General features: G+C 39.8%; 2 protein-coding genes and 1 long non-coding RNA gene across 3 annotated transcripts; 1 reads left to right on the top strand and 2 right to left on the bottom strand.

Annotated features, from left to right (window-relative positions):
• Positions 1-2,076: 2,076 nt before the first annotated feature.
• On the bottom strand, positions 2,077-8,397 carry HHEX (hematopoietically expressed homeobox). Its single transcript, XM_032312647.1, has 4 exons — positions 7,939-8,397; positions 5,660-5,838; positions 5,386-5,436; positions 2,077-3,200 (listed from the first exon to the last, which is right to left on the bottom strand). The coding sequence occupies exons 1-4, from the start codon at positions 8,303-8,305 to the stop codon at positions 2,982-2,984; spliced, it is 816 nt and encodes a 271-aa protein (XP_032168538.1). The 5' UTR covers positions 8,306-8,397; the 3' UTR covers positions 2,077-2,981.
• A 9,745-nt stretch (positions 8,398-18,142) lies between these two features.
• LOC116573038 lies at positions 18,143-27,390 on the top strand. The gene is made up of 3 exons (XR_004278591.1): positions 18,143-18,648; positions 18,878-18,964; positions 27,311-27,390. It is a non-coding gene; the product is annotated as an uncharacterized LOC116573038 (long non-coding RNA).
• Positions 24,050-68,532, bottom strand: KIF11 (kinesin family member 11). Its single transcript, XM_032312646.1, has 22 exons — positions 68,149-68,532; positions 63,689-63,821; positions 62,904-63,001; positions 62,738-62,816; positions 61,204-61,389; positions 60,966-61,090; positions 57,709-57,799; positions 56,145-56,387; positions 53,842-53,937; positions 50,147-50,235; positions 49,176-49,263; positions 47,547-47,735; positions 46,701-46,912; positions 44,792-44,960; positions 42,801-42,926; positions 42,149-42,307; positions 39,061-39,167; positions 33,916-34,195; positions 31,168-31,390; positions 28,538-28,689; positions 27,372-27,488; positions 24,050-25,469 (listed from the first exon to the last, which is right to left on the bottom strand). Exons 1-22 carry the CDS (start codon positions 68,223-68,225, stop codon positions 25,338-25,340), a joined length of 3,171 nt encoding a protein of 1,056 aa, XP_032168537.1. The 5' UTR covers positions 68,226-68,532; the 3' UTR covers positions 24,050-25,337.
• Between the last annotated feature and the right edge of the window lie 3,557 nt (positions 68,533-72,089).

Below are 72,089 nucleotides of genomic sequence, written 5' to 3'. Positions count from 1 at the left end.
AACATGAAATAGCCAAAAGACAAACAAATGAAAAAATGCCTGGACTGTAGGAAGAATTTGTAAATATCCATTGGCAATCTGCAATGGGACATTTTGAAAACAGTTAATGCCAACCCGTACCCTAAGAATACGTACTTCTCTGGTGTACATACTCTTGATTCTTAAGACTATGTTTAGATTCAGAATATGAGCAACTGGAAGAAGGGTTAGGAATAACTTTAAGCTAGAAAACATCCTGGATTCAAGAAACTGTCTACTTTAAAACAGTATTACACCCTTCAAATTTTCTAGTGTCAATCAATACATAAACCTGTATTTCTCAGCCTCATGATCATGAAACAGTTATTCTCAAGAATAAACATTAACCAGAGGTTATCTCCAAGAGCGAAACACACACGAACTGATTTCAGGATTGCTTTAATTCAATTAGTAGGCCACAAGCCTCCCATTCTCCAAAAGTCTGATAGACAGTCCTATTTTCCAACGAGACTGATTATGACCCTTGAAACCTAGAGGTAAATTGTCAGGCAGAATCTGAGAGTTTGGAGCCTCAGCTACTAGGTCTACTTTGGGCTCCAACACGGAGAAGACACAGAGAATAAAGAGCTTGAACTGAGTTGGGAATTTGGGGGCTGGAAAGGATCACATAGGTCAACTAAACCATCTCCATTCCACAGAGGAGAGAACTGAGGCCAAGAACTGAAACTCCAACCCAAATTATTAAACTTCCAGGCCTATGCACACTTCTCTGCTTAAGGACCTGGTGCTAGTTTTCTCAGAAATTCAAATTTGCAGGCATTTCCAGGGACCTTCTTGGAATCTAAGAAAGCAGGCTGTAACAACTCCCTAAAAGCAATAACCTTTTTTCACTCTGTCTTCACTGGAGTGCCCATGTCTGGGGAACCATAGCCCTGGTTAGCCACGCCAGGGGCAGAGTCATTCCACCGGGGGCCCTCAGTCAGGAGGCACCCACTGCCACAAACAACTAGAGGCTTCCATGCAGGCCCAGACTAGAGGAAGAGATTTCTGGATCTCTCCCCCAACAGGCCTAGAATGTCATTTTCCTGGAATGTCAGGGACCTGAGGGCTCCACTAGGCAAGCAGCTAGCCCAGCCAGAAACCTCAGGCCATCCTTCCTCTCAGCCCCACACCCCCTTACCTGGCACTGCCATTCTCCCCTCTCACAGTAGCCCTTCCTCGGGCCTGCCAGGGTCCCACAGCCGACTCTGGCTCCCACCGGCCTAGATGCCCCGCCCCGCTTCCCTCTTTGTCCATTTCATTCCTCCCGGCCCCGTGCTCCTCTCCTGGTTGGAGTTATTGGGAGAAGCGAAGCAGGTGGGAGGGGAGTGAGGGGCATGCGGGCCCACCTGCTTCTACTCGAGGAGCGCCTTAGAACGGCGGTTCTCAAAGCACGGTTCTCCTCCCAGCAGCTCTGACATCACCTGAGCACGTGCTGAAGTGCAAATTCCCGGTCCCACCCCAGACCTACCAAGTCAGAAACTCCGGCGACACGGTTGGCCAAGAGTTTCGAGAAGCTCTGCGGGAGCTTGTGACGCTCGCCGAAACTGGAGACCCGCGGTCTCCACACCAGCTACCGCCCCGCTCTCCCCCGGCAGGCTACCCGCCTCACCCCCTCCGCGGACCCCCCTACCCGGGCTTAGCCGCCAAGGGATGACGCAGTGTTGACTCACGCCGGTCAAGGACGGCGGCCCGGGCCAGCCTGGGAGCCGAGGCAAATCGATGGGGTTCGGCGGCCCCGCGCTCCCCGGCGCAGCCGGCCTCGGCCCGGGCTTTTCCAGCCACCTGGCGCGCCGTGGTCTCAGAACCGCCGCGTTCAGTGTCCGAAGCCGGGAACCTCCCCCCCTGCCGCGACGAACACGCGTCGCACCCCTCCCCCGCCCCCAGCTCCCCTTCCCCTGGAGAGAAAGTTCCAAATCTACTTCCCCCGGCCCACCCGCCCGCTACCCCGCTCCCCCCGCGCCCAGCCCAGCCCGGCGCGGCACCCGGACCTGGGAGGCGCTGAAAGTTAAGGTGAGAGGTGTGCGTTTGTTTCACTAGAATGAGAGTCCCCTCGAGGTCAGTCGTCCCATTGACGGGTTTATTTTATACACAAGTTACTCATTTAAAAAAAACACCATTTTGGTCATTTTTTTTTACAGTGAACAATTATATATACACACATTATAAACAGTTTGATATAAAACACAATATCTACAGTCTACTTACATTTAATTAACCTGCTACTTCCAGTTCATCTGTGATTAATTTTAGTCACCGACGAGTCAGTTTCTCTGCTTGAATTGCCCTGTACTATTCCCTTAACACCTTGGTCATACAAGGTACTAAGTGTTAGTGCAAAACAAGCATTTAAGATTCTTATCAACTATATCTCTCTGACAAAAAAAAAAAAAAAAAAAAAAAAAAAAACAAACACACACATCCCCTAGACAGGAGCTCTGAGATCATATGGGATTTAAGGCAGTATAAGAATACAATATAAAAAGTAAAGGAAGTTCCTTTTAAAATATTCCAAGGCTGCCTGAAATGTGGGCCCCTTTACCAAGGCATACCTCTGGATCTGAGGTGCCCTTTTGCTTTTCCATTAAGTGGGATGTAGATACAGATTAAAAAGTCATTCAAGAAGATCTTATTAAAATCTTTAGTTATAACTTAAAAATTTAACCAACTGTTCAAAATTGCTTTTTATAAATAGAAAAAAAATTTACTTCTTTAAAAGGGGGGAATTTAAACAGTGAAGAGTCCCTTCATCATATAACCTACAATCAGTACATAAACCATTTAAGTCAAAATTAAGGTTTCAGTGTAAGTTTGCTGCTTAGCCAGCCACTAAATATTTCAGATTTCCAGAATACCAGAAAAGTATTCCCTTTCTCATAGCTTTTCAGTATGTCTGTGGAGATTTTCTGTAGCAAACGTTAGTCCAAAGTCCAGTTTTCTGAATGTGCCAATGTCAGTGATCATCATCCAGCATTAAAATAGCCTTTATCGCCCTCAATGTCCACTTCCTGATCAGAATCCTCTGAAATCTCTGATTCAAGGTCTTCCTGGGAGGCAGGGGAGGGTGAACATTGAGAGCTATCCAAAGCACCTTTATTCTGCTCACTGGGCAAGTCTTGCCTCTGATCACAGGGATTGTCCAAACTTTCCAGTTCTTCTTTTTTATTGCTTTGAGGGTTCTCCTGAATGAAAGGAATGAAAGTGGAAATTGGTAGGCTTGTGAAATATGAAGACATAAGAGACATAAATCAAAATGTGTTTTCATTCTCTATCACCTTTAAAATCTTTAGTTTATCTATTGCTTTCACCTATATTCTTTATTCAGAAAATACATACTTGTGTTTTGTCATTTTGGAAGAAAAGTGCCTGTCATATCAAAGAAAGATCATTCTCTTGCCAGATAAGAACAACCAGTCACAAATATAACTAACTGTATTGTGTCAAATGTACAGTTAGCTCCCGCCCATCCTCATGGTCTCAAAATTCTTAAAAGTTTAGAGGAAGGAGAGATTAGATCACTACAAGTACACACTATCTTCATTCTTCAAGTATTTTTAAACCTTGCAGGTTAACAGGGTCTTCCAGACATTTTTTTTTTTTAAAGATTTTATTTATTTATTTGACAGAGAGACATCACAAGTAGGCAGAGAGGCAGGCAGAGAGAGAGAGAGGAGGAAGCAGGCTCCCTGCTGAGCAGAGAGCCCGATGCGGGACTCGATCCCAGGACCCTGAGATCATGACCTGAGCCGAAGGCAGCGGCTTAACCCACTGCGCCACATTTAAAAAATATGAATGCTAAGTAGTGAATTAAGGGAAAGTTTCAAAATTACTAAATTGAATCCTTTATCATCCATTTTCTGGAGTAAATTTATAAACTTAAAAATACGCTTAACGAGTTACAAAATCATGGCAAAGGTAAAAATGCAGAACTGGAAGAATGCTGCCAACTGCAAAGGGAGGAAATTAACTACAATTAACTTAAAATCCAGGGGATATTTCTGGAAACTATATTGCCATATTACAAGGAACAACTTTTTTTTTTTTTTTTTTTTTTTTTAAAAGACTAGATAAAGAGCACAAGCACTGGAGAGAGGGAGGAAACAGGCTGTCTGCTGAGCAGGGAGCCCAACGTGGGGCCCCATCCCAGGACCCTGGGATCATGACCTGAGCCAAAGGCAGACACTTCAACAATTGAGCCACCCAGGTGCCCCAGGAACCACTAGTTTAAAAATCCCTGGTAAACTGCAGTCAAGACTTTGACCAAGAACTGAATAAGTGAGTGAATTTTTAATTCTGTTTGTCTAAAATAGACATAAACACTACAAAGAAATATTCCCAAAGGGTTTTTTATAGCAAGACTATAGAATAATATATTCACCAGGCTTGCAACTAAGTAACAAATAGATGTACAAGGTCAGATTGAGAGGGAATCTACAGATTTTTAAATCATGTTAAAATAATGAAATTATGGGAAATTTATTTTCTGTCTCAAAGTGCTCTTTGTGACATCATCTTATTTCTAATGAAAAAGTTATGATCACCAAATTTAAAAATGCACACTGCTTTCAATTTCCCCATTCGTATTATGGTTTTCAAAAATATTTTATTCTAATCTCTATATACACTAGCAAATGAACAATTAAAGCAATTGTCAAATAACTTTGGAGAAGACACCCACATTGGAACATCAAAAGCAGATCTTTAGATTTAAGTCAATTGAGGTTTTTCAAAAACTGAATTAGCCTTTACTTTTTATCACATCTTGCGTAACAAGGTCGTTGGAAAAAAGACTGTTAGTAACTTTAAACTACTTTCCAAATAGGCTTGTATATTCTCTTGTGGGTCTAATACTCATTTTAAGAGCTGGAATTAGATGGGAAATAATTTTAAACTCTTTGATATTTAATTCTTCTTAAAAAAAAAAACAGTGCAAACAAGACTTAGAGGTGTTTATTTCCTTATATTTACCCTTGAGCTCTGCCTGGTTTTATTATGGCTGTGTAAATAAAAGAAACAATTTTCTCCCAAAGATAACTGCTTAAGTCATTTACTGTCAATTACTTTATCTTTCCTGCGTTAATTAGATAAACAACATATGGGGTTTATAAAACAATTAGCCCGGAGTTTTACCAGCCAGTGTGTGAAAACCCAAGCATAATTGATATAGCAACTGCATTAGGTGCTTTTAGCATTACTGCCACCTGAGCAACTCATCCTGAATTTCAGCAGGGCTATTTGCCTTTTTAATCAAGGTGAAGAGGTTAAATAGTCTCTCAAATGACTTTTGCATACAACCCATAACAGGCCCCGCATTGAGATAACATGATAAAAATATTTATTTCCCTAGAAACAGAGCCACGTCGATACCTGTTTCAGTCTTCTCCATTTAGCGCGTCGATTCTGAAACCAGGTTTTAACCTACAGGAGAGAGAGAGAAAAAATACTTGCCACGAACCCACGCGACATGGGGCGTCACGTTGAAGCTGCTGAGCCACTGTCGAGCCGGCCGGAGCTCCCCGCATTGGACAGCGCGACGCGACGCGGCACGCCCGAGCGCACGGATGGCGACACGTCGGTCTTCCGTCCCCGGCCCCCGACCCCCGCCCCAGGCCTCTGCCCCGAGCCCCACAGGCGCGCTCACCTGTCTCTCGCTGAGCTGCAGCATCTTGGCCAGACGCTTCCTCTCGGGCGGAGAGAGGTATTTCTGGGTCTCAAACTTCTTCTCCAACTCAATGGTCTGGTCGTTGGAGAACCTGACCTGGCCGCCTTTCCTTTTATGCAGAGGCCTCTGCAAGAAAGGGCTCCAGAGCAGGGGTTTGCCTGCGGGCAGCGAGAGCAGCGGTTAGGGACAGCCCTGGAGCGGCCAGGCTCTGGAGGTGACAAAGGGGAGTCGGGGACGCAGAAGGACACTCAGCCAGACTTGTTCGCATACACCCACCCACAAGGACCCAATACGTTCGCACCAAGACACATGCATACCCAAGAACCCGTAGGCGCACACACCGACACGGTACAGGCATGTAGACCGCCTTGTTCACTCACAGACGCACACAAACAGCCATCACACCCACAGCTGATTTCAAAGGCACAAATCCTTGGAACCCCAAGATAACAGCCACTATAAACCGAGCCTAAAATACCACGACACTCTTTAAGAAGTCACTCTCGAGTTTCTACAGAACTTTTTGCACCTCCAGGCTCTCTCCCTGGTGAGCCGCACTTTCCAAAGACCTGAGTGCGTGTCTTGGGGAGGACCCGGGCTGTTCCACTCCCCAAGGCGTCCCGGCCAGGCACCGCCCAAGGGACCCTGCTCGGGAGGCCCTCAGGCCCGGGCGCCGACGTGAGGCCGCTCGCGGAGCTTCCAATCCTGGTCCCAGCGCTCTGCGGCCTCCTCTGATTTCACACCCGGCGGCGGGGGCGGCTAGTTAAAGCTACCCCGTGGGCTATGGCAACATTTCCGTCAATGTGTTTCCTGTTGGTCTATCTCGAAAAGCCCTTTGCTTCCTCCAGCGCGGTCCCAGCAGTAACCCAAGGAAACGCAGGGCGCGCTCTGTGAAAACGTTCGCCCCAGGCCCGGCCCCGCTGAGGGTCCCGCTCCCGCCCCAGCAGGCCCAAAGAGCCACGCCGGGGCCACCGCACCGAACCCTCGAAGCTGGAACCAAATAGACAGTCACTTTAACAAGAAAAAAAAAAAAAAAGGCTAAAATATAATCCCCTTCAAATCTTAACGATGAGGAAGGAGGTTAGAGGGCTGAACTAGAGGCCGCGTCATTAACACGAAGGCATTAAAATGTTAGTTTGTCTCTAGGGTCCCCACGGAAACTGCCAACAGCAGAGAGTAAATTTAAAACCCTGGGGGCCCAAAGGAAAAGGAGCCCCGTTTCTTTATCTCCCCCCACCCAGGGGGGCTTCAGACGCCAGAGCCGCCAAGGGCCACCCAGAGTGCGGATCACCGCTGGCTTATTTCTTAGGCCGATCGTTGAGGGGGCAAGCCTCGCGAATACCATATGCCCTAGGTGTCCTGGCTGCCTTTCCTACTTCAAAGACAAGTCTGTCAGTCCGTCGGTCCGTCGGTCTGCAGGCCTGCCCCCAAACACTTTGAAAGCTGGCATTGTTTTTTTTTTCCCAGATTTTGCTTACGTCAGGCTTCAGACTAGTGCAAAACAGCTTCGGGGAGGGGGGAAAAAAAGGAAGCAACTGGTTATTTTAGCTGCCATAAAGTCACATCCCACACAGAGGAAATGAACAATATCAGAAAAACGGATCCCGGCTATCAGAAGTCGAGTGTTTCCTGAATTTGTCTGTATTGAGGATGTCGATAAAATAATCAGCAGCGTGCACTACTCCGGGGGAAGGGTCTGCTTCATGCAGCCAGGAAAACACTTAACAGCTTCTGAAACCAGATTTACTCCTATCGAGAACTCAAGATTTCCTGTATGAACGGAAAGGGTCAGGCTCTTTCACTGCACAAGCTTGTTGAACCAGGTCCAGCCTTGTAACCACCGGGGCCCAGCAGCTATCCCTACCCCGCAGAGCTGGTCCGGGGCGCCTTGGCACTCCCTTCCCGGTCCCTCAAGCTAAGAGGACCCCACCCCGAGCGACCCGCGCGCCCGGGGCTTCCTTCGGCCACCAGCCCCTGGGGCCGTGCCAGAGGTCTCGCCCGGGCCCGCGCGCCCCGACGCCTGCAAGGTGCAGGAAAACCAATCTGAGTCATGGTGCGGTCAGCCCCGGCCGCGCGCCACTGGGGCCCGCGCCTCCTGTCCCCGCGCGCGCCCGAGAGCCGCTTTTCGATCGCTTTTGCCACAACTTTCTATTGCCTCCCCCTCCGCCCCCGCCGCCTCCTGGACGCTGCCACCTGCCGGGTGGCGCCTTCCTCGCCGCCGCCGCGGCTCGGCCCCGCCATGACCCCGGCCGCCTTACCCAGGGGGTCGTGGCGGAGCAGGGCGTGCGTGTAGTCGTTCACCGTCCGCGGGAAGGGGTACAGAGGGCCCCCGAAGCCGCCGGGTCCGTAGGCGGCGGCCAGCGCGGCGGCGGAGTGGTGCGAGAAGGCGGGGTGGATCGGCGTGGGCTCGTACACCGGGGTCCGGTAGGAGGACACGAGGCTGGTGAAGGAGGAGTTGGGGGACGGCAGCGTGGGGGCGGGGGTGGGCGCGGCGGGCCCGCGGCCCAGGATGTCCTCGATGTAGAACGGCGTCGGGTGCGCCGGCTGCAGCAGCGGCGTGGGCGCGTACAGCGGCACCCCCACGGCGCCCGCCGCCGCCGCCGGCCCGGGGTGTGGGTACTGCATGGCTCCGCTGCGCTCCGGCCCCTCGGAGAGCTGGAAGCCCGCGCAGCGGCGCTACATTTATCCGCGCTCCGCGCTCCCGGCGATAGGCTCTGCTGGCCACGGGGTGGGGCCGCGCTCTCTGGCCCCTTCCTGCCGCCGGTCCCTGCGGCCAATGGCGCGGGGCCCCGGGAGCCGCCTCCCGCCCCCACCCTCGGCCCGCCCCCGCCGGCCGAGCTCCCGCCCCCCGGGACGCGCTCGCCTTAGGCTCCAGGGACCCTGCGCCTCGGTGCCCGGCTGTCGCCGCCGTCGCTCCGGGCGCCAGGCACCCTGGCCAGGAAAGCCCTCGAAGGAAGCCTAAGGCCTCGTCCGTCGTGGGGAGACAGGAAGAAAGTAGCGCCTGGAACACGGACTCAAGTAGTCCCAGCTCCTGCCGGGAGGCAACTCTGCCGAAACTCGTGGGGCACTCGTCCGGGCCCGGGCCCAGGCTGGCAGTAGCCGGCCCCAGGCTCGGGGCAGCTAGGCTTGAGCCGGACAGGCGGAGAGGCCACCGGCAGAGTCGCCCCTTCGCCGGCCTGAAAGTATTCTCCCTGTCGGCGCGCTCCCTGGAGTAACGGTGGCACTGGCTGTTGCCTGGGGCATCTCCGGAGCTCGTAGCGGGAGAGTGCCCTGAGTTCCTGGGGCGGCTCCAAAGAGAGAGCTCTAGCCCTTAGCTACGTCCCAGTTGGCGTAAGGACGACGAGACTTCGGGTGCCCCGGGCTCGTGGCCGCTCCAGCCCATTGCATTTGTGGGCTCCCCGCACTCGGCCACTTCCATGAGGTCGCTGGCAGAAGCCGCTTTGGGAAGGAATCAGGGGAAAGCCTGGGTCTTACAGTGCCAGGTAGAAGTTGTGCAGCCTTCTCCGCCCCAATGGGAGTTGCTCTGTGTCCCCTATCCCCGGGTCCTGCGGGTCGCAGCTGCGCGCAGCACCGCTTTCCCGTTTTGCACGTGTTTTCTATTGAATCCGTGGCTCTACGCCTTGTGGCCTCGGCTCTGTGCAGCTCCACTCGCCTGAGGGCCAAGGGGGCATTTTCTTGATTGACGCCCTCCTGCGGTAGTCACACCTCGCGGTGAGCAGTTTCTGCTAAGGTCCTCCATTAATCATGGAAATACACATTTCCCAGCTTTTCCTATTGAGATGTTTTATTTACATCTTGGAACAATTTCACCAACTAAAGCGGGGTCGCCGACAGAAGAAGAGTGAACTGGAAGCCGGCTGGCCCGCGTTCGAGTTTCACTGCGCACATTTCTGTTGAGCAACTACTATGTGGCAGCAGTGAACAAGACAGATGTAGTTCCGTTCTTCACGGAGGCAGGAAACAAATTTTAATGCTGTGACTTATGTGTGTGCTAGGAAGGAGAAGTACATAATGATCCGAAACCTAATAACCAGGGACGTCACCTAGCTGGGGGAGGGGGCGTGTTAAGGAACGGAAAGTACTCTCCAAGGAAGTGATGTTTGAAAAATGAGAAGTTGTCAAAGAACCTAGAGAGGGACGAATATTCAAGGAATAGCATGTGAGCGTTGTCAGTGCAGCTTTGTTCAATCATCCTTCCTGAACTTTCTGAAAATCTGAAACTTAGCCCAAAGTCTCCTAGTCGTTTGGGGTTGGAGTCATAGGCATCTTTCCGAGTCTGATGACAGACGAACACTGAGTGTAATATGCTATCATTTGAGGTAAAATGTTAGGAAAGAGTCGGGGTATTTATCTGTGCCTTTGTTCTATTAGGTAAACTCTATCTGGAAGAGGACACAAAAAACTAGTAACATCATCTGTCCGTGAAGAGAGAGGTGGAGTTGAAGGAAGAACTTGCTGTATACTTTATGAATATTTGGAGAATTGAACCATGTGGATGGGTGACCTACTCATAGCATAAGTAGGTCCTGGAAGAAGTGGCTGATTCTAGGTCTGGGGCATGGTAAGTACAAGGTGAGCTCAAGGCATCTTGTGCTAGAAACCACAGAATGAAGACAGACCCACCCTGATGAGTCTTCCATTGGCCAAATTTGAGGTACATTAAGTATCAAAAGCACATTTTGGATTATAACACATTGAATGTAACAGTTCATAGTCTCACTCTCCATAGCGATGCTCAGAGAGAGAAGGATGGTGGATGGTAAAGCTGGAAGGATGCCAGCTAACAAATTAAAAACTTTGATAAAATTTTTTAAATGTAATAATTCAACCATCAAGTGAGTGGTGTCTGAGTGGCTCAGTTGATTAAGCGTCTGCCTTCTGCTCAGGTCATGATCTCAGGGTCCTGGGATCGAGTCCCACATGGGCTCCAGTCCCACATGGGCTCCTTGCTCAGTGGGGAGTCTTCTTCTCCCTCTCACCCTCCCTCTGTGTTCTCTCTCTCAAATGAATAAATAAAATTTAAAAACAAAAAACAAAAAAAGGACCATCGAGTGAAACATTGTTGAGGATGAGGATTTTTGAAACCTCTCATAATATCACACCAACCGATTAGATTCTGGATTTTTAAACAGAAAGCCATGAAAGACAATTGGGAAGCTAAAAGGGTAAAACTGAAAATGAATTGTAAGTTAGATGACATAAGTATTGTGAGTAAAATGTCCTCATTTTGGGGACGTGTGGACTGAAGTAAGGGTGAAGGTCTTGACATCCGTAACTTTCATATAGTTCAATACATACACACAACATATATATACACAAACCATTATACACACATGTACAGATAAGGAGATAAAACAAATTAGAAAATTATTCATTGGTGAATTTAGGTGAAGAGTATACTGATATGCATTGTACTAGTCAGCTTCTTTGTAGACTTGAAATTTTCCAGTATAAAAAAATTTTTAAGTATGATTTTAGATATTAAAGAAATGAAAGCAGTCTCATTTTTTTTAAGGTAAAAATTATTTGAATTATTTGTGAAATCTGCGTACAAGTTCGGGTAGTACATTGTCCCTGGAAGCCATCATGGAGGCCTGTTTACAAACCGTCGGTCCCTCTGTGGTCCGGTCTGATGTTGTGCCCATTCCACCAGTTATTAATTCTCATCCCTGGGCCTGATGGAGAAGTCAGCCAGGTGCTGGAATACTGTGAAAGCCAAGTGTGTTCTGTGTACCAAGGACAGAGACATGATCTGGGGACAAAGAAAGGACAATTATTATCCAAAGCTCATAGGAACCTTCAGAAGTTATGTTTGGCTCTTCAAAGATTGGGACCTCAGTGAACTAACCAGGTGACTGATTATTGTTTTCTTCACAAAATGTCTTTCCCTCATCTTTGTTTTTCTTCTTTTCTTGCCCCTTCCACCTACCAAAAATTGAGGGGATCAGTTCATCTAATGCCCTTATAGTAAATCACTAGCCATTAAGTTCCATCTTCAAAAATAGTATGGGTTTGTAGCTTATTCTGTGCATGACTCAGCCACCAGGCAAAAAAATAAAATTAAATTAAAAAAATCTAAATCTACAAACCTTCCAAAAATAAATATTAAAGTGCTAGGAAAATAAACACTAATATAGGAAAAGGAAGCATCATCCCTTTCTTTGATTGCCACAGACCCTGGGAGTTAGATGGAGATCTTAAAAGGCATTGATAGAACATTCCAGCTCTGCTACATAACGCTCACCAGCAAGTTGAAGCACTTAATTCTGTTAAGCTATATAACACCATCTCTTCTAAATCCAGTCATCAGATCCATGTTCATTTTACTATAGTTAAAAAAAAAAATTACAACCACATTTGTGAATGTCACATTTATTGAACTACATAATTTTTAATATCACTTGTGTAGGTTTTATAGTTTGTTTTATTGTTTTAAAAGTCATTTGGGGCTCTAAAAGAACTAGGTTTTTCCGAAGTTGTCCTTATAATTTTTTTTCACACAGTCAGAACTAATAAAACAAAACTGTTGTAGCTATTTAATTCAAAATCTCTTGGAGTTTCAATATTTTTTCTCTGCTGGATACTAAAACCAATAAAGCTACATGAGATTTTAATTATATTCTGAATTAAACAAGACTCTGTCCAAAAATTTGACACCATTTATTTTAGTCACTGCTACTATAAAAGAAACTAACCTTTGTAGGGAGAGAAGGTGAGTCTTACCTCTAATTTATCTAACTTTGGTAATTGTTTTGAAACTTCTTTTTTTCTTTTTTTTTTTTTTGGTAGCAGATGAACAGTATGTTCATTAAATGCATTAGGACAAATAAACTTTACAAATAGACAAATCAACTTATTTCAATAATTAAATATACATAGAAGTAAAACTTCAAATTAGCTAAAGCTTGAAAGCATCAGGGCGCCTGGGTGGCTCAGTCAGTAAAGCGTGTGCCTTTGGCTCAGATCATGATCCCAGGGTTCTGGGATCAAGTCTGGTATCTTCAAGGTCCCTGCTCAGCTTGGAGGCTGCTTCTCCCTCTCCCTCTGCCTCTACTTCCATCTCCCGCCCCCTCATTCCCCACTTGTGCTCTCTGTCTCACTCTGCTCTCTCTCTGTAAGTAAAAAATCTTTTTTAAAAAGTTCTCATCACAATTGGGGTGCCTGGGTGGCTCAGTGGGTTAAGCCACTGCCTTCAGCTCAGGTCATGATCTCAGCGTCATGGGATCAAGCCCCACATCGGGCTTCTTGCTCAGTGGGGAGCCTGCTTCTCTCTCTGCCTCTGCCTGCCTCTCTGCCTGCTTGTGATCTCTGTCTCTCTCTCTCTCTCTGTCAAATAAATAAAATCTTAAAAAAAAAAAAAGTTCTCATCACAAGAAAAAAATTAAAAAAAAAAAAACATCAGTGGGGGGCACCTGGGTGGCTCAGTGGGTTAAAGCCTCTGCCTTCAGCTCGGGTCATGATCCCAGGGTCCTGGGATTGAGTCCCGCATCGGGCTCTCTGCTCAGCGAGGAGCCTGCTTCCCCCTCTCTCTCTGCCTGCCTCTCTGCCTACTTGGGATCTCTTTCTCTGTGTCAAATAAGTAAATAAAATCTTAAAAAAAAAAAAAAAGCATCAGTGGATTTTATTATAGCAATTTGGTTCTATTTTTACTTACAGTAAAAGTTTTATTACCCTTAAATATTGGGATGACTAAATCACTTATGTCACATATCAAATCATTGTATTACATTTAACTTAAAACTTGACAAAATCTAATTCATGTTTTAGGGCTTTACTAACTTGCAAAATGCTAATGAGATTAGATAGAAATGTCTCACCTGCGTCATGGCTGGGATCAGAGCTCTGGAACACATGGGTAATAATCACCATGACATCGCTTTCATGATGTCTGCATTTCACATACAATGAAATACTTACTCTAACATACTTAGCACTATAATGTAGGTGTATTGATCATGAAAGGTTTGGTGAAACTTATACTATTTATTTGTCCAATTAGAAAAGTAAGGAACCCTAATAAAAAGAGAACCCAATTTTTTTAATGGCAAAAGATCTGAATAGACATTTCTCCAAAGAAGACATACAAACAGATGGAATGCCTGGATGGTTCAGTCAGTTAAGCGTGAGACTTTTGGTTTCTGCTAGGGTCATGATCTCAAGGTCGTGGATTGAAACATCCCCCACTGTGTTAGGCTCCACACTCAGTGCAGAGTTTGGTCGAGAATCTCTCCCTCTCCTTCTCCCTTCCCCGCCATGTTCTCCTTCTCTCGCAAGTAAATAAATAAATAAATAAAATCTTCAAAAAACAAATGGCCGATAAGCACATGAAAAGATGTACTATGTCACTACATATGAGGGAAATGCAAATCAAAACCACAATAAGGTACTACTTCCTACCCACTAGCAGAGCTATAATATATATATATATATTTTTTTAATCAGGAAATAACAAATGTTGGTAAGGTTGTAGAGATTTGGAATCTCCATCCATTGCTGGTGGCAACATAAAATGAAGCAGCTGCTCCAGAAAACAAACTGACAGTTCCTGAAAAGTTTAAACATGGAGTCACCACATGACCCAGTCGTTCCACTTCTAGGTACGTACCCCAAAAATGAAAATAAATATCTATACAAAAACTTGTACACAAATGTTCATAGTAGAATTATAATTCCCAAAAAGTGGAAACAACCCAAAGGTCCATCAACCAATAAATGGATAAATAAAATGTGGGGCATCCTAGCAATGGAATATTTATCCTTTAACTAGGATTTTGTACCTCTTAACCATATTCCTTCAATTCCCCACCCTTGACCCCCTACCTCTGGTAGCCACATTTTTATTTCTTTCTCATAGAGGTGTTTTGTTTTGTTTTGCTTGGATTCCACATGTAAGTGAGATTATATAGTATTTGCCTTTTCTTGTCTGACTTATTTCTCTTGACATAATGCCTTCAGGGTCCATTCATGCTATCATGAAACTAAGATTTCCTTAATTGTTGTGGCTGCATAATATTCCCCATGTTTATCCACTCATCCACTGACGGACACTTAAGTTGTTTCCATGTCTTGGCTCTTGTAAATAATGCTGCTATGAACATCATGATGGTGCAGATATCCTGTTGAGGCAGGGTTTTATTCTCTTTGGATATAGTCCCAGAAAAGGAATTGCTGGATCATATAGTGGTTTTATTTTAAATTTTGTGAGGATCCTTCATACTGTTTTCCATAGTGGCCATACCAGTTTATGATCCCACCAACAACACACAAGCATTCCCTTTTCTCCATATCTACACCAGCTTTTTTATTGTCTCTTCTCTTCTTTAAGATGGTCATTTTAACAGGCAGGAGGTAATAGCTCATTGTGGTTTGAATTTGCATTCCCCTAATGACTAATGATGTTGAGAATCTTTTCATGTACCTGTTAGCCTTTCATAAATCTTTTTTGTAGAAATGTCTGTTCAGGTTCTTTGCTCGCTTTTAAAGTGGATACTTTGTTTTTTATTATTAAATCATATGAATTTGTTATATGTTTTGGATATTAACCCTAGTCAGATATATAATTTGCAAACTTTTTTTCCCATTCTACAGATTGTTCATTCACTTTGTTGATGATTTATTTTGCTGTGCAGAAGCTTTTTGGTTTGATGTTGTCCCACTTGTTTATTTTTTATTTTGTTTCTGCTATGTGAACACTTTGCTATGTGAAGGAAGCCAGAAACAAATATCCCTGATGAACACAGATGCAAGAATCCTCAATAAAGGGCACCTCCATGGCTCAGTCAGTTAAGCGTCTAACTCTCGATTTTGGCCCAGGTCATAATCTTGGGGTTGTGAGATCAAGCCCAGCATTAGGCTCACCACTGGGTGTGGAGTCTGCTTAATATTCGTTCCCTCTCCCTCTACCCCTCCTACACCCTCCACCTCTATCTCTTAAAAAAAATCTTCAATAAAATACTAGAAAACCAAATAAAATAATATATTTTAAAAATCATTCACCACAATCAATTGGGATTTATTCCTGTGTTGCAAGTCTGATTCAATATTTGCAAATCAATCAACATGCTACATCACATGAATAAGAGAAGGGATAAGAATTATATGATCATTTTAAGAGATACAAAAAGAAAAAAAACATTTTACAAAGTACAACATTCATTCATGATTTAAAAAAAAAAAGCCCTCAACAAAATAGGTTTAGAAGGAACATACTTCAACATAATAAAAGCCATATATAAAAAACCCACAGCTAACATCATCCTCAGTGGGGAAATCTGAGAGTCTTCCCTTAAGATCAGAAACAAGACAAGGATGTCCACTCTTATCACTTTTATTCAAATTGTACTGGAAGTCCTAGCCACTGAAGACAACAAAAAGAAATAAAAGAACTCCAGGTCAGTAAGGAAGAAGTAAAACTTTCACTATTTGCAGGTGACATGATACTATATATAGAAAATCCAAAGAACTCCACCAAGATAATGCTAGAATTGATAAACAAATTCAATGAAGTTACAGGATACAAAAATCAATGTACAAAAATCTGTTGCATTTCTATACACCAATAATGAAACAGCAGAAAGAGAAATTAAGAAAACAGTCTGGGGGGCAGGGAGATGTTGGCTGGTTCAGTTGATAGAGCATGCAACTCTTGATTTTGGACTTGTGGGTTTGAGCCCCATGTTGGGTGTGGAGATTGCTTATAAATAAATCTTAAAATGTTCCTAGGTGGCTCAGGTGCTTAGATGTCCAGCTCGTGATTTGGACTCAGGTTGTGATATCAGGATCATGGGATTGAGCCCCAGGTCAGGCTCCACACTCAGCTCAGAGTCTGCTTGTCCCTCTCCCTCTCCCTCTTTTTGTCCCCCAACTTCTGCATGTTCTCTTTCTTTAAAATAAACCTTTTTTAAAAAATAAAAAAAAATCTTTAAAAAGAAAATAATCCCATTTACAATTGCACCCAAAATAATAAGATACCTAGGAATAAACCTAACCAAAAAGGTGAAAGACCTATACTCTGAAAACTATAAAACACTGAGTAAGGAAATTGAAGATGACACAAAGAAATGGAAAGGCATTCCATGCTCATGGACTAGAAGACCAAATATTGTTAAAATATCTATTACTCAAAGCAGTCTATAGATTTAATGCAATCCCTATCAAATACCACAAGCATTTTTCACAGAACTAGAACAAACAATGCTAAAATTTGTACGGAACCACAAAAGACCCCAATAGCCTAAGCAATCTTGAAAAAGAAGAACAAAACTGGAGATATCGCAATCCCAGATTTCCAGATATACTACCAAGCTATAGTAATCAAAACAGTGTGGTTCTGACACAAAAACAGACACATAGATCAATAGAACAGAACAGAAAACCCAGAAATAAATGCACAACTATATGGTCAAATAATCTTTGACAAAGCAGGAAAGAATATCTAATGGTAAAAAAAAGTTCTCTCCCCTCTTCTTTTTTTCTTTTTATTTACTTGATACAGAGAGAGTGCACAAGTAGGGGGAGCACCAGGCAGGGGAGGGAGAAGCTGGCTCAGTGGAGCCAGACATAAGGCTTGAACCCAGGACCATGACCTGAGCCGAAAACAGACACCTAATGACTGAGCCACCCAGGTGCCCCTATTTCCATTTTTTTTAATTTTATTAACTTTTTAATTTTAATTCCAGTATAGTTAACACACAGTGTTATATGAGTTTCAGGCATATAATATAATGATTCTGCAATTCCTTTTTTTTTTTTTTAAGATTTTATTTATTTGAAAGAGAGAATGAGCAGTGGGGACGGGCAAGTGAGAGGAAGAGAGAGAGGCAGACTCCTCGCTGAGGCAGGAGCCCGATGCCAGACTAGATCCCAGGACCACAAGATCATGACCTGAACTGAAGGTAGACTCGCAGCCTATTGAGCCACTCAGGTGCCCCTAAAATAACATTTTTAACAGAATGTATCTATGAAGTGGTCTTTGCCAGTTTCTCTTCTTTCTCTTTCTCTTTAGGGGAAAATGCCCCAAGTGAGATCTACTACCATTGTTCCTGCTCAACCAAAGCCATTTACTTCATCAGATACTATGCTGAGCCCAGGTAAAGCAACAAGATCTTCAGCTTCCTTCAAAACAAAAGCTTTCGAATAAAGAGGTTAGAGTAAACCTAAGGTGATATCAGATCAAATTTTTATTTTCCTAGGTCTCTTCAAGTACACATTGGGGAAGTGTCTTAAAGGCATAAAGGGTGACCAGATAGACTGGGAAAGACTCTTGACTGGCAAGGGGCAGAAGAAATGGAAGTAAGCATATGATTATTTTGTTTAAGACGAGTAGAATAGGAACAAAATAAGCACACATTTGAAAAGGAAATCACTCTTGAACTCACTTCCACTATTTGTCTGACAAGTTACACAATGTTAATGTGAGATTACACTGAGTCTGCTCCCACCGGGGAGATAGCTCTACAAAAAAAAAAATAAAAAATAAAAAAAAATGAGATAAACCACATAACTTCTCTTGAACACATCCAAGAGCTAAGGTTTCAGGTCAGCCAAATACTCTCAGGAGAGATAGACCTTCCCAAGGAGACACAGGGAAGAGCCGTAGCTGACCTGTGGCAGAGCCTGGCAGGAGGAGACACCAAATACCATGTATACCTGTAAGAAGAATTCAGGTAGATTTTTAATATTAACTGCTAAAGGCTTACCATGAGGTAACAAGAAGTGTAGAATCCCTGAAAGTGCAGACACAATGGGAATTTATACCCACTAGCAGGCTCTTCTCAGAATTCACCAGGTGCTCCAGAGAGACCAGAGGCAGAGATGCAGGCTTGGAAAGGGAGCAGCCATCACTACAAGAAAGACATGGAGCTCTGCCCAGACCCTACTTCCTTAGAGTCAAAAGCCCTAGGGAGAAGGGCAGCACCCTTGCAGGGAACAGGCAAAGACCACAGAAGACCACGGTGATTGAGATAAAGGTAAAAAACAAACAAACAAACAAACAAAACTTCTACTCCTAGGGGAAGGGCAGGACACTCTTCCCTGCAAAGAACCTGCAAAAGATGTGGGCGATTTGGCTACCCTCAGGATCACCGAGAAGACCCAACTCCCCCCCAGACTTGGGGCATAGGGCCCGCTTAGGAGTAGGGCTGGACCTGCACAGTAGAAAACCTTCCTCAACCTCCACCTCAATCCTCCACCCACCAGGAAACCCCAAGAATCAAGGAATAGCATCCTTCCATGGTAGAAAGACCCTTCGAGGGCTCAGGACCACAGGGAAGTCTGCACAGACAGGTGGGCCTAATTATTTTTCCTATGAAAATCATATCTTTTTTTTCTTTAGTTACTTAAAAGATTTTTTTTTCTTTATTGTTGGCGTTTAGCACTTTAACTGTGGTGTACCTCGGTATGACCTGATATTCATCCTGCTTGAGATTTACAGAGGTTCAGTCATTCTCTCTCCTTTCTTTGGAGTCTCTAATTATATGTCTGTTAGACCTTTTTACCAGACCATTTTTTAAATTTCTTGTCCATTTGTCTTTTTATGCTGAAGGTAACTATTTTCTTGTAACCTGTCATCCATTTTTTAATACTCCCTTTAGCTGTTCAGCAAACTAAGCCCATTTTGTTTATAATTTGTTGTATTTTTCAGTTCTAGAATTTCCATCTGATTTTTTAATAATTTCCAGTTATCATCCAAAATATTTCATGTCTTTAAATTCTTTAAATGGCTGATTTTGAAAGATCTCGTTTTGTAGCTCCATTCGCTGAAGTTTCTGTGATTTGTTTCCATTATCTTTCTTCTTTTGGTCCAGGTCTATCTCTTTGTATACGAAGTTATTTTTCAAAGGACTATTACATAGCTGTGCTTTATGAGCACACGTGGTACACATTTTTATTTTCATTTATTTATTTTTTTTGAGAGAGACAGAGAGCATGTGAGTGGGGGTGGGGTAGGGGCCGAGGGAGAGGGAGAGAGAAAATCTTAAGCAGGTTCTGTGTTTGGCATGGAGCCCAACACAGGGCTCAATCTCATGACCCTGAGATCATGACTGAGCTGAAATCAAGTTGGATGTTTAACTGACTGAACCACCTAGGCATGCCTACACATTTTTAATTTTTGATATATTTTTAAAAGATTTTTATTTATTCATTTAGCAGAGAGAGAGAGAGAGAGAAGCAGGGGGAACAGTAGAGGGGGACCATTGTGGAGCTCAATCCCAGGACCCTGGAATCATGACCCAAGCCAAAGGCAGATGCTTAACCAGCTGAGCCACCCATGTGCCCCTTTCATATGTTTAAACTGTAGCATTTGTTTAAGAACTTTTTTTCTATCTGCTAATTAAGTCTACCAACAATTAATGCCACTATGATTCAGTTACATCGCCTTTAGTCAATAGAAATATTTTGAATTGATATTTAGGTCAAAGTCACAAAACAAAAAATGAATCATTTTAAGACTTATTGTGGTCAGGGCGCCTGGGTGGCTCAGTGGGTTAAAGCCTCTGCCTTCAGCTCAGGTCATGATCCCAGGGTCCTGGGATCAAGCCCCACACCGGGCTCTCTGCTCAGCAGGGAGCCTGCTTCCTCCTCTCTCTCTCTCTGCCTGACTCTCTGCCTACTTGTGATCTGTCAAATAAATAAATAAAATCTTTAAAAAAAAAAAAAAGACTTACTGTAGTCATTTCTCAATGAATAATTATGTTGTATACCTGAAACTGTTACATGCCAGTACCTCAATTAAAAAATAAAGAGCTTTAGGTACTTTATTTTTTTTTTTAAAGATTTTATTTATTTATTTGACAGAGAGAGATCACAAGTAGGCAGAGAGGCAGGCAGAGAGAGAGGAGGAAGCAGGCTCCCTGCTGAGCAGAGAGCCCGATGCGGGACTCGATCCCAGGATCCTGAGATCATGACCTGAGCCGAAGGCAGCGGCTTAACCCACTGAGCCACCCAGGCGCCCCGGTACTTTATTTTTTTAAAGACTTTATTTAACAGAGAGAGACACAGCGAGAAAAGGAACACAAGCAAGGAGTGGGAGAGGGAGAAGCAGGCTTCCTGTTGAGCAGGGAGCCGGATGAGTGGCTCAATCCCAGGATCCTGGGATCATGACCTGAGCTGAAGGCAGACGCTTAACAACTGAGCCACCCAGGTGCCCCTAGGGAATTAAAGTACATAATTAATTAGCATTTACTATATTCACAATATTATGTTTTGCCTTGCAATTTCTCTTTTTAAGACTTTATTTATTTGAGAGAGAGAGAGCAGGAACAAGGGGAAGAGGGAGAAGAAGAAGCAGACTCCCCACAGAGTGGGGAGCCTGATGTGGGGCTCGATCCCAGGATGCTGGGATCATGGAAGGCAGACACTTAACTGAGTCCTATATTCACAATATTATATGATTATCACATCTATCTAGTTCCAATAAATTTCCAACATCCTAAAAGAAAACTCCATATTTAGTAAGTAGTCACTCCTCTTTCCCCTCTCAACCAACCGTGGCAATCACAAATCTGTTTCTATGAACTTAGCTCTTTTGAATACTTTGTATAAAAGGAATCATACAATATACAATATATGAACTTCTGCATCTGACTTCTTTCACTTAGAACTATATTTTGGGGGCACCATCTGGCTATTGTGATAGTGTTTCTGTGGACATTTGCATCCACATTTTTTTTTTCAAGATTTTATTTATTTATTTGACAGAGATCACAAATGGGCAGACAGGCAGGCAGAGAGAGAGAGAGAGAGACTGAGTGAGAGAGAGAGAGGAGGAAGCAGGCTCTCCGCTGAGCAAAGAGCCCGATGTGGGGCTCGATCCCAGGACCTCGGGATCATGACCTGAGCCAAAGGCAGAGGCTTTAACCCACTGAGCCACCCAGGCGCCCCTGCATCCACATTTTTTGAGTGGATTTTTTTTTTTTAGAGGGTTTTTTGTTTTTGTTTTTGTTTTAGATTTTATTTGAGAGAGTGTGTGTGACATCTCACCAATACATGTTCTTTCCTGTTTTTACTCTAGCTCTCCTTGTGGATATGAACTGGTACCTCGGTGTGGTTTTGCTTTGCATTTCCTTGAAGACTACACTCTTATTGCTTTCATGATTCTGTCTTCAACTTTTGACAGTTTGAATATATAATGTGTCTTGTTGTGGGTCTCTTTGAGTTTCTCCTGTTTGGATTTATTGAGTTTTTGAATGTAAAGATTCAACTGTTGTAAAGAATTTGATAAGGTTTCAGCTTTTTTGTTTTTTTTTTAAAGATTTTTTTTGTCAGAGACAGAGAGAGCACAAGTAGTCAGAGTGGCAGGCAGACGCAGAGGGAGAAGCAGACTCCCTGCAGGACAAGAAACCCAATGAGGAACTCCATCCCAGGACACTGGGATCATGACCCGAGAGCCAAACAAAGGCAGCCGCTTAATTGACTGAGGCACCCAGGTGTCCCTCAGCTATTATTTCTTCAAGTATGCTTTCTGCCCATTTCTCTCTTCAGGTACTCCCATTTTGAGAATGTTGGTATGATTCATTGGGCTCCACAGGTCTCTTAAGCTGTGTTCATTTTCCTTCATTCTTTTTTCTTTCTGCACTTTGCATTAGACAATTCAATAACAGCTTCAAGTTCACTGGTTCTTTCTACTACCTGTTCACATCTGCTATTGGAAGCTTCTAGTGTTGTGTGTGTTGTCATTTCATTTTATTGTTTTTCAGCTCAAAATGGCTGAAAAATATCAAACTGATATGGCTCTTTTTTAGTTTACCAAATCTCTATTTGTTGAGACATTGTCCTCCTGAATTCCTTTAGCTCTATGAGGATATTTGAGACAGCTCATTTCAAGTCCAATGTTTACTTCAAAAGGGGTGGTTTGTGTTAATTTTTTTTTTTAAGTGGGCCATACTTTGTTCCTTTGCATACTTCTTAGTTTTTTGTTAGAAATTTTTAGTATTAGGCCACCTGGGTGGCTCAGCGTTCAACTCTTGGTTTCAGCTCAGGTCATGATCTCAGGATTGTGGGGATCAAGCCCAGCATTAGCTTTGCTGTGGCTCCAAAGGCTTGCTACTTTTCTAAACGGTTTTCGACTCTCAATTCTTTGACTTTGGTAGTCTCTTTTTGCTTGCACTCAGCTAGTATTACTGCTGACAGATTTCCTGGAATGCCAATAACCAAATAATAAAACAAAAAGTTAAAAAAAGAAAAGAAAAAAATCCGTCTTTGCAGACTGTTGGAGCACAACTTCAGGGCTTAGCTAGGCCATTTAAAATCAGCCTTAGCTTTCACTCTGAACGTAGGGATCAGTCAGCAGTAACAAAAGCTTAGGGTCTTCTTTAAGTTTATAAACTGGCCTGGACACGAGTGGCTTTCTCAATTCCCCGATATACATTGTCTTTGAATGGCCTAATTTCCTTAAGAAATTCTCTCCTGTCTTTTCCCTCTCAGGTTTTAGGCACTCCTTTATCTTACCTCTACTATCATCTTTTGCTGCAGGTAGTAGCCTGTTGTTCATTTGCCTTATCATAGTTTTGAGAAATGCTTGCTGCTTTTCCACCTTGAGTTGTGAATTAGATGAAAACAAAGGCAAGTGCCTTGCTTCAGGCCTTCAGATTGCCCAGACAGAGTAATTTTTTGAGATGAAAAGATCCTCTTCGCCCTCAGGATGAGTGAACAGGGTTGCCCTGCTCTGAGAATGCGGGTTGCTGTCTTTAAGATCACCACGGAGCTGGGAAGGGGGATGGAGCAAGGGCAAGTAAAACACCAAAAAAATTTCTTAGTTTTTAGCTTGCCTTCTCTTGACCGAGCACTAGGTTGCTATAAACCTAGCTGCCAAAGTTGTTTCTGAATGTTTTGCCTCAGGAAGAATAAGTCCTTGAAGCTACCTACCTACTCTATTTTTGCTGATGGTTATTTTTTGAGTGCTTGATACTGTATACCAAAAATTGTGGAGCTAATTTAAGGTGTAGGATGTTAAAATTCTCCAGTGATTTGGGGTGCCTGGCTGGCTCAGTCAGTGGAGCTTGCGACTCTTCATCTCGGGGTTGTGAATTTGAGACCCACACTGGGTATGGAACTTCCTTAAAATAAAAAAATTCTCCAGTGATTTATTTTTGCTTGTCAGTTGCATTAGCATTCCTAGATAATTTCCAAACGTCAGGAAACAGATGACTTAAAGCTAGACATCAGGCCCTGTGAGGACCAATCTCTTTCTCACTAATCTTATACTAAGGTGTAGTCCCTTAGAGTACGACTGAAGGAGCCTGGGATGTTTACCAAGGTGCTTTGTCCTAGATGGTATCTGTGTTAAAGTGTATTTTAGGAATTTTGGAACAACTTGCTAAACTCTGTAAAGATACCCATTGCCAAATAAGAAATAATAGGGCAAACAAGTCAATGTAGAAACTAAATTTATTAATGGATTTACTGAAGGCAGTTTATTTTGTTAGATATTATCCATAGCTTATGTTGACATCTGATTTTGCAGAGAAATTGTATCATTATTTTTATTCAGGTGATTAATACTTCTGCAAGGTAAATTTAGTTCCTTAAAGTAGCACATTTTCTAATTCTCCAATTGGGCTTGGCTTTACTTAGCTACCACAGTCAAAGTCAGATGTCTCTAAATTTATATACTTAACTTGACGAAGGCATAAAATTTTTTCTTTGCCTCTATTCCTTCTAAGTGTGCTTGCTCTTCATGCTGAAAAATCTCAACTTCCAGAAATTTGGCTGCTAGATCAAAATTGTCAGGAACCTTCCAAGCGTTAAGATTTCACTAAAGAAAAATATACATATACATATTTTATTATATACAAAGTACAAAGTTTCATCAGATAAGCAAAAGAATATAAATTATAGTCATAATTAATATTTTCAAAAGGCCCTTAAATCACTGGGACCTTCTGCATAACATATAGGCCACACAGCCATTAATCAGAGTTCTTGGTGGTTCTCCCATAAGAGTAATTTATATTCTAGAGAAGCTGGCTATTTAGAAACTCTGTGGGGATTAATGGGTTGGGCCTCATAAAGGAATACTTTTACATCTGGGAGAAACAAACTAAAAATATTGAAGGAAGGACTACTTCTAGAGTTTATTGTTGACAGTAATTTTAGAACCACAGAAAGTGTTAAAGACTTCTAAGTAAAATTCACACTATCTCATAATAAGAATGGATACCATTTTGTAGCTCTACAAATGGTTTGGTCACAAATGAAAAAGGAAAAAGAGCTGAGAATGCAGAATGGAAAAGTCTAGGGAAGCAGATACACATAATTCAATCATAGCAAGAAAAGTACAAAGGTGGTCCTTCCCAAGACTGAGTTGGCAATATTTACCTACATAAGTCAAAGCCTAGAAGGAGAGTACAACTTATATATGTGTGTTACCTAGTGATATACAAGAAAAATATTTTTCCTTTTTTAGGAAAGGACTATTTTATATCAAAAGCTAAAAATACATATTTACTCAATGCAAGTCCCAAATAAAACCCAAATTAATACACAGTGAACTACAGGCATGACAGAAAAATGAGTACACATAGTAAATCCAACTAATTTACAGTATTGCCTTGATATTGTCCATTTGTTTTTCATCTGTACATAAGGCTCAAATCCTGGAGTTATAGGTTTTATTTTTCATTTTTCTTAAAAACAGAATCACCGATCCTCAAGGTAACTAAAGATTTATCTGGTTTCGTAAAGGTAGTCTGCTCCGTGTAACAGAATGCTCTGTAGTTTCTTCCACTTTAGACCTCTCCACTGAATTAATGCCTCTGTTTTCTTTGTCTTTTCCATGTGGTTTTTTATGCTGTGGACATAAGGGGAGAAATTAAATCAATATAAAGTAACATTTGATACATACTAGCTACACTCTATTTTCAAAGTCCTCTGGGTTATAGGCAAGAAATTAAGTGTGGAAAAGGTTTGGCACAAATCGGAGCCAAAAATTTGTTCAGTAGGTAGAAATGAATGTCTTCTTCATCTTACCATCAATGGAAGGAGTGAGGTGAATGAATTACTAATTTTCTGCATGATTTTCCAAGGCATAATTATAGACTTTACTGTAGGGCAATGGTTCTCAACAGGGAGCGATTTACCCCCTTCCTCCCAGAAGGTATCTGGTAATATCTGGAGACATTTTTGGTTGTTAAAACTAGGAGGCGCTACTGGCTTCTAGTGTGTAGGAGTCAGGGATGCTGCCAAACCTCATATAATAAAAAGACAGTCCACCACAACAAAGGATCACCCAGCTCAAAATGTCAATAGTGCTGCTATGAGAAAGCCTGCTCTAGGAAAACAAACATTTAGTATCTTGCGAAAAAGGCAATTCTATATTAAGCAGAGAATCTGATATATGGCTACCTCAAGACATTTTTTTTAACTGTGTTTTACCTTTTCTCTTAAACTGATTTCATATTTCTCATTTAGGAATTATATTTCATTGGAATTCTCATATTTGCCCATAGAGAGCTTTAGGAGACTAATGACATTCATTGCAAAAATCATCATCATCATCATCATCATCCATGCTGAGAAAAATCATAAACCAACTTCAGAATTTCAAACCCAGAAAATTTCCCCACATGAAACTGCTGCAGGGAGAAAATCATTTCAGACTTCAGCTGAAGGTTTAAAATCCAATTCCAAATCTTTTCTGGTACTGTAGGGACTTCCCTGCCCCAGCTGAACCAGTAAGCCTAGCCTTCAAAATGTCCTAAATGATAGTAACGAAAGGATTCCGGCCAGGGGATTAAGTAGTCACAAGGGTTTTCTTTTCCTAATTTTTCTTCTTTCCTTAACTTTAAAGATAGCAGAGAGTGTTGGAAAATGAAAAGAAATATATTTAGAGTTCTCTCATAGTAAAGAATAAAGCAAAAGGTAGGAAGGATTTGGGGATAAAATTACCTTGAGGGAAAGAGAGAACAGTTTAACAGAAATTAAGGTAGAAGTTTTAACAGCTTAAATCGCAGATGGAGGGTCTTTAGGCCTTGGTGGGAAAACCTGCAAGTCTACGAGGTTACAAGAACATAAACTTATCACAAGCAACATTTCAACTATAAAATGTAGACATCAGTGTCTTATGTGAGAAGATCATTTCATCATAGACTGTGTCTAGGCTCATGTCTTCAAAATAAAGGGAAAGATGCCGGGCAGTTTAAAGTGCGGTGCTCCTAAGAGTGTTGAAAAGGAGTTAGAAAAGGTCACAGGATTTAACTGCACAAGATCAAGGCAGGTGAGGAGGCTCAGGAAACATGAGAGAATCCTTAACAAGAGAAAAGCCTCAGCTAGGAGAAACTAATATAAACTGAGAGGCCTTCAGTCTCTGTCTTTTAAACCTCTTATCTTTCAAAGTCTGAGTATGAGCAGACACAGACTCCAGGACTTCCGTGTCAAAGGTGGAGGGAAGAGAGAAACTGCTCTCAGAATCCACGGTGCGCATACAGGAAGTGGTAGGGACTTACTGTAATAGCTAAAGAGTGCTATCTGAGGATGGAGATTAAATTAAGCTTTGCCTTTAATGTTCCTACAGAAAACCCCTCATCAATTATAATATTCGTGTAAATAATATAAATCAGACAAGCTCAAAAGCTATCCCAAAGGAATGACAAAATACTTTCCACCCACCGAGAGTGATGCCTTCCCATTCAGCAGCCAACGGCAGACGTCTGTCAGATGTGGAAAGGGGACGTGACAGGACAGAACCACATACCTGGAAGAATGGAATCCCACCACTTGATGAACAATCCACACCAGCATCTACAGATGGTTCCTGACTTGGAGGCTCTTCAACAGAGTGCCCTAGAACTGACTTTTCTTCATCCACGGCCTAAAATGAGAAGGCAGATGAGTGATTAAGTCCAAGGACTTAAAAATCTTCACAAAAGGAAGTGCAGCTTTCTTCTTTGAAAATAACACAATGTCCATTGTGTAAAAGTTAAACCTCAACCAAATAAGTAGGAAGTCTATAAAATAATGAGGATGCCTGGCTGGCTCAGTGGTGAGAGTATGGGACTCTTGATCTCAGAGTCTTAAGTTCGAGCCCCATGTTGGGTGTAGTGGTTACTTAAAGAAAAAAACTCTGAAAATTAAAAAAGAAAGAAAGAAAAAGAATCCCAAATATATTTTCTCATAGAGACATACCTATAAAAAAATGTTAAAAGTAGTAATCTCAGTATAATGGGGTTACAGGTTATTTTTTATCTTCTATTTCCCAACTTGTCTATAATTACTACAGTTAAGAGCAGACTGGAGATCTTCTAGGTTCTGATTCCAGCTCCATCCTGTGACTTGGGACCAAGTAATTCTCAGTTTCCTCACCTCTACAATGAGAACAGTACTAGCATCCACTTCATAGGGCCACTGAGAGTGTTAACTGAGTAAATATGTATGTAAAGGGCTTAGCACAGGGTCTGGCACATAATAAGCACAACATTAATATTGGTTATTGTTATTACTTTGATAATAAAAAATGGCCAGATTAAAAGCAGCAGGCTGGGGTACCTGGGTGGCTCAGAGGGTTAAGCCTCTGCCTTCAGCTCAGGATATGATCTCAGGGCCCTAGGATCAAGCCCCACATCAGGCTGTCTGCTCAGGGGGGAGCCTGCTCCCTGCCCTCTTTCTGCCTGCCTCTCTGCCTACTTGTGATCTCTGTCTGTCAAATAAATAAATAAATAATCTTCTTTTAAAATAAATAAATAGATAGATAAATAAATAAATAAAAGAAAAGCAGCAGGCTTAGGCTTAAGGATCAGATAACTACCATTAATGCAACAGAGTAAGATTTAAAGGCAAAGAATAAAATTCTTCATACAAAGCTAATGATATAAGGACTTTATGTGAGAGTCCTAACTAAAATTATGAAGTTTTAGATTTTACCTGACTGAGCTCTTCCTTGTTGTTTTCTGAACAGTTTAGCATCATTAACAGTTCAGGCTGCTTCCTTTTCAGCTGATCAAGGAGCTGTTCCCGTGGTTCAGTTCTCACCAGTGTGGACGGGTAGACGTAATTTTTCCTCTGTGGTGTTGTACCTTTAGTGGACATTATATAAATGGGAAAAGATTGAAGTGTGGGATAGGAGTAAGATTTTTTTTTAAGTTAGGCTGTATACTTCCCCATGAGTCTCTATCTTCCAAAGACATAACTATTGCCACACATGGGAATTAGCCTGTTACTCATCAGGTACAGATTGCTTTACAACTACTATTTCCTAACTTGACAAATGATCTTAAATGGACTCAATTATTTTCAGGATTCAACCTACCCCCAAACATGAAATTATCCATCTCTGAGGACGCACAAAAGATGTGCTGTAGGCTCTAAAAGGAATCAGAGTGTTCTGAGAAATGGCAGGATTCCTGGAATAAGTAGTTTTCCCCCAACAAGATCTTTGATAGGATGATCATTTCACTGTAAATTTGGTAGTAGCTAAATATTAATGAGTTACATCTTTTTTTTTTAAGATTTTATTTATTTGAGAGAAAGAGAGAGAGAGAGAGAATGAGGAGGGGGAGGGGCAGAGCGACAAGCAGACTCCCCACTAAGCACAAAGCCTGACACGGGGCTCATTTCCAGGACGCTGAGATCATGACCTGAACTGAAGTCAGATACTCAACCTACTGAGACACCAAGGTGCCCCGCAATTATATTTCTTTATAATGAACTCATGCTCTCATATTTTCCACAAGCACTTCTTTGTCTTTTTGCTTAGCACTTATATTCCTAATTTCATTGAAAAGTGGAAACAGGGGTGCCTGGGTGGCTCAGAGGGTTAAGCCTCTGCCTTCGGCTTTGGTCATGATCCCAGTGTCCCGGAATCAAGCCCCATACTGGGCTCCCTGCTCAGCGGGAAACCTGCTTCTCCCTCTCCCACTCCGTGCTTTTATTCCCTCTCTCTGTCAAATAAATAAATAAAATCTTAAAAAAAAAAAAAAAAAGTGGAAACAAATATTACAGGGCTCTTAAGGAGAAAATAAACTAACATTCTCTAGCTTCGCCTCTTTTCATAATTGCTTTAAAAAAAAGCTTTGAAGTATAATTTACATACCATAAAATCTATTCAGTGATTTTTAGTATTTATGGGGTATGCAACCCTAAATGCAATCCAAATAATCGTTCGATTACTCATCCTGTTAAATAGTTTGCATATCTTCTTCCATGAAGGCTTTTCTAAATCATCATAGCCTAAAATAATCTTTGCCATCTCTGATAAAATGAGAGGTACACGTAAGAGAATGCACAATATGATATGCTTTTTCCATTAAACTAGATTTATGTAATTACATTCCTCTACTATTTCTGGTATTAAAATGCTTTTTTACAAACTGTGCTAGATAGATGGTTGTTGGATTTTTTTTATTTGCTTTTAAAAGATCTTCTCTTTGGGCCACCTGGGTGACTCAGTTGGTTAAGTGTCTGCCTTCGTTCGGCTCAGGTCATGATCCTGGTTACCCTGGTCGGGCTCCTTGCTTGGCAGGGAGCTTCTTTCTCCCTCCCACCTTCTGCCCCGGGCACCCGCTCCGGCACGCTCTCTCAAATACATAAATAAATAAAATCTTTAAAAACAAAATATTCTCTGGAAAAAAAAGTTTCTCTCCCTCTGCCCTCCCCTCAACCACCCCTACGTGCTCTCTCTCTTTTAAAAAAATAAAAATAAAAGGGGCACTCGGGTGGCTTAGTCCATTAAGCGTCTGCCTTTGGCTCAGGTCATGATCCCAGGACCCTAGTCAGGCTCCTTCCTTGGCAGGGAGCCTGCTTTTCCCTCTCCCTCTGCATGGTGCTCCCCCTGCTTTTGTTCATGTTCTGTCAAATAAATAAAATCTTAAAAATAAGTAAATAAATAAAGGGGTGCCTGCCTGGGTGGCTCAGTTGGTAAAGCTTCTGATTCTTGATTCTGGCTCAGATTGTGATCTCAAGCCCTCCTTGGGCTCTGTTCAGCCTGAAGTTGGCTAGTCCCTCTCCCTCCCCCTCTGTTCCCACCCTGCTTGCACACACTCTAAAATAAAATCTTAAAAATAAAAGTAAATAAAAATCTTCTCTAAACAAAACCAGTGCCCTAAATATTTATAAAATCTTATTGATTCTAATGCCCAAGTTTTATTACAAGTTTTATGCCCAGTACATGTCACCTATATCATGACATCTAATCTTGATTAAAAATACTTTAGGGTGGGGGCGCCTGGGTGGCTCAGTGGGTTAAAGCCTCTGCTTTCGTCTCAGGTCATGATCCCAGGGTTCTGGGATCGAGCCCCGCATCGGGCTCTCTGCTCAGCAGGGAGCCTGCTTTCCTTCCTCTCTGTCTACCTGTGATCTCTGTCTGTCAAATAAATTAAAAAAATAAAAAAATAAAAAAAAATACTTTAGGGTTCCATTTTTTCCATTTGAGATGACTGCAGTGAGATGGCAAATTCCTATCAGGCAATGGCAGGATCTGTTTTTTCTGAACATCTGGCACAGTACAAGGTTGACTTCAACTTCAAAAATGTTAATTCTTTTTCCCTTTAAAGTACCTGTTGGGATATCCAGCTTCAGATCCTGTTGTAGAAAGCAATTAAGCTTAGTCAAACCAATTTTTATGGTTTCATTAAGTTCTAGACTTTGTGCCATTAACTTTTCTTCATCAGTAGTTATCTGATCAAAAAAAATGTTACGTTGGTTCTCATTAACTGCTTTATGTTCATTTAATTTTTCAGTGATCTCTGATCTGGCAGCCTCACAACCTTGGTTTATAACCTGTAAATGATGCAAATGAGCTTTCATTATTAAAATCAAAGTTGTCAGCATTTTATATAACATATTATTTCCTTACCTTGAAATTTTCCATAGTAAAAACTTTGAAGAACATATGCAAGAGAAGAGAGAACAGTATAATTCCCCCTTGTATTGACCACCCAGTTTCAACATTTATCAAACAAGATTAGCCACTTGGGGTATATCGATCAAACAAGATTAACCACTCCTCCTCCTCCTCCCATAGAATTATTTTAAAGCATATCCTGTATCATTTCATCCACTTACTTCAGCATACATCTCTAAGAGTTAAGAACTTTTTTAAGACCACTCTCACATGTAAAAAACTTAGCACTGACTTCTTTTTATCAAATGTCTAGTCAGCATGCAAATTTTACCAATTATCTCAAATGTTTTTCACAATTTATTTAAATTTATCATTAGATTTGGTTGATCTGTCTTAAGTAGATGACCATATAATTTATCACCTAAACTGAGATACTTTTCAGAGTGAAAAGGGCCCTTCTTAATAACAATTACCTCCAAACAACAGATGTAAACAAGGACTATCCCAGGCAAACCAGCTCTTAAGACCCTCTGGTCTTTTTTTTTTTTTTAAGATTTTATTTATTTATTTGACAGACAGAGATCACAAGAAGGCAGAGAGGCAGGCAGAGATAGAGGAGGAAGCAGGCTCCCTGCGGAGCAGAGAGCCCAACGTGGGGCTCAATCCCAGGACTCTGAGATCATGACCTGAGCCGAAGGCAGAGGCTTTAACCCACTGAGCCACCCAGGCGCCCCAAGACCCTCTGGTCTTAACTCTCTTTTAATATAGGATACCTTTCCTCATACTTTTTTAATTGTTTGGCAAGAATATTTTGTAGGTGGTGCTAAAAGCACATATACCTGGTTCCATCTCTCATGTTAAGATTAATCCATTGGGGCACCTTGGTGGTTCGATTGGTTAAGCGGCTGCCTTTGGCTCAGGTCATGATCCCACATTCCTAGGATCAAGCCCCACATCAGGCTCCCACATTAGCAGGGAGCCTGCTTCTCCCTCTTCCCCTGCCTGCCACTCCCCTGCTTATGCTCTCTGTCTCTCTCAGTCAAATAAATAAAATCTTAAAAAAAAAAAAAAGATTAATCAGTTGAGGCACCTGGCTGGCTCAGTTGGTAGAACATGCAGCTCTTGATCTCAGGTTTATGAGTTCAGGGATGGGAGTAGAGTTTACTTAAAAAATAAATAAATAAAATTTTTAAAAAGGGAAGAAAGAAAGAAAAAGATTAATTAGTGAGTTCCCACATCATCACCCTATTAATTATAAAGCTCACAATCAAGGGGTGCCTGCCTTCTCAGTCAGAATGGCTCAGTCAGAAGAGCATGAGACTCTTGATCTCAGGGTCATGAGCTTGAGCCCCATGCTGGGTGTAGAGATTACAAAAAACAAAAACAAAAACCCACAAAACTTGAAAAAAAAAAAAGAAATAAAAATTCTCCATCGGTTTTTATCAAATGGTTTGGACAGTAACTAATATCCACAGGGGTTATCTCACTAGGATTGCAAATGGTGGTTTTCAAATTCTTTCATTTCTTCTGCATTAGTTGGGATTCTTCTATGAAACACTTTTCTTCATCCACTATCCTGCTAAACCATGATAGAATTCTTTTGGCAAAGACACATGGTTGCTCAACTGTTTCCCTTTATTTACCAGTTTTCAAAATAATGCACTATTTCCCTAACATGATCCAAAAAAGACCTATGAAATTTTTATGAATTCATAAGCTTTATTATATTTAATCGATTTTAATCTATTATAGCAATTATTCCTTTTGATACTCAAATTATACTATCTTTAAACAAAGGAATGTCATCAGGGGCGCCTATGTTTTTTTGATACAACCCCACTAATCTTTAATAGCTCTCTTACTTTTTGGTATGACAGGACCTCTAGGCTTATCTGGTATAATTTCCTGTTTCAACCTGAAATCAGCTATTTCTCCATTAACCTTGGTTCCTTTTGGTAAAAATAATAGCTTATGTACAGCTTAAAATACTTACTTTTTAAAAAAAACTAGTATTCTTTTACCTAGTTCCTGGGAATATTAGTAAAATCCTTTTATAGCACAGAGAGAAAAACCAAGCCACAAAGGCCTCATGCAAGTGTTCAGATCAAGGAAACAGACAAACCTATCAAGTATCCTTTAAGCAATAAGAACAATATCCTAAATATTTAAAGCAGTAACAGGTTTGAATTATATTAAAAAAAACAGGGTGCTCTTAACTGAAAGCATTAATGAGTCAAAAACCAAGGATACAGGACAGATCAGACACAGGAGTTAAATAATTTCAAACTCTAGGAGACAGGTACATAATAAACTAGATCATGTAATACTAACTATTATGCTTAAAATTTTAATTCATGATTTAAAACATCATCTGTTTTGAAACCAATTCTTAGCCAAGAGTAGTTAATTTTCTGATGATCACTATTCTCTCCAAAGTAGGTTCCAATTACAAAGTTATTACCTTCAATAAGTTCTGAAGTTCTTCTTCCCTTTTATTTAAACAAGATACCCACTGTTCAGAAAAAGAAAGCGTGCTTGTGCTCAGGGCCTCACATCTCTGTTCAGTCTCTTGAGATACTACTTCAAGGCTGTTACCAAGTTTATCACAGTGTTGCACAGACTCTTCAACCAATTTTGTACCTTCTTGATTAAAGTGTCTGAGTTCCTGTGATAAGCCATCACAATCAGCACAAAATTGTGCATTATAAGAGGTTGTTTTGCTGATTATATCCTTAGATTTCCTATAGAAAAAAAGAACAATTTTGTTAAAACAGAAAACTTAGACTCAAAAGGCCTATAGCTTGCCCAAAATCACCCAGTCCAAAAATGGTGTATTTGAACCCAGGCAGTCTGGCTCTAGAGCCCGTGTTCTTAATGACTCTTTTATGTTGAGAATGGATGCTTTGGCCAGTGTTTCTCCATAGCAGACTAACATCATATCTGTCATTAAATGACCATTAGAAATGTCTTTTCTCATAAAACCTTTCCCAGCTCTCCTCCAGATATGAAGCCTTACTTTGTACCTCTTAGAGTAATGACTATGCAGTTACTAAAATAAAATCTGCCATGTGTTTTATTCCTCCTACTAGGTTATGTTACTTAAGGGCATCACCTGCGGTCTCTAGTCTAGTCCCTAAACTGTCCACAATCAGTCTGTCATTCTGTTCTTCAGCAGTTTTACCTTGCCTATGACCTTAAATAAATGGTAAAAATTATAAATGTTATAAAACAAAGTCAACTATAAAGCTTTCTACTAAGAAAGAAGATTATATTGGGGTGTGACAAACTATACACCTAGTGCACATAGTACAATGCAACATAACCCTGAAAGAAAAGCAAAGTCCTCTGAAGACTTCAGAGTTGAACTTTGGTGAATGAAAGTTACCCTCTATTACCACTAGATGGTACACCATGTGAGGAAACCAAATGAGGAAGCAAACGGGTTGAAAACCGAAGTTCAGGGGCAGGTTAAATGGAAATGATTGAAAAAGGAAAAGAAATTCAAGTGAAAAGCTTGGAGACTATCAACATAAATCTAGTCCCTCAAGGAATCACAACCTAGTAGGAAGATGGAATTTATTCATGAGTGACTACCATCCATGACAGTAAGTGCCACGGGCAGTGGGTCTCGAACTTTAGTATATATTAACCTCCCCGAAGTTCCTGGGCCCTACACAGGACTTACACAGTCCCTGGACCACACTTTGGGAACCATTGGTATAGTCAATAAATGTCAGGAAGATAGGGAAAATGGCTTGCAGAGAGCTTAAAAAGAGTGTTCCCCAGCCATTTCAATCCTATTCTACTATTCCCTTCAGAGCTATTGAAAAAGCCAGAAATCCTTAAGTCTAGACACTAGAAAAAAAAAGTGGGGAAATGCTTTCTGGACTCAGAGTCTAGAAAAAAAGAGTTCAGAATGGAGCATGGTATAATGAACAGGATCAACAACAGAACTGGAAAACCAATGATAGGAGTTAAGTAGTAAAAGAGGTGATAGCTAGAATTCTAGAATAGCACTATTCAACAGAATATAATATGAGCCATATAATTAAAAAATTTCTAGTAGCAAAAAAAAAAAAAAAAAAAAAAAAAAAAAAAAAATTCTAGTAGCCACATCAAAAAAGGAAATAAAGGGGTTCCTGGGTGGCTCAGAGGGTTAAAAGCCTCTGTCTTCCACTCAGATCATGATCCCAGAATCCTGGGATCGGGCCCCGCATTGGGCTCTCTGCTAGGCGGGAAGCCTGCTTCCCTCTCTCTCTCTCTCTCTGCCTGCTTCTCTGCTGCCTACTTGTGATCTGTCTGTCAAATAAATAAATAAAATTAAAAAAAAAAAAAAAAAAAAAAAAGGAAACAAAGTGATCAGAGTAACACTGCCCTGGGTGTATACAGCATACGCAAAAGCAAAATATATGAAAACAATGCATAAGAGACAGGAGGAAGAAATCGGGAACATATTGTTATAAGTTCCTCTTATCACACATGAAACAGCAAATTACTTAAAAGTGTATTAACATTATTTAAAAATGTGTATCATTAATCCTAGAAAAACTACTTTAAAAAGGTAATTTAAAAGTATAAACAATAAGACTTGCCTCGGTAGCTCAGTTGGTAAAGTGTCTAACTCTTGATTTCAGCTCAGGTCATGATCTCGGAGCCTGCTTAGGATTCTCTCCCTCAGCCTCCACCCCCTACCACCACTCTCATGTGCACTCTCTCTTAAAAAAAAAGTATACTGGGACGCCTGGATGGCTCAGCGGGTTAAAGCCTCTGCCTTTGGCTCGGGTCACAATTCCAGGGCCTTGGGATCGAGCCCCGCATCGGGCTCTCTGCTCAGCGGAGAGCCTGCTTCCTCCTCTCTCTGCCTGCTTCTCTGCCTACTTGTGATCTCTGTCAAATAAATAAATAAAATCTTTAAAAAGAAAAGTATAAATGATAAATCAATGAAGAGATAAAATGAAAACATAAAAACACTCAACTTAATTAGGAAAGGAATAAAGGAAACAAAGCACAGAATAGGCAACAAATAGAAAACAGCACCATGGTAGATTTTAATTCAACTATACCAATACTTCAAATGAAAATGTACCAGTTAAAAGAGGTACATTGTTAAATATAATGAAAAAGCAAGGTGATATCTGCATGAAATTCATTTTAAATATAAAGATATAAAGACGCAGGCCAAAAGTGAAAGGATGGGAATACATTACATGTAAATAGCAATCAAAGAAAAGCTAAGTACTTATATTAGTTTCAGACAAAGTAGATTTCAGGACAAGGAAGATTATCAGGGATAAAATGGGACATTACATGATGGTGTAAAGCAGTCAGTTCTCTAAGACATATCAACCCTAAATGTGTACGCATCTAACAATAGAGCATCACATATATGCAGCTAAAACTGATAAAACTGATGAGAAACAGACAAATCTAAAATTATAACTAGAGATTTCAATACCCCTCCCTTAATACTTGATAGAACAAATAGGTAGAAATTCAGTAAAGGGATGCCTGGGTTGCTCAGTGGGTTAAGCCTCTGCCTACAGCTCATGTCATGATCTCAGGGTCCTGAAATCAAGCCCGGCATCGGGCCCCCCCGACCCCGCCTGCTTCTCTGCCTGCTTGTGATCTCTCCCTCTCTGTCAAATAAATAAATAAAATCTTTTTTTTTTTTTTAATATTTTATTTATTTATTTGACAGAGAGAGATCACAAGTAGGCAGAGAGGCAGGCAGAGAGAGAGAGAGAGAGGAGGAAGCAGGCTCCCCGCTGAGCAGAGAGCCCGATGTGGGACTCGATCCCAGGACCCTGAGATCATGACCTGAGCCGAAGGCAGCGGCTTAACCCACTGAGCCACCCAGGCGCCCAAATAAATAAAATCTTAAAAAAAAAAAAAAGAAAAAAAGAAAGAAACTCAGTAAGGATACAGATATACAAATAACACTATCAATCAACTAGACTTAACTGACCTATATAGAACATTTCATCCATCAAAAGCAAAATACAAATTTTTTCATATGGGTAGCACCAAACAATACCAGAATGCAAGGGTTCTGAAAACAAAACTGTCTTTGGAACCAAAGCTCACAAAACTGGGCCAGGACCTTCATATTAAACTTAAAAGTGAATGCCTGCCAAAAAAGACTTAAGTTGGATTCTGAATCTCTTAACATAACCAAAATGTTCAAGATACAGTCAAAACCATTCCAGAAAATCACAACTTCAATGAGACAAGACAACAGGTGCCAAAACAGATAATTCCAATGCTGGAATAATCTGTCAAGGATTTTAAAGCAGCCATATAAAAATATTTCAGTGGAAAAAAAAATTTCAGTGAACAATTAAAACACTTTTGGAAAAAATAAAACCTTGGCAAAGAAACAGAAGAGATGAAAAAAAGAATGAAGTGAAAATTATAAAACTGAAAAACCCAATAACTGAAATATATAAAATACCTCTTTGAATGGGTTCTACAGTAGGTTAAAGATGACAAAGGAACACGAAGACAGTTCATAAAACACCCTCAATCTGAGGTGGCTCAGCTGGTTAAGCCACTGCCTTCAGCTCAGGTCAGGATCCCAGAGTCCTGGGATCGAGTCCTGCGTCAGGTTCCCAGCTCTGTGAGCAATCTTTTCCCTCCGACCTTCTCCCCTCTCATCCTCTCTCTCACTTTCTCTCTCAAATAAATAAATAAAATCTTTAAAAAAAATTTTTTTACTCAATCTGAACAACAAAGAGAAAATAATCTATCTATAGCCTCAGAGACCTATGGAACCACAATAAAAAATCTAACATGGGTATCATCAAAACCCTAGAAGCAGAGGAGAAAGTATATGGAGCTGAAAAACACTAAAATAATGGATGAAAATTTCCACAACTGGTGACAAGCATAAGTGTACAGATTCAAAAAGCTGAGTAAATCCAAATAGGATAACCTCAAAGAAATATGTAAGACGACACAATATAAACAAACCTCCAAAAACTAAAGGCAAAGAAAAATATCTTGAAAGGAGCTACAGAGAAATTCAAATTAATCACGAAGGCCAATCCCAACTGAGGGACACTGTACTAAAAAAATATTCTATGCTGTTGAAAAGGAAAGGTCATAAAAGACAAACACTATGAAACTACTCCAGATTAAAGGAGATTCGAGAGACATGACAACAAAATGTAATGTGTGATCCTAGATTAAATCCTAGACCAGGAGGACAATTTTTTTCTTTTCCTATAAAGAACATCAGTGAGATAACTGGCAAAATTTGAATCGGGTCTGTAATACTAGATAACAGGAGTTACCAATACTGATTTTCTGATTTATAATAATTATAGTAATATAAGAGATTATCCTTATTTTTAGGAAATATAGACTGAAGTATTTAAGGGAAAGTGAACATTATGTCTGCAATGTATACATAGCTAGTTCAGAAAAGATACCTAGACATAAAATATTAGAGGGGGCTGGGAAGAAAGAAAGGGAATGAGAATAGAAAGTAAACATAATAAAATGTTAAAAGAGAAACTGAGTTGATAGTATTTGTACTGTTTGAAACCTTCTATTCTGAAATAACTTCAGGCAGGAGGAAAGTTAAAGAAAACTAAAAACTGCTTACTGTTCTGTATTTTCTTGGATGCTACCTAGTGGTTTCTGGATGTTTTCACACTTTTCCTCCAAGGCACAGAATCTCTCTGCCCAAAGATTGATTAACTGGCAAAGTTCCTGTAAGAAAGATATAGAAGTCATAGATGAGAATTATACAAATTCTTGACAAGAGAAGTTTAATTTCACTTCTCACCCATAGAGGAAAGCTGTGTAACTGATATTAAAAGGATAATATGATTGGAATTTTTCAAAAAGTAAACAATTAGCAAACTTTGCTACTTCAACTATCAATTAGTAACAAATTACTTTCAGTGTACCTCAAAACTAAGCAAATACACCACCATGTCCCCTTATGCTCTAAGAACCACTCTGACAGGGATACAGCACCAGCTGCTTCTTAACTGATAACATTACTATGAGAGAAAAATACTGAAAATCTGATGGGCCCAGCAGTCCAAAAATAGTAATCATTACTTAAATTAAAGCATTTTACAGAATTTAGCTAGGTCATTTTAATAAAATCTAATTTTACCTTTGCTCGTCCTAGGCATCTTTAAAAACAAGTTCTTCTAAGGCACACAACATGATAGGAATTTAAACTTACAAAATAAAGCAGCTACACTAAAGGCCATGGAAGTGCTGAACACACACCCAGCATTCTTGTTCACTGTTCAGTCCATCAGTTGACCAACATCTCTGAAATACACATCAGCTGACAGTACATATCCAAGACTGCTTACAAATAATGTCTGTCAGTATATTTATAGTCTCAAAGCAGAGGAAAATGAAGGTATTATCCCATTTATCTACATGTAGGTAGGCGTTCAGAGTTTTACGTAACTGTTTTGTTAATGCTGACTTCAAGTTCTAGAATATCTGAGAAACAGCTCACATATAAATTTAACTTCCATAGGGGCGCCTGGGGGGCTCAGTGGGTTAAAGCCTCTGCTTTCGGCTCAGGTCATGATCCCAGGGTCCTGGGATCAAGCCCCACATCGGGCTCTCTGCTCAGCAGGGAGCCTGCTTCCTCCTCTCTCTCTGCCTGCCTCTCTGCCTACTTGTGATCTCTGTCTGTCAAATAAATAAATAAAATATCAAATAAATGAATAAATAAATAAATAAATTTAACTTCCATAAAGCCAGGGAAGTCAAATCATTCATGTTAAAAATACTTTCTGGATCACAGGTGTTCTTGTTTTTAAATAGCTGCTTATCAGTTTTAAACATTTCAAAACAGCTCATATATAAAAAGCCGATCTACCTTAGAACATATACCTGAAAAGATAAGGAAGGGTTGATGGAGAGGGATGAGAAACTGCTACAATTTCAAATTGCAAGAATATGTTCTAGAAACAGAGCCACTCAAAAGGGGATGCCTTTCAGGCACTATACTCACCATGATGACTCTCAGAGGATCTAAACACTCTCACATGCTTTCGAGGCCTTGGTTTCCTCATGAGAAAACTATGCTAGTAATAGCATGTGTATCTACACTGATGACAGGAATAAGCACATACTGAGGGACTCAGGAAATGTTAACTATTATTTTTACTAATGTGATGTTAATCTTTTCTCCAAAGAGTTTCCTGCTTATCAATTAGGGAAACGAATACTCTGACTTCAAACCTGCTTTAACTCTTGCCTAAAAATCTGGGATTTATTTCCTTTTTCATTTTGGATGACATGGATATGAAATCCCTTTCCCTTACTTCCAAAGAAAAAGAAAACTCTATTACTCACTGAATCATGTCAATAGTTTTATTGACCAAAGAGTTCTGTCATGTAATAATTAGCCTCATTTAATAAAATTTTACACACTCATTACTCAGGCCTTAGGAATACCAGGTGTTATTTTCCATATATGTCATCTTACAGATTATGAGTTACCTAGTTTGTAGTTTTGGTTTTGGTTTAAAGCCTAATGCATGCAGTGAAGAACAGCTTACATGGAGGAAGGTAAGTCATAAATCACATTTACAATCAATAAAAATTAAGAATCATATTAATTGGATGCCTCGGTGGCTTAGTCAGTTAAGTGTCCAACTCTTGGTTTCAGCGCGCAGGTCATGATTTCAGGGTCATAAGATTGAACCCTGCATGGAGCCCAGTGTGGAGCCTCTTAAGATTCTCTGTCTCCCTCTGCCTCTGCCCTTGCCCCCACCACGAGCGTCCATGAACTCTCTCCTGCTCTCTCTCAAAAAAAAATTATATTAATTTGCTACAATTCAAATGTCTGACATCGATGATACAGAAATAATAACAGAATACAGTTTATGAAAGAAAATAACTATCTATGTTACCCTAGAAAAAACCAATTTATCAAATTATACTATAGATACATATTCATTGTAAATACTTCTAATTGCACCCCCAGAGGTTTATTTCTCTAGCTGCACCCTGGTGTGATGAAAGATAATCTTATTGGTCTTTTTGTTTTTTATTTTTTTAAAGATTTTACTTATTGTTTATGTGAGAGTGAGAGTGTGTGTGAGCAGGAGGAGGTGTGGAGGGGGAGGGAGAGCCAGAGAATCTCAAGCAGACTCCCCTGAGTGTGGGGCTTGATGCAGCCTCAATCACACAACCCTGAGATCATGACTTGAGCTGAAATCCAGAGCTGAATGCTTAGCAGACTGAGCCACCCAGGCAACCCCCTCTTGTTTGTCTTATAGATCTTTAGCATAGGGTTCTAAATGTAGCAAATCCTAAAATATTAACTGGTCAAGAAAAGCATTCTTAAGTATTTTTTATTAATTATTTTTATAAGCAAGAGTGGCTATGACATCTTCAGGTTTCTAAATTAGTTTTACAGCATTCAGATTACATAACAGGGATTATCAAGTTAAAGATTATAAAACTTTCAGGGGCACCTGGGTAGCTCAGTGGGTTAAAGCCTCTGCCTTCAGCTCAGGTTGTGATCCCAGGGTCCTGGGATCGAGTCCCACATCAGGCTCTCTGCTCAGCAGGGAGCCTGCTTCCCCCTCTCTCTGCCTGCCTCTGTGCCTTCTTGTGACCTCTGTATAATAAATAAATAAAATCTTTTTTTTAAAAAGATTATAAAACTTCCTTTTTATGCTCCCCAAATCACCTAAATGAGATACCTGTGAATGGATTTTTTTAATTGTCTTCAGGTCTTCAGTTAAGTTTTCACATAGTTTCTGAGATTCAGCCAAGGAAGAAATTGTATTTTCTTTTAATTCGTGTAGATTGTTACACAGTGTAGTGAGAAAGCCATCCATTTCCTTTTTCTGATCTTCTATCTTTGAAGGAAAAGGTTTCTTTTAATTAAAAAAACTCTTCTTTGTTGAACACTTGTGAAACAGAACACATACAAAATGGAACACATACAAGCTAAAAAACAGTATGTAAAGTCTTGCCTTTCCAGCCGCTGAAACCCCAGTTCCACACTCACCTTCAAGAGACCATTGCTATAATTTTAAAATACTTCCAGAGATATTTTATGCATATTTAGGCAGATATGCAGACATATGCATGTATACATGAATATGCACATCTTCCCTGACCCAGGACAGCATGCTATATATGCTCCTACATAAATGCACTATTGTGAAGATCATTCTCCCATTTTTCTTAGCCATGATTCTGTTGATCACATCAGTGGCAGCAAGCATCTTATTTCCTCCCAACTCACAACTTACAGCTTTTGCATGTATACAGATGTGGCTACACAGATAGTTAGAATTCCTTTCTTAAACAATTTGATTTTGAGAAATTAAGAACAGTATTTGTTACCTTACTGGCCACTGTCAATGAAGTCTTGAAAATATGCTTTAGTTGATTGTTTATTTCCAGTATAGATGCCATCGCAGGGGATAAAACTGTTTCCAGTGAAGTTAGAAGGTCTGTCTTAAGTACATCCTGGTTAAAAAGAATATCTTCCCTTCCATAAGTGTGGCTGGTTAAATGACAGTATCTTAAATACTTTGTTAACACATGCACAGTGAAATCCTTAAGTTCCCATTCCCTAATCTTTATAGCCTATAGAGCTTATTTGTTTCTAGAATTTATATTCATCTTAAGTTACTTAATCCTACTTAACAGTAATGAAGAAAATGTTAAGATAGTGTATGATAGACTCCTAACAGTCTAATGGAATAGAAGTCCAAATAATTCACAAGAGGGGAAAATGACAATCATTTGATAAGATTTCAGCATTGCAAATAAAGGAAATTTTTTTTAAAACTGCACAAGTACATTTTAACAAAATAAATTTCAATAAGTTTAGGTTACTAGTCAAGGCTGAGACTGAATAGCCTTCAAAGGTAGGTTTTGAGCTAGAGGTATTTAACTTTGAAGACCTGGTGACTTATATCCTATTGTATCTGAAGAACTTGTCAAGGTTCTTGTGCTTGTCAAGGTAAATACGAAGTTGAGAATGTAGATTGGGCTTTTTTTTTTTAGATTGGTAATTTTCACAAAAAAGGAAATAACTCCAACCTAAAGTTCTCTTCACTCGGGCAGGGTGAGGAACTATAACAGAAACAATTAGTGAAGAGTGAAAGGAAAAGGCTACTGGCTCTCTTTAGGAAAGAAAAGCTATCATCATTTCAACTCCTGCTGTGGGAGCAACAGTCATCTTGCAATCATCTGACTCCAGCAGTGTTTCCAAGGTGGTATATAACTTGGTAGGAAGACACCAATAAATACAGTCTTGCATTTAGTGCATGAATCAATTTCCTAAAAGTTAGTACCAACTGAGCATCTTTTAACTTTGTCAAATTTGGGTGAATGAAGAAATCTATCAAATAGTGTCATATAAGGACTGAATCCAGGCAGTGTCAACTAATACTTGTAGTTATTTACTTGGAAAATGTTCAACAGATATTGTTAGAATCAAAAGGGGAGGCAGAGAGCCTACCTAAAGAAGAAAACAAGAAATATGGTCAAGGATTTCCTAGGCAAATCATACAATTACAAAATAAAGAGTATTATTCAAATCAGCTATGAAGGAGGTAATACTAGTGTAATCGGATGAGTGGCTTCTATAGAACTATGAAAAAAAGCTTCACAGTTAAGGGCTTGATCACAGAGATCTGGCCCAATAAACTGTCATATGTGTTCCTAGAATTCTAGCAGTTCTTTTTCTTGCACTTTTCTGTATTACCGTTACTTTATAATCAACCATCTAACATCCCCCCTGGCTGGGTCAACAGCAACGTCAACATAACCAACCCAGAACCCTTGAGGAAAAGGAAATTTACCAATTTCTAAACCAACTAACAACTGATGGGTCCCCTGAATTCATCTAGTGGTGCCAAAACTGCCCTTTCTCGTTATTAGGCTTGTTAACTCCTGCTCTTAATGTTACAAGATTTAAGTGAAAAGGGTTTCAAAGGTTAGTTGGCACTTGGAAGTTAATCTTTCTGGAAAAAAAAAAAAGCAGAGAGATTTGCTTTTAAAAACATAAATCTGGGGGTTGCCTGGGTGGCTTTCTCTGTTAAGCGTCTGCCTTTGGCTCAGGTCATGATCCCAGAGTCCCAAGACTGAACCTCGCATAGGGCTCCCCACTCAGCAGGGAGTCTGCTTCTCCCTCTGCCCTTTACCCAGCTCATGCTCTCCCTCCCTCACGCTCAAATAAATAAAACCTTAAAAAATATATATGAGTCTACTCTTAAAGCGGTATTTATAACTGTCTGTAAAACTTAAAATGAAAGAGCAATTAACATTGTTTTCAAAGGCTTATCAAAGTAACACTTGAAAAATACTTTAAGAGATTTACTAACAATCAATGTCTGAAGTACAGTTTTACTTTCTGCTGCTAATGATTGTTCTTTCAATATCATATTAGAAATCTGAGAAACACGTATAGACACATTTTCTGGAACAGATGTGAGAGATCCAAGTGCTGTTGTAGTAATTGTGTCTAATGCAGAGACACTGGAAGACAGCAGGCTACCTATACCAAAAAGAAAAAAGACACAAACTTTGACATAAATATATTAATACAGTTAGAAGTACTCTAAAGAGGTTGAGAAAATTATATCCTTGTGAAAATTTGTAATAACAAGCTTAAAATAAGTGGTTCATTGTATCAGCTAGGAAATATTTCAAATATAAATTATGTTCTAGAGTATTCTGCAAGTTTATTAGACCCATCACTATGTTCGCAGTAAACCAAGAATCATTGTGATCTCCAGCTAATAGTAATTACAGTATTGTAGTAGGTAAAAGAGATGATAAAAATCAATAAACGAAACACAGAGTGGTTGGCTTAGAGCGACTAGACTCTAGATGATTTTTACAAATTTTTACATTTCTGTATCTTCTATAGTGAAGATAATACTTTCATATTAAAAAACTAATAATTGGGGCGCCTGGGTGGCTCAGTGGGCTAAGCCGCTGCCTTTGGTTCAGGTCATGATCCCAGGGTCCTGGGATCGAGTCCCGCATCGGGCTCTCTGCTCAGCGGGGAGCCTGCTTCCCTCTCTCTCTGCCTGCCTCTCCATCTACTTGTGATTTCTCTCTGTCAAATAAATAAATAAATAAAATCTTAAAACAAAACAAAACAAAAGAAAAAACTAATAATTAAGGGCGCCTGGGTGGCTCAGTGGGTTAAAGCCTCTGTCTTCGGCTCAGATCATGATCCCAGAGTCCTGGGATCGAGCCCCACATTGGGCTCTCAGCTCGGCGGGAAGCCTGCTTCCCCCTCTCTCTGCCTGCCTCTCTGCCTACTTGTGATCTCATCTCTGTCCGTCAAATAAATAAAACGTTTAAAATAAACAACAACAACAACAACAAAACCTAATACTTAGGGGTGCCTGGGTGGCTCAGTGGGTTAAGCCTCTGCTTTTGGCTCAGGTCATGATCTCAGTGTCCTGGGATCGAGTCCTGTATCAGGCTCTCTGCTGGGAAGGGAGCCTGCTTCCTCCTCTCTCTGCCTGCCTCTCCACCTACTTGTAATCTCTCTCTGTCAAATAAATAAAATCTTAAAAACAAAACAACAAAAAAAACCCTAATACTTAAAAAGTTTTTTCCCCGGGTACCTGGGTGGCTCAGTGGGTTACATAAAGCCTCTGCCTTCCGCTCAGGTCATGATCCCAGGTTCCTGGGATCAAGCCCTGAATCGGGCTCTCTGCTCTGCAGGGAGCTTGCTTCCCACCCCCACCCCAGCCCACGCTCTCTCTGCCTGCCTTTCTGCCTACTTATGATCTGTCAAATAAATAAAATTAAAAAAAAAAAAAAAAAAAAGTTTTTTCTCTGGGTGCCTAGGTGGTTCAACTGGTTAAGCCTCTGCCTTCCTAGGATTGAGCCCTGCGTCAGACTCCCTGCTCAGCAGTGAGTCTGCTTCTCCCTCTCCCCCTGCACCGCCACCTGCTTGTGCTTGCTCCTGCTCTCTCAAATAAATAAATAAAATCTTAAAAAAAAAAAAAAAAAAAAAAGTTTTTTTTTCCCCCCTAAATGAAGAAAACAATGGGTATGATTAAAATTTGCTTTATAGAAAACAGGAAAAAAAAGAAAAAACCCAAGTAAGATTTGTTTCAATTCAAAGGCAGTAAAAGCATTAATCCCTGGTCTGAACAGAAAGTGTATGCATTGGAGGGGACTTGTGACATGGACACCTCAGTGTTTTAAAATATTAAATGGTGAATTTTGAAATTAATCTCAGACTAGAATAATTAGAAATGCTTGAACTTACCAAACAAAGTCTTGTGAGCTTCCAGCATGGCCTTCTGTTTTGAGCTGCTATCCTTAATTAATTCTTCCATGCTACTAAACAGACTATTCAGGTTTTTTCCAAAAATATCCTGAGCTTCTGCATTGTGCTGATCAATTGCCTTCTTACGATCCAGTTTGGAATGGAGACTAGATACATCTTTTGTAGTTTCTTCAACTGTAGTAAGCAACTATATGTGATTTTTAAAAATGTTGGTAAGATGGGTATGATGAAAACATTTTCTAATGAAAATATCTATGCTACCTAAGGATTTCTCCTCATGAGAAGTAATAAATTTTAAATGTTGTATCAGAACACATTTTTAATTCATGCTAATTTATCCAGTTGCCCAGGAATTTCCCCTCATCTACCAATTTTGGAAGGAAAAGGAATTTTGCCAAACTAATATAGCAATTATGCTTCCTCACAAATTTTTCTATTATGTGTTAACTATTTCCTCTAACATGCACCTAATAAACAATTCTTTCAACATCTCACATCACTAGAAGGTGCTAAATTCTGTAGGACTGATTAGTTCCAATCATGACTAAAGGGGAAAGTACTGCATCATTGTTCTCAATGTCCCCAAAGTACATTAAAATCATTTTCTATTTATAAAACTTTAGGCACTTATTTTTCTTAAGTTGGAAACTCTAGTGAGGAAAATTCAGGTAAAATAGTAAAATAATGTTCTTTAAATTGGCAGAAATACCATTTGGGGTGGATAAATAGAATTTCACAGTTAACACTTAAGCAAAGGAAAGTTATTTCTATCCATTCTCTAATTTCTTTAATGCAAGTGCAAATCAAAACAAAAGACATACCCTGCTGGCAGCATCATGAAGTTTCTCCTCAGTACTTTCCAAAGCTGATGTAATATACTCTTCTTCAACAAGCTGTAATTTAGTTTCTTGTAAATGTTTTTGAGTGGTTTCAAGTTCCTGTGTCTTATTTTGCAGGTCAGATTTACACTGGTCAAGTTCATTTTTATTGTCCATAAACAACTCTGTAACCTAAATATAATATTTAAATATTTTTTTAAGAATTACAAAATGCTGAACTGGTTAGTGAAACATCTGGCTAGTTCATAAAATAATAGAAGAAGAATCAAACAAATCATTTCCATGCAAAAGTTGTGACAAGCTGTAACAAGTTACCAGACAGGTTAGCACATTTTATATAGTATCTGGTCTCTTCCTGTAACTTCATTAAAAACTTTGAGATTAAATAACAGGTCTAGGGTAGTGGTATTAGTCCTTCAGTTTCCTTTCAGCACTGACAACGTGAGGGTGGCACAGAAAGGTCATGTCTCTCCACCTTATTCAACATCTGGCTTCCCCTAACATCTGCATTCCTTCATCTGATACACACAGTAATGAAAATGTCTCAGCATTCGTTATTTAGCTTTAACAATAAAGCCGCACGATTCAGTTAATTTCTTAGAATGCTGCCTTAATGTGTCAAAAGAGACAGTAAAATTATGATATAACTTAATTTAGTATGAGTCAGCAAGAAAAAAAAATCTTAAACAAAAAATATTGGCAGGAGAGGCTCCTGGCTGGCTCAGTCAGTAGGGCATGCCACTCTTGATCTCAGGGTTGTGAGTTCAAGCCCCACATTGAGCATGAAGTCTATTAAAAAAAAAAAAAAAAAGTGGCTTGTCTGAACTGAGATATACAGATGAAGCACAGACGGTATTTCAAAGACAGTACAAATCAAAAGAATGTTAAAAAAAAAAAAAAAAAAAAAAAGGATGTTGGTGCCTGGCTGGCTCACTCACTAGATCCTGAGACTCCCGATCTCAGGGTTTTCGAGGATGTTAAGTCTAAGCCCCGCCTTGGGTGTACACATCACTTAAAAATAAAAAACTTCACGGGGCGCCTGGGTGGCTCAGTAGGTTAAAGCCTCTGCCTTCGGCTCAGGTCATGATCCCGGGATCCTGGGATCAAGCACCGCATCAAGCTCTCTGCTCAGCAGGGAGCCTGCTTCCTCCTCTCTCGTTCCACCTGCCTCTCTGCCTACTTGTAATCTCTGCCTGTCAAATAAAATAAATAAAATCTAAAAAAATAATAATAATAAAAAATTTAAAACTTCAAAAAAACTTTAAAAATAATAAATTTAAAAAATATTTAAAAAAAATCATGTCCCTCAAGTTCTGAAATTTTTTTAATATTTGCTTTTCATGTAACACACAATACTGTTTTGTTTTTTCATTCAATACTATTTTGTTAGAATTTTTAAAAGATTTTATTTATTTACTTGACAGAGAGAGACACACAGCCAGAGAGGGAACACAAGCAGGAAGTCTAGGAGAGGGAAAGCAGGCGTCCTGCCAAACAGGGAGCCTGACGTGGGGCTCAATCCCAGGACGCTGGGATCATGACCTGAGCCGAAGACGCCCAACGGCTGAGCTACCCAGGCACCCTTCATTAAATACTGTTTTAAATACTTACCCTACTTAGCTCCTCTTCAACTGCGCCAATTTTTTCAATCAATTCTACAATCTGTTCTTCTTGAACAGTTAGTTTTCCACTCATGGCTCTAAAATAAAGTTAATATGAATTTAACAGTTAATATTTTTTAATTCCTTTAAGACTCATTCTAACAAAACTGTGGCAGTTGCACATCATCTCTACCATTTATCACTATAATAATGATGCCTAAGTGTCAATAAGCAATGAACACAAATTACAAAAAACTAATGTATCCTTGTCCTTGTTTTATAAATGGAATATTCTTCTTGTGACTTCCATTTTGAAACTGAGAATCCCTACTTATGAGGGGAAAAAAGCATGTGTATGTATAAAATTAAAGAAGCTACAAAGCTGACAAATAGTCCTTTGTCATAATTCACATAAAACAGAGATGGGGAGGGATACAAACTAAGTGTCTATAATCAGGAATATGGAGGATAAATAGGACCCACAGAATCCATGAGAGGCTTGGGACTTGAAGGCATCTGGTATCACAGAAAGAAGGGGAGTCAGGGGCTAAAATTGGATAAGTGAGTTAAAGTATATATACAAAACAATTATACCTCCTGTCTCCTGCATACCCCGGTACCCTCTGCATACCCCATACCCTCCTGCATACCCCAGTACATACCCTAACACACACCATCACTGATGTTTTACTAAAGTTATGTGAGAAGTAATGAATGAGGAAAACAAGTGAAAAATACATGGGCCCTCTTTGTATTTTTCTTGCAACCTCATGTGAATCTATAGTTATCTAAAAATTAAAGTTATATATATAAAAAATTTTTAACTGATAACTATTTGTTAATATCAGAAAAAGGAGCATTTATAGGAAGCACTAGATACAAAGATCTTAGTTACTGTCACAAAAGTAAATTTTATTTCAAACACCTTGTTATCAGAAAATTATTATTCTTGGAAATTAATTTCCATAGCCAAGGTCTTACCTAAAATTTTCTTCAGAAATGTATACCCCATTTTTCTCACGGGCTGCAGCAAGATCTCGTTTCAGACGCTCTATCTCTTCTGTGTATTCCTTCACAAGAAGAATATTGTAGGTATCAATTTAGCATTTAACTGTTTTTTCATTCATTTTGGGGAGGATATGTAATAAATAAAACATGTACTTAGTCCTTTCATGTTTTTTAAAGCATGAAAAAGAATACTTTTCATTCAATATTTGTTTAGTCACAGAGTCTTTCAACAGCTTAAATAAATACTTTTTTATTTTTTTTAAGATTTTATTTATTTATTTGACAGACAGAGATCACAAGTAGGCAGAGAGGCAGGCAGAGAGCAAGGAGGAAGCAGGCTCCCCACTGAGCAGGGAGCCCGATGTGGCTAAATAAATAAATAAATAAATAAATTCTTTAAAAAGGGGGGGGGGGGGCACCTGGGTGGCTCAGTGGGTTAAAGCCCTTGCCTTCGGCTCAGGTCATGATCCCAGGGTCCTGGGATCGAGCCCTGCATCGGGCTCTCTGCTCTGCAGGGAGCCTGCTTCCTCCTCTCTCTCTCTGCCTGCCTCTCTGCCTACTTGTGATCTCTGTCAAATAAATAAATAAAAATCTTTAAAAAAAAAAAAAAAGGGCATGGCATGCTTAGGTGGCTCAGTGGGTTAAAGCCTCTGCCTTCGGCTCAGGTCATAATCCCAGGGTCCTGAAATCAAGCCCCACATCTGGCTCTCTGCTCAGCAGGGAGCCTGCTTCCTCCTTTCTCTCTCTACCTACCTCTCTGCCTACTTGTGATCTCTCTGCCAAATAAATAAAATATTTTAAATAAATAAATAAATAAAAATAAAAGGCCATATAAAGAAGATAAACTACAGACTGGGAGAAAATGAATATAAACCATTTTTGTGACAGAGGACTAAGAACTTTCAAAACGACAATAATTTAAAAAAAAAAAACAATTAGTAAGAAGCCTGGTTGGCTCAGCCAGAAGAGCATGTGATTCTTGATCTCTGGGTTGCGGGTTCAAGCCCCACGTTGGGTGGAAATTACTTAAAAAAAATATATACATATATATAATATATTTTATATTTATTACATATATGTATATATATAAATATATACATATATTAAATTTTTTTAATATATAAAACTAAAAAATATATATACGTAGATATATTTATTATATGTCTATGTATATATATATTTTTTTAAGGCAGGAGGCAGAGGGAAAGAGAGAGAAAGATCTTAAACAGGCTCCACACCCAGCTCTGAGCCTGATGCAGGGCTCAATCATGAGACTGAGATCATGATCTGAGCCAAAATTAAGTCAAATGGCCAAGCAACTGAACCACCCGGATGGCTCCCCCCAATTTTCTTAAAGATTTATTTATTTATTTGAGAGAGAGAGTCAGAGAGTACACAGAGGGAAAGGGAGACAAGCAGTACTACATGGGTCTCAATCCCAGGATCCTGAGATCATGACCTGAACCTTAATCAAGAGTTAGATGCTTAACCCGCTGAGCCACCCCAGTGTCCCCCCAATTTTTTTTACTAAAAAAATTAAAAACCCGGGCGCCTGGGTGGCTCAGTGGGTGAAACCTCTGCCTTCAGCTCAGGTCATGATCCCAGGGTCCTGGGATCGAGTCCCACATCAGGCTCTCTGCTCAGCAGGGAGCCCGCTTCCCCCTCCCTCTGCCTGCTTCTCTGCCTATTTGTGATCTCTCTCTCTCTGGGTCAAAAAAATAAAATCTTAAAAAAAAAAAAAATTTAAAACCCTATTAGAAAATGGGCCTAAAAACAGGAATAGACTTTTCACCAAAGAGGATATGCAAATACCAAATAAGCACATGAAAAGACGCTTAACACCACGAGCCATTAGAGAAATGCAAGTTAAAACCACATTGAGAGAGTGCCTGGGTGGCTCAGTTGGTTAAGCAGGTCAGGCTCAGGTCATGATCCTGACTGGTCCCAGGACTGAGTCCCGTGTTGGGCTCCCTGCTCAGGAGGGAGTCTGCTTCTCCCTCCCACCCTCCCTTGTCTTATGCTCTCTCTTTCATTCTCTCTCTCAAATAAATAAATAAAATCTTTTTTAAAAAACCCACAAAAACACAGTGAGATATTTAGCGCCTCTTATACTCATCAGAACAACTAAAATAAAAATAGCTATAATACCAAATGCTGGTGAATATGTGGAATAACTAGATCACTCTTACATTGCTAGTGGGAATATAAACTGATACAGCCACTCTGGAAAATAGCTTGGCAGTTCTTTAACTGATAAATAAAATCTTAAAAAACAAAAACAAAACAAAACTTAACCAACTAAAAATTGGGCAAAGAATTTGGATAGATCTTTCACAAATAAGATATACAAATGGATAAGAAGCATACGAAAAGATGCTCATTATCATTATTCACTAGGGGAACGCTAATTAAAACCATGCTGAGGGTAAAATCATACCCTTACTAGAATGGCTAACATTAAAAAGACTATAACATGTGTTGGGGAGGATGTGGAGAAACTGCAACCCTCATGCATTTGCTGCTAATGAAAATTTAAAGTGGTACAGCCACTTTGGAAAAGAGTTTCTTTTTTTTTTTTTTAAGATTTTATTTATTTATTTGACAGACAGAGATCACAAGTAGGCAAAAAGGCAGGCAGAGAGAGAGGAGGAAGCAGGCGCCCCTGGAAAACAGTTTCTTAAAAAGTTAAACATAAACTTACTGTGCAACACAGAAATTAAACTTCTAGGTAACTACCTGAAAGGACTGCAAATACATCAACACAAAGATTTCTATACTAATATTCATAGCAGCACTACAGGAAATGATCCAAATTTCCATCGGCTGATGAATGGATAAACACAATGTGTTATTAACCATTTAATGGAATACCATTCAGCAAAATAGTCTACTGATACAACTACAACATAGATGAAGCCCTAGTGTTATGCTAAGTGAAAGAAGCCAGATGCAAAAGATTAAATATTACATGATTCCATTTAAGAAATGGCTGGAAAAGGGGCATCTGGGTGGCTCAGTGGGTTAAAGCCTCTGCCTTCGACTCGGGTCATAATCCCAGAGTCCTGGGATTGAGCCCCACGTCGGGCTCTTTGCTCCACGGGGAGCCTGCTTCCTCCTCTCTCTGCCTACATGTGATCTTTCTCTCTGTCAAATAAATAAATAAAATCTTTAAAAAAAAATAAAAAAGAAATGGCTGGAAAGGGCAAATCTACAGACAAAAAGTGTATTAGTTGTTGATTGTTTGTAAAGGGGTAAAGGGGAACTTTATAGTGATAGAAATTTCCAAAGTAGACTGTAGTGATGTTGCACAACTCTGTAAATGTACTAAAAATCATTGCATTATAGGATTACAATGGAAGAGTGTTATGGAATTTATACCTTAATGTGTGGTAATAATACCATATTAATGTATGGTGATTGTACCTTAAAGCTAGAAATAAATAAATTTTGTAAATGTAAATAACTGCAAATTTTGCTGGCTTGATAGAGCTGATAAAGTCACCGTATTTGCATTAGAAAAAACATTTTAATATATTAGGTAGTTAATTAAAATCATTAGATGAAATGCCTTATCACACGTAATTGAATAAATCTTAACAATTATCTATTTCAGGTCCTCAGCTTAACATTTGTCAAACAAAACATTCCTCCACAAAATCCACAATTACCTTAATAAGAGCTCTTTTGGTGAGTTTCTGGTTAACTTCAGGCTTATTTAGTATGTTCTTTGCTCTATGAGCATATTCCAATGTACTCAGAGTTTCCTGTAAAGAAAAGAAAATGCCAATTACTAAAGATTCTATAAGAACAATGTAGTTCTGTTATCAAAAGGATTATAAAATAAGTTACAAGAAAAAAATAATTTACAAGAAATAACTTACGGTTATATCTAACCTAAAAATCTATCATCCACTAGGACCACTATTCTAAATCTTTACAAGGAAATTTGTTCAAAACAGCCTTTTCTTCCCTTCTTTCTAATTTAAAATGTCATCTTCTTTATGATAATTTGCCTAAGAATTTTTTACTTTGGTCTTCACACTCAATGAACCCCCTCACCTGATGAATAAGCAAAATATTCTATATCCATACAATGGAAAATTACTCACCTACAAAAAGAAATGAAGCATGGATACATGTGAACCACATGGATGAACACTGAAAACATGCTAAATGCAAGAAGGCAGTCACAGAAGAACACTTATTGCATGATTCCATTTACACACAATGTCCAGATTAGGTAAATCTATAGATTACAAAAGTAGGTTGAGGCACCTGGCTGTCTCAGTTGGTTAAGCGTCTGCCTTTGGCTCAGGTCATAATCTTAGAGTCCTGGGATCAAGCCCCACATTGGGCTCTCTGTTTACTGGGGAGTCAGCTTCTCCCTCTCTCTCCCTTTGCCTCCAACTTGTGCTCTAATAAAGAAATAAAATCTTTTTAAAAAGTGGCGGGAGGAGGCTCCTGGGTACCTTCGGCTCGGGTCGTGATCCCAGAGTCCTGGGATGGAGCCCCACATCGGGCTCCTTGCTCATCAGAAGCCTGCTACTCCCTCTCCCACTCCCCCTGTTTATGTTCCCTCTCTCGCTGTGTCTCTCTCTGTCAAATAAATAAAACAAAATCTTTAAAAAAAAAAAAAAGAAAAAGAAAAGAAAAAAATTTTGAAGTAGGTTAGTCATGACCTAGAACTGGGAATGTGGGCAAATGGAGAGTGATTCCTAATGGGTTACAAGGTTTCTTTCTAAGGTAATGACAATGCTCTAAATAGACTTTAGTGATGGTTGCACAGCTCAGCAAATATATTAAAATCATCAAATTACATACTTGTAATAGGTGATTTAATGGCATGTGAATTACATCTCAGTAAAGATGTGTTTTAAAATGAAAGGGGAATTAGAGACCTTATAAATCCTTTTCTAACTCCGTTTAAAGGAAACAATCAGGGTGCCTGGGTGGCTCAGTGGGTTAAGCCGCTGCCTTCGGCTCAGGTCATGATCCCAGGGTCCTGGGATCGAGTCCCACATCGGGCTCTCTGCTCAGCGGGGAGCCTGCTTCCCTCCCTCTCTCTCTCTGCCTGCTTCTCTGTCTACTTGTGATCTCTCTCTCTGTAAAATAAATAAATAAAATATTAAAAAAAAAATTTAAAAAAAAAAATAAAGGAAACAATCACAATAAAATAAGAGATTTTGCCATCTTTTTTTGCTCCTCTTGGTTTTACCACCTGTTCTCACATATCCAATCCCATCTTCAGTGCCCTCTAAGAACTTCTACAACACTAGCATTCAATTAACTCACTTTTAAGTCCCCTATTAGATCTCCATACCCTGGCCCCAATCAGGGTCCCTGCTCAGCAGGGAGTCTGATTCTTCCTCTCCCTCTACCCACCCCTCCACCTCCTCATTCTCTCTCAAATAAATAAATAAAATATTTTTAAAAATCTCTATACCACATGTAACCATCCACTGCTAATGACCACAGCAATTTCTTTTCTTTTTTTTTTTTTAAAGATTTTATTTATTTATTTGACAGACAGAGATCACAAGTAGGCAGAGAGGCAGGCAGAGAGAGAGAGAGGGAAGCAGGCTTCCTGCGGAGCAGAGAGCCCGACGCGGGGCTCGATCCCAGGACCCTGAGATCATGACCCGAGCCGAAGGCAGCAGCCCAAACCACTGAACCACCCAGGCGCCCCACAGCAATTTCTTTTGAAGACTGTGTGGGAAAAACCATTAAGTAATTGGCTTTTTAAGATTAAAAACTCTGCCAGGAAGTAGAAAAACAATTTTTTCAGTGTTGTCCTCCTATGTCCCTTTGCAATATCCAGATTCTTTTACTCTTGCTTAGAATGAATGAAGCCAATTAATGAACTTTTAAAATATATGATAAAAAAATAAAAACAAAAAAGTAAAATAAAGTAAGTGATAGCTAAATAAGAATTACAGCTACTACACTTGCAGATGCCTATTAAAGGGCTTACCTCAAGATTGAGAGATGCAGGAGAAATTGTTGCAATTATGGATGTTCTTGTACGTCCCCCAAGAGAATCCTGGAGGATTCTAGTTAGTTTAGATTCTCGATAAGGAACATGAGGTGTTCTTTCTACAAGAGCAGTAATGACCCTTCCCAAAGTCAAAAGGGATTGATTGATATTTCCAGCCTCCCGAGCTCTCTTGTCAACTGCTCCAGAACGGCCAATGTTCTCACTTCCCGCAAGATCAACCTTGAATTTCAAAAATAAAAGTTGTTAGTTCAACCTCAAATTTCAAAAATAAAAACTGTTAGTTCCCCTGGATTTGGACACAAAGACTTTCATTCTCTAGTATAATGTATCAACTACCCACCAAGATAATTTTTTTATAATTAACAATACACTACAAAGCTAATTACCTAGGAACTTCAAAAATATTGTCTAGAAGTACAGAATTTCAAGCTGCTCTGTGGTGGTCAAGAATGAAACAGATGAAGGGTCCCTAAGTGGCTCAGAGCCTTAATCGTCCAACTTTTTTTTTTTTTTAAAGATTTTATTATTTATTTGACAGAAAGAGAGGTCACAAGCAGGCAGAGAGGGGGAAGTAGGCTCCCCGCTGAGCAGAGAGCCTGATGCGGGCCTTGATCCAGGACCCTGAGATCATGACCTGAGCTGAAGGCAGAGGCTTAACCCACTGAACTACCCAGGTGCCTTAAGCATCCAGCCCGTAATTTTGGCTCAGGTCATGATCTCAGGGTCGTGAAATCCCCATATTGGGCTCCTCACTCAGCTGGGATCCTGCTTGAGATTCTCTCTCCCTCTCTTCCCTCTAAAATAAATAAATCTTAAAGAAAAAAAAAAAAAAAAAGAATGAAATAGTGGTTTGACCCAGCAATCCCACTTCTACGTATATTATCCAAGGGCAATAAAATCAGTATCTTAAAGAGATAACCTGCATTCCCATGTTCAATGAATTATTCACAATAGCCAAGATATAGAAACAGTGATGAATGAATAGAAAAGATATGGTATGCATGTACAATGGAATACATTTACTTAGCCATGAGAAAGAAGGAAATCCTGCATTTTGTAACAACATGGATGAACCTAGTACAATGCAAAGTGAAATAAGCCAGAGAGAGAAGGACAAATACTATATGATCTCCCTTATATGTAGAATTGAGGGGGTGTGGGGAAGAAAGTTAGTTCATGGAAATGGAGAGTAGAATGACGGTTACCAAGAGTAGGGGAATGGGGGAGAAGCAGGTGCTTGTCAAAGCGTATAAGCCTTCAATTATAAGATGAATAAACTCTGGGGATGTAATGTACACTATGGTAATGACAGCTGAAACCTGCTAAGAGTAGATCTAAGCATTCTTACCCCTCCCAAAAAAGTGACTATGTGAGGTGAAGGATATGTTAATTAACCTGATTATGGTAATCATTTCACAAAGCATACATATATCAAATCATCACTTTTTTTTACACTTTAAATATATAATTTTGTCAATTATACTTTAATAATGCTGGAGAAAAAAAAGAATGAAACAGTGGTATTAAGGTAGACACTTACCAAGTTCAACTTTCCAATTTTAACAAGCTCCTCTCCATCAATCGTAGTTTCTTTCATATGTATTGTAACAGAGAAAACTGAGTGGGAACGACTACAAAACAAGATCAGGTCATCCAGTCATTGTAATAAAACATTATTTGCTTTCTATAAAATATTAAAAAGAGTAAAGAAAGACCAAATACCACAAGGTAGAGAAAGATAGTATCGGACAAGAGACATCAATAAGATTTTGGAAGACAGAGGGTAGATAGTATAATGCTTAGGTTTTTGCTTTCTTGTACCTGCTGCCTGCAGAGGGGATCCCAATAAGAAACTATCTGTAAACACCCTAAAAGACTTAGGAACTAGAATCCTCAGACCTCTAAAAGCTGGATGTGGGGTCGGTTTTGGACAGTTGCCTGGTATGTCAGAGGAGAAGGCTTGAAATCAGTCTTCTTATTTATAAGAATCTCTTGAAATATGTCATTACCATAAATTCAAACAGTACCACAGAAATAATCAAATTACTTGATTTCAATGTCAACTGTTGTAAAAATATATTGTTCTGCATTGAGAATATCAGAAATAGTTAATACCCTCTCCTGAAAAGCAAATAGTAAATAAGAGTGATTACCGAAATACTACAAGACAATCACCATGACCATAAAATTTTCCAAAGTCTATCTTATGTACTGACATTCAGCTTTTATCTGAGGGATACAAAAGCTATATAGACAACAAAAGACCTCTTACTCCGTATCAATGACATTTGGTGAACATCCTTGTTTGTTAATTTCATTGATGATTAGTGAGGAATATGGTAATTTTTAATTTTCTCTTTTGTACTTTTCATGTTGCTTGGAAAATTTTACAGTAAGAATCATATTTTATTATTTAAAATTACAGAAAAGGGGAAGGGCACAGGAAAAGTATAAAGAAACTATAAATCTGGGGTGCCTGGGTGGCTTAGTCATTAACCGTGTGTCTTCGGCTCAGGTCATGATCCCAGGGTTCTGGGATCGAGCCCCACAGCAGGCTCTCTGCTCAGCAGGGAGCCGAAATGCTTCCGCCCTCCCCACCCCCGTCTCTCTGCTTGTCTCTCTGCCTACTTGTGATCTGTGTGTGTGTCAAATAAATAAATAAAATCTTAAAAAAAAAAATAAATAAAAAGAAAAGAAAAACAAAGTATAAATCTGAATTCAATATGTATTTCATATTTTCTACCATTATTTACCCATTCCTAATTCAAGATTATGGAATTAATGCAATCAAGCATAGACCTCAACTCTGATTTTGGAAAATTGAATCTTTTCCTTCACTTTATCACATGCATTCATAAAAAAACCTTTACACAAGTCTACATATAAAAAAATGAGTCCTAGGGATGCCTGGGTGGCTCAGTTGGTTAAGCAGCTGCCTTCGGCTCAGGTCATGATCCCAGCGTCCTGGGATCGAGTCCCACATCGGGCTCCTTGCTCAGCAGGGAGCCTGCTTCTCCCTCTGCCTCTGCCGGCCATTCTGTCTGCCTGTGCTTGCTCTCTCCCCCCCTCTCTCTCTCTGATAAATAAATAAAATCTTAAAAAAAAAAAAAAAAAGAGTCCTAGAGGGCATCTGGGTGGCTCAGTCCATTAAGTATCTGCCTTTGGCTCAGGTCATGATCCCAAAGTCTTGGGATCAATCAAATCCAGAGTCAGGCTCCTTGCTCAGGGAGTCTGCTTCTCCCTGACCCTCTGGATCCCTCCCAACCCCCACTCATGCTCTTTCTCTAAAACAATTAAAATCTTTAAAAAAAGAAATCCTAAATTATACAAATTTATGACAAAGCAGGAATTTATTTAAAAGAAAGGTATTTAGAGAAAAGAAATATTACCTAGTCTTAAACTCATTCCTCCAAATTCTACATAATTTTTTCAAATGGAAAGCTATTATAGGAAAATTTAATTAAAATCATAAAATCACCCATAATTTCATGATTTTCATTACTTTCATGGTTTTTTTTGTTCTTTAAAGGCATGCGTAACTTTTCAAAGAGTTGCAGAAATTTCCAATTATAAGGGAGCAAAGAAGTAAGACATTTAATTTTTTTTAGGTTTTTTTTTTAATTAATTTTTTTTAGGTTTTGTTTATTTAATTAATCTCTACACCCAACATGGGGCTCGAATTCACAACCCTGAGATCAAGAGTCACATGCTCTTCTGACTGAGCCAGTCAGGCACCCTGAGATCTATTTCTTTCTTTCTTTTTTTTTTTTTAAGATTTATTTATTTATTTGACAGACAGATCACAAGTAGACAGAGGCAGGCAGAGAGACAGAGGAAGGGAAGCAGGCTCCCCGCTGAGCAGAGAGCGTGATGTTGGGCTCGATCCCAGGACCCTGGGATCATGACCTGAGCCAAAAGCAGAGGCTTTAACCCACTGAGCCACCCAGGTGCCCCCTGAGATCTATTTCTAATAATTACTTTGTAGGTCAGGGAAACATATTCAGAGAAGTTCACTTATTTACCTGAAGTCACATGTTTGGTTAACTGCAAATATCTAACTCCCTATGTATAGCTTTTTTAATTACACTCTAATGCTACACTACACAGAGCAGTAGAAAGAAATATCACCTGACTTGGTAAACTGCTTTTCTAGAATTTGGGATTCTTTTCATAGGGGGTGCTAACCAAATATGCCCCTTTCTACCCTGGAAAGCCAGTGTTAGTGACCATGTCTTCCTATATAAAATGAAGCCATCTAAAAAAAGTTTAAATCATATTGTACAACCCAATATACGTAATTTTTATCGGTCATACTGCAATAAAGCCAGGGGAAAAATTAAATGAAGCTATTTGACTTTCTTCTAATCCTTACTTAAACCATGGGCTTTTAAACTTTGTTCTAGGTATCCACAGAGGCCCCCAAAAAGTGCTCAGGGAAAATCTACAGGAGGCTGAGCAGTTAAGCCTCTCAGCATCCCACCCTCAAATAAGATTTCATCCCACCCTCAAATCAACTACAGCAGGCACAGATTAATCTAGGCTCCTGCGTACGATTTCATTTGAGAAAGAAACAGTCTGCTTAAAAAAGATTAATACTTCTCTAATTTGACTTTGTTCTCCTTCCAACATTCTTCCAATACTGGTGCTTGCCTCTAAATCTCAAGCCAATTACTAAAGCATGAAATCAAGCATACATATAATCTAGGTATGGGACTCACATACTTTGATTCACCTCAATTTGACTTCCCACGTTAAAAAGAAAACGGAGCAGTGGGGAGAGGACACTGGCTTTCTTACCTAGAGTATGCATTCATCAGAGTTGCTGCAGTTGTCCGTTTTGCTGCTCCCTTCTCCAAAATCTGATAGACTTCATCCTTGTTGTGTACTGTAATTTCTTCTAAACCTTTGATTATCACTCCCCTCTGAGCAAATATCAAAAGATCATCCATGAGGTTGGTAAAAAATATATATACTGACTTCTCACAGCATCACACATTAAAATCCAGAGACATTTCATTCTTAAAGACTGAGTTACCTTGTTACGGGGATCGTCAAACATCTGCAGTCTCTCAGAAACATCAGAAGATGGATTAAGAAGATCAAAAAGTTCTTCATTATAGATTTCCAACAGAGACACTTTGACTGAAAATTCAGTACCATTATCAGTAAGTTTCTCAAAAATTTGATGAAGGGTACGTGGAATTATACCAGCCAAGGGATCCTGAAATTATAGTATTAGTTAGGACTAAAATAAGGGAAGAATGTCATTTACTATGGCTGTTTAAACACTTTCATGATGTATCTATGATATATATTTAAACACAAATATGACATAGGATATATTTATGATATATTTAAACACAAATATGAGGGGCATCTGAGTGTCTCAGTTGTTTAGGCATCCAAATCTTGGTTTCAGCTCAGGTCATGATCTCTGGGTCATGGGATCAAGCCCCAAGTAGGGTTCCGCCCTTAGCATGAGGTCTGGGTTGAGCTTCTTTCCTTCCTCCTCTCCCTCCCCCTCTCTTCCTCCCACCATTCACTGCGCTCTCAATCTCTCTCTCTGAAGTCAATAAAATCTTTAAACATAAATATTTCAAAACAGTTAAAAAAAACTAACCAAATATTAGAGCAGCCAAGTCATTTATGAGTTTATGCAACAGTAATTATTTTTCTTCATACCTTCCACAAGTCTGTCCTATCCATCAGCCACATCATGTCTAAAGATTACATAGAAACCAACTGAACTAAACTACTTAGAAAGCCACATTTAATAATTCTTTCTAACTTGGCTCATGAGAACATTAGTAATACAACCATGTTAACAGAAATAGGCCCATCTAACAGGATATTCCCTAATTCTAACATAAACAAGTTGTTTCTCAAATATCCAAGCATCTGTAATAAAATTATTATGAATCTTTAAATGTTGAAACTGTGCTTTAAGTCTACTCCTTATTTCCTATGGTTATAATTCCATAACTTTATTATCCATGCTTAAAGTTATTAATGCCTCAACTATTTAACCACTAGAAAAAAGGATCAACATAAATGTTAACAAGTTAGAAAATTAACTTAGTCATTAAACTGACTTAAACACACTTGATAGAAATCTTTGTAAAACCTAGTATGTGCTTTCTACACTATCTAGTAATACAGTAATCTTAATTTCTTAAATACTGAAGGTCATTGTTGATACCATGCTGCCTCTTGCTATGTTAACTTTACAACAAACTCACTCCCATACTGCAAAGTCTTCCCTTTAAAGCCATAATCACATGCCACTTTTCCACAATATTCTGCTCCAACTATTCCGTCCCAAACAGACCTCTCTCTTATCATTTAACTGTGTCATATGTATTGGTCCTTTCTCTCCTAATGATACCATGTTTCTTAAACAGGAATCATACCACATACTTTAATTTTACTAAAACAGTAGTTTATACTATATTCATGTTTGACATGGGTATACTGATCTTCTCTATTTCACGAGCCCTTCAACCAATTTTTTTTATTCAATCATAGTTCAGCCACTTTAGAGACAAAAATCTATTATAAACCATAAATACCTCCTCCCAAGTGTACTCTTCATTAGGTGACCTCTCACCTTCCATTGTAAAGGTTTTTCCAGTGCCTGTTTGGCCATATCTGTTAAAATTAACCAAAGTGGTAAACAGAAAATAAATACATGCTTCTAAACCTTTTCAGCACTTTGAAAAACAGTGTTTTACTCACGCAAAAATAGTGCAATTATAACCCATAATAACTTCATCCAGAATTGGACAAACAACACTTCGGTAAACATCAATTTGTTTAGTAGAAGCTCCAAAAACCTATCAAAAAAAAAAAAAAGAAAGAAAGAAAGAAAAGAAAAAGCAATTCTTCAGGAAAAAAGTACTTCAAAATTACTCATTTTAAAAATTTTGTTTTTAATCTATTAACTCATTCAGCCCACTAGAAACCACTTGAAAACTCAGAGTCGGGACGCCTGGGTGGCTGAGAGGGTTAAGACTCTGCCTTTGGCTCAGGTCAAGATCTGAGGGTCCTGGAATGGAGCCCGGCAGGGAGCCTGCTTCCCTGTCTCTCTGCCTGCCTCTCTGTCTACTTGTGGGATTTCTCTCTCTCTCTCTCAAAAAAATAAATAAATCTTAAAAAAAAAAAAAAAAAAAAGGAAAAAAGAAAACTCAGAGTCAACTCAAACTTGGAACTGTATACTAGAACCTAGAGGAAATATGTATACAAGAATTACTTTACATAGCAAATAACAAAGGAATAGTAGCATTTTAAGAAATAGGTACTGGGGGACCTGGGTGGCTCAGCCGGTTGGGCATCTGACTCTTGGATTTTTGGCTTAGGTTATGATCTTGGGGTAATGAGACTGAGCCCCATGTGTCAGGCTCTGTCTGCCCTTAGAAAAGTCTGCTTATTCCTCTTTCTCTACTCCAACCCCACTCCCTCACATGCTCTCTGATAAATAAATCTTGGAAAAAAAAAAAAAAGAAAAAGAAAAAAATAGGTACCATATCAAAAGTGTATGTTTTCCTTGAGCTCTTGTCAGCCAAGCCTCCAGTTCGTACACTAACTTCTTTACGTACATGATCACATTCTACTACAGAATGGGCATTAGCTTTCCGTTCCGCCAAATTAAATGGTCTATAAAAAGAAATATACAAAGGTATTTAAAAAACTCTTAGTTATCAGGTTACAGATGACATTATCATTAATACCTTACACAATAACAAAGTGAAGTTTTTTGACACTATTGGTGACAGGGATTAAATGGGGGACTAAATGATACTGGTAAAGCAGACAGCAGAATTTTTAGTTTCAACTCCCAGAAATAAAAAAATAGGTTTTTTACTTTTCAAAGACATGTAAAACATGACAATTCTGACAGCTTCCTGGACTAGATGTAAGCAGAATTAACTCGTTAAAAAAAGGCCAAACTTATTATTCAGAATTCTATTTCCCTTATAGTCTAAGAATATTAGGTTATAACGTACAAGAAAGAACATGCCAGGTTTGTTTCAAAATACTAACCTGTCAGCAGATAACTCGCACTCACACACATGCCTCCCCCCACACCGAAAGAAAAGAAAAAAGAAATCCTATTTAGTTTAGTTTCCCAGTGGCTACTACTATACTTGGCACACATCCTAATATCTGTTAAACTATATAGCTTAATAAATGCCATCCTAAGAGGAGTGATGGAAGAGCTGAAAAGAACCCTAGTCCACACAGTAGCATCATTCAGATATATATACACTTAACACACATCTGGGCCAAAGAAAGATAAGTACTTTTGACCTGAGTTCATTTTTCCCATTCAGATTCACATATTATGAAAGGAAATGGCAACTACTAGATAAACCAAGTTGCTATTTATTTTAAAAATGATACAACATCCTCCATTCCTAGTATATTTTTGACAAGCAGAAAATCAAATTTGTGATCCTGGGAAATTTAACTCACCAACTTGCAGGTAACGCATAATAATGCTATCGATTGTCAAATGTAATGAAACCTACACAATGTACATAACCCATGGCATGAAATATTATTAAAAGTTCAACAAACTTAAGTCAAAACCAACTTATACTGAGGTAGGCCAAGAGTATCAAGTACAATGAATTCTCTCACATGGTTAAAGCTTTTTCAATTAGTTTATAATTCTTAGCATCTCTCAACTAATCTCTTTGCCATTATGTGTGATGACATTAACCAAATGAATACCATTCAAGATGTCACAACCAAGTACTAGATATTCACACAGATCACACGTTTCTAAAAGTTATCAAAACTCCCACTGATGAGCTTAAAGAACTATTTGTACTACCATAAAAAGTACTCCCAAAAAGTACTCTAGGGAACAATGGAGTTCACAGTACATTGTTTTATATAATACTTAAATCTCTGTTAATTATCATTAAAAAAATCCCCCTGGTGGCTCAGAGGCTATATTCCTAACCAAACTTCTCTAATTAGAAATTGTAAGGTTTCTATTAATGACATTAACAAGCCAACCAATTCGTTGGCCTCACTACAGTTATATTACATTCATTCGTTCATTCCATAAATATTCATCGAGTACTTATTATTTGATTGATATTTGTCTAGGACCTGAGGGTATACCAGTGAACAAAACCAAGTTTGAAAAAACCCAAAACACCCAAATTCCTATTCTCAGGGAGCTTTTATCCTAGTGTTATAGATATATCAGGTGCTGATAAATTAGAAATCAAAGTAAATAAAACAGACTAAGTGTGATTGGAATTGATGATGTGGGGAAATGGACAGTTGCTATTACTATTTTAGGGTGGTCTGGGAAGGTTTTTTTTCTCTGATATTTAATGATATTTAAGCAGAATCTAAAAAGTGAGGGAGCCAGTCATGTAGCTATTTTGGTGGGAAAGCTTTCTAGGCAGAGTGAAATTGCAAAGGCCCTGAGGTAGAGGTTGGTAGATGTGTGTGGTGGGGAGGGGCAGCAGGGGAGTTATGTAGGGTATAATAAAGATAACCAGTAGCTAGATCAATGTGAGGGGTCTATAACCTTCAAACTGTGAGCCAAATCTTGCCCTTGTCTTACCAGAGCCCTAGATTGATTTCTATAACTTTGAAGTTTATTAAAAAAAAAAAAAAAATCAGATGCTGCATTGGTAGAAGTTCTTTGGCAGATTCATTCCAGCACTTAAATCTGAAAACAACGGATCACACAGTCTTACTGATTTCAGGTAAAAGATGTCCAGCAAAACAGCAAGCACCAACAAACATAGCCCAGGTAAGAACTGTGCAGCAGTTGAGATCAGAAGCCTCCATAAATGAACAAAGGTTTCAACGGCATCGTCGGACCTCAAGTTCTACTGTGAGGAGCATGCCAAGAGCAACTCTGTGCTGATAGGGATACCAACTTCAGAAAATGTTCTCCAAAAAAAAAAAAAAGAAAGAAAGAAAATCTTCTCAAGAATAAAAAAAAAACTTGCATCATCTTATAGTGGAATAGTAAAACAGTTCTGTGTCTTCTCAACAAAGCAACAAGCAGTTCCTTAACTGGGATTAAATGGGAGACTAAATGATACTGGTAAAGCAGACAGCAGAATTTTTAGTTTCAACTCCCAGAAACAAAAAAATAGGATTTTTACTTTTCAAAGACACATAAAACATGACAATTCTGACAGCTTCCTGGACTAGATGTAAACAGAATTAACTTGAAAAAAAAAAAGAAAGAAAGAATGAAAAGAAAAACATTTAAAAAAAAGAAAAGAAAAGAAAAACATTTCTTTATACAAAAATTATTGTAAATAATTAGACACAACCTAAGCACTTTTCATTAGTGACAATGTAAAAGAAATCTCTTTTTAGGTAAGAAATGTATGTGGATAACAAACATGAATAATGTTTAATTCTTGGGGTAGAGGAAGGGACCAGGAGAGGGATACAATAGGGTTCCAAATGTAATGATTGTTTCATTTCTAATTAGGTCATAGATAACACAGATGTTTGTTACTTTTTTCTCTATAACTTTTTATAGGTCTGACAGATTTTGTAGTTAACAATAAAAAAGAAATTTAAAGAAAATAAAACCATCCAGAAAAAGCAATATTGTCTGGCATTATGAAATGATCAAAATAATCTAAAAATTTGTGTTTGTGGGGCGCCTGGTTGGCTCAATAGGTAGAGCATGGTACTCTTATCTCCGGATTGTGAATTTTGGAGTCTCACTATGGGTGTAGAGATTGCTTAAAAATAAAATCTTTAAAAATTAAATAAATAAAAATTTGCATATGTATTACAGGCTATTTTTATTCAGTCTTCAAAACAAGTAACTATTTTTTTTAATTTATTTATTTATTTGACAGAGATCACAAGTAGGCAGAGAGGCAGACAGAGAGAGGGGAGGAAGCAGGCTCCCCGCTGAGCAGAGTAACTATTAACAGAAGCTCCAGACTATAACTAGTAAGTGGTGGCACTTAAGGTTACCATCAAATTTCCTCTCTAACACCTAGTTCAGAAAGCTAGCTATTATCTTTGACAACTACAATTCAAGATATCAAAGTGGAGGAAGCAATAATTTAAGTTTGTTCACACATTTTAAAAAGGACCTTTATTTTTAAATTTTAGAACTTCTGAATTTACAGAAAAGCTGCTAAATGGTAGAATTTGTAAAGCAACAGCAACAAAAACAAACACGAAACACACACAGACCAGTAAACCGTGGAGGGCTTTTAAAAAACTTAATAAATCAATCTTAATAAAGCAACAGTTTGCATAACGAGTATATTCCTCCTCTACTGGCTAAATTTAAAATGGGGGAGTTATTTGGAAATTAACCCGGGGAGAATTTGAACCCTCCACCCACTCACCGCGAAGAAACTATCTCCCTTGGTCTACGGAAGACCAAGTTGCAGTACAATCAGAAAGCTATACTGGCTTAAGATGCGTCCTTTTAAAAACAAACTACTCTAGCAGTTAACCTTTAAAATATAAATACAATGATGTCTCCTTGTTTGGCGGGGATTAAGAAAATATTGCAACTAGAAGAAAGAAAACAAGTCATCGATTATTCTTTTAGAGGATGATGGAGAGGACGGTAAATCCAACATAAGTACTAAAACACCTGCAAAGTAGGTATGCAGTCTTATTTAGAAACTGAGAAACTTCAAGGATTGGCATCTCTCCAACAATAGTTTTTTTAAAAGAACGCACTTTTCCCTAAAAACCGGCCATCAAAGTCTCCTTCTGAATACCAGTTTAAACTGTAACCTCTAACACAAATGCCCTTTCTTCTGAAACAGACACTAATTTACTCCTCACAGAAATCTGGCGTCGTTTGTATCGACCGAATGCGGAGAACTACGAAACAGGAAAGTTTGCTCCCCGCAGAAACTGAAAACTAAATTCCTCTCTCCGGACAACGCAGACGGGAGCCCTGCACCAAAGCCAGCAAAGCCCGGCACTCCCAGTCCTGCCGGGTTCGCCCTACCTGCATCTCACCACCACCTGGATGTTCTTTCCCTTCTCCTCTTTCTTCTTTGCGGAGGAATTCGGCTGGGACGCCATGACGATCCCTGCCCGAAGGTGAAGGCCTGGCTGCGGACTCCGACGCTGTGGAGCGCGGCGGGTCCCTGCGGCCGGCGCGGCCCGGATGCCCACCTCCCCCGCCGGGTATTGGCGTGGCCAGGGGAAGCCACGCAAGCAAGCTCGACGTCTCCGCTCTCCACCAGGGCTCTAACTGGCCGAGGTGTCTGTCCCGCGCTAGCGGGAGCCTCGGAGTCACCAATTTCGTCTCCGCCCGAAACCTCGGAAACCGAGCAACGACTCGGCGCCTCAATTTGAAAAAGGAGCCGAGACGCCGAGCCAATAGCAGTGTCGGCGCGCGAGGCACCATGGGACACGGTGTCGTCACTAGAGCACCGCCCTCGGGGCGTGGCCCGCGGGAAAGCAAAAAGCTGGTCTGTCCGTGCCGGTCTGGAACTCGCAGTGCGGCAGGAGAGGCGAAGGAGTGAACAGTGTGAGTCTTCGGTGTGACCTTGCCCAGGTTACATAACGTCTGTCCGCCAACATTTCCTCATCTTCAAAATGGAAGTAATAGCGACCATTTCAGAGGGCTCGGTGAAAACTGAGCTAACGCGGACAAATAGCTTAGCCTAGAACACGTAGTGTCCGGAAAGCTTGCCACGATTACAAGTATTATTAGCGAATTGTATGGCAGTGTTATGGAAGCATTGGCGGGGGGAGATGTCCAAAGAGAGACTCTTTCTCAGAGGCAGCGTCCAGAACAGCCTTGAGTAACTGGGAAATGTTAAGAAATAAGGTTACGACGAGTACCAAGTTAAATGTCACTTTCGGGACTCTGAATTTATCCTTTAACTGGTGAGAAGATGTCGCCGTTAAATGATTCCAAGCATAAGGCTGTACTGAACTTGCCTCTTCTGACTAGCGTTTCCGAACGACTGACGCAGGCTCGCGGTGCGCTTCGCTCCCTCTACGTGGCGCCGCAACCCCGCTCCCCCGAGCAGTCTTGAGGAGCTCGAGCCCACGCCTGCGCCGTCAGCCTACAAATCCCAGCAGGCAGCGCTCCCTAGGCCCCGCCTCCGCTGCGTAGCTCCGGCTTTCCGTAGACGTCCAGCAAGCGTCCTGGCAGTGTTTAGGGTGGCTGGAGGGCGTTGTGTGTGCGGCCCAGCCTCAGGAAATACTGAAGCTCTGGGCTGTGCGGTGGTGGGCTCACGGAGCTGAGCGGTCACACTTAGCCTTCAGGAACCTAGGTGTTTTTTGTTTTGTTTTGTTTTGTTTTTTTAAAGTAAGGCCCAGATGGAATGGAAGACTCTCGGGGGCCCTTTGTGTTCCTCCACTTATTAACCTCCTGTATTCCCCCAAGGAGAAGTCTCAGTGTACAGCTCGGATCGCTGGTCATCTTCATTATGCGTAGCCAGATGTCAACTGATACCTATGACGACTCGTCAGCATCGCCAAATGGACCTGTACAGCACGGAACTCTTTATTCCCCCTACCGGCTCCCTAATCCTTTCTGTACTCAGGACACTAACCAGACCTTTGATTCCTTTGTTCTCCACCACATCCAGTGGACTCCTATTGGTTTTACCGCCTCTGCCGTCACTCTAGGCCGTCTCTCGCTCTTTATTTAATTTAAATTCAATTAATGAACATGTGTATTATTAGTTTTAGAGGTAGAGTTAAGTAATCCATCAGTCTTATATAATACCCAGTGCTCATTACATCACATGCCCTCCTAAAAGTCTGTCACCCATTACCCCATCCCCCATCAACCTCCCCTTAAGCAACCCTCAGTTTGTTTCCTATAATTAAGGGTCTTGGTTTGTCTCCCTCTATGATGTTCTCTTGTTTTATTTTTCCCTCCCTTCCAATGATCCTCTTTTGTTTTTTAAAATGCACATGAGTGAAATCATATGGTATTTGTCTTTCTCTGATTGGTTTCGCTTAGCATAATAACCTTTAAGTGATCCTCCTTGTTGCAAATGGCAAGATTTCATATTTTTTGATGACTGAGCAGTATTCCCTGTGTGTGTGTGTGTGTGTGTGTGTGTGTGTGTGACATCTTCTTTATCCATTTATCTGTTGATGGACATCTGGGCCCTTTCCATAGTTTGGCTATTGTGGACATGGCTGCTATGAACACTGGGGTACACATGCCCCTTTGGATCTCTACATTTGTGTCTTTGGGGTAAATACCCAGTAATGCAATTGTTGGTCATAGGATAGCTCTGTTTTCAACTTTTTGAGGAACCTCCATACTGTTTTCCAGAGTGGCCGCACCAACTTGCATTCTTACTTGCATTCTTACCAGCAGTAGGAGAGGGTTCCCCTTTCTCTGCATTCTCACATCTGTCATCTCCCATGTTGTTGATTTTAACCATTCTGACCTGTGGGAGGGTGTATCCCATTGTGGTTTTGATTCATATTTCCCTGATGCTGAGTGATGTTGAGCATTTTTTCATGTGTCTGTTGGCCATTTCTATGTCGTCTTTGGATAATTATCTGTTTGTGTCTTCTCCCCATTTCTTGATTAGATTATTTGTTCTTTGGGTGTTGAGTTTGATAATTTCTTTATAGATTTTAGATATTAGCCCTTTATCTGATAAAACATTTGCAAATATCTTCTCTCATTCTGTCAACTGTAGGTCAAGTCTCTTTCACCTCTTCTCTGAAACACTGTCCTTAACAAGTCTCCATACTTCTGCTCTTTTCTCTTCTCTCCAGTGCATTCACTCAGCAAAGGGAAGGATCCCTAAAAGAATCAGATCATGCCCTTCATTTACTTTTTAACCTCACAATAGCTTCTCATTGAACTTACCATAAAATCCAAACTCCTGACCATGTCCTGTGAGGCCTTCATTATACCACCTTTGCCTGTAATCAACATCAACTCCAGGTACAAACCACATAGATCACTAACATGCTCCCAAGCTTCTAAGTGCTTTCTTGCAGCCAGGCCTTTGCATTTGCTATATCCTTTGCCTGTATCTCTTTTAGTTTGGTTCTTTGCATGACTTACTCATTCTTTTTTTTTTTTTTTAAAGATTATTTATTTATTTGACATCACAAGTAGGCAGAGAGACAGGCAGAGAGAGGAAGGGAAGCAGGCTCCCTGCTGAGTAGAGAGCCCAAAGCGGGCTTGATCCCAGGACTCTGGGATCATGACCTGAGCTGAAGGCAGAGGCTTAACCCACTGAGCCACCCAGGCACCCTCACTTACTCATTCTTATCCTTCAAAACTCAGCTCCACTTTCTCTTTTAAAAGGCTTTTCTTGGCTACCCTATCTAAAGTAAATTACTCCTGTTTCCAGACCCTGATTATTTCCTTCATAATGTATTACAGTCTGTGATTACATTGTCAAAGTATTGTCTCCCTACTCTGCTAGAATGTAGAATTTCACTAGGAACTGTGGATTGTCTTATTCAGTGTTGTTTTCTTAGTTTTCTTGAACACAGCCTTACACAGAGTAGTCACTCAATAAATATATGAGGACTGGAAGGAAATTAACCTTTCTCTACCTTAGTTTCCTTACCCATAAAATGGAGATAATAATGATTACTATTAGAGTGAAGATTAAAATAATAATATGTAGGGGCGCCTGGGTGGCTCAGTGGGTTAAGCCGCTGCCTTCGGCTCAGGTCATGATCTCAGAGTCCTGGAATCGAGTCCCGCATCGGGCTCTCTGCTCAGCAGGGAGCCTGCTTCCCTATCTCTCTCTCTCTCTGGCTGCCTCTCTGTCTACTTGTGATTTCTCTCTGTCAAATTAATAAATAAAATCTTAATAATAATAATAATAATAATATGTATAAAGTGGCTAGAACATAGTAGACCAAAAAAAGCTAATTTCTTCTTTTTTTCCTCAGAAAATACCTAAACAGTGTTTATATTAATGGTCATTTGGGTCAATG

Source organism: Mustela erminea, chromosome 14 (genome assembly GCF_009829155.1).
Source record: "Mustela erminea isolate mMusErm1 chromosome 14, mMusErm1.Pri, whole genome shotgun sequence".
Taxonomy (NCBI): Eukaryota; Metazoa; Chordata; class Mammalia; order Carnivora; family Mustelidae; genus Mustela; species Mustela erminea.
This window is presented reverse-complemented; position numbering and strand designations above follow the sequence as displayed.

Coding starts and splice junctions, on each gene's coding strand:
- HHEX (XM_032312647.1), bottom strand. CDS start 8,305: ATGCAGTACCCACACCCCGGGCCGGCGGCGGCGGCGGGCGCCGTGGGG. Junction 5,839..7,938: donor GCTCCGCCACGACCCCCTGG/GTAAGGCGGCCG, acceptor CGCTGCCCGCAG/GCAAACCCCTGCTCTGGAGC. Junction 3,201..5,385: donor AATGGAGAAGACTGAAACAG/GTATCGACGTGG, acceptor CCTTTCATTCAG/GAGAACCCTCAAAGCAATAA.
- KIF11 (XM_032312646.1), bottom strand. CDS start 68,225: ATGGCGTCCCAGCCGAATTCCTCCGCAAAGAAGAAAGAGGAGAAGGGA. Junction 56,388..57,708: donor AAATTGGAAAGTTGAACTTG/GTAAGTGTCTAC, acceptor TTGAAATTCAAG/GTTGATCTTGCGGGAAGTGA. Junction 28,690..31,167: donor GAAGCTGGATATCCCAACAG/GTACTTTAAAGG, acceptor TGTCCACTAAAG/GTACAACACCACAGAGGAAA.